General features: G+C 39.3%; 1 protein-coding gene and 1 long non-coding RNA gene across 11 annotated transcripts; one reads left to right on the top strand and one right to left on the bottom strand.

Annotated features, from left to right (window-relative positions):
• Nucleotides 1-813: 813 nt before the first annotated feature.
• Nucleotides 814-9,869, bottom strand: LOC308548764. Of its 4 annotated transcripts, XR_013997667.1 has the most exons (5): nucleotides 8,792-9,802; nucleotides 8,273-8,475; nucleotides 3,546-3,647; nucleotides 3,279-3,380; nucleotides 814-2,784 (listed from the first exon to the last, which is right to left on the bottom strand). It is a non-coding gene; the product is annotated as an uncharacterized lncRNA (long non-coding RNA). The 4 variants fall into 4 exon arrangements; XR_013997666.1 differs by having other exon boundaries at nucleotides 3,546-8,475; nucleotides 9,013-9,869; XR_013997668.1 differs by having other exon boundaries at nucleotides 8,273-9,800.
• Nucleotides 9,870-10,116: 247 nt separating this feature from the next.
• RCOR3 (REST corepressor 3) lies at nucleotides 10,117-52,835 on the top strand. Of its 7 annotated transcripts, none has more exons than XM_081120814.1 (12): nucleotides 10,117-10,486; nucleotides 10,925-10,981; nucleotides 19,420-19,497; nucleotides 22,699-22,751; nucleotides 24,349-24,510; nucleotides 25,997-26,121; nucleotides 26,827-26,905; nucleotides 32,147-32,365; nucleotides 33,911-33,988; nucleotides 41,670-41,727; nucleotides 49,546-49,787; nucleotides 50,244-52,835. In XM_081120814.1, the coding sequence occupies exons 1-12, from the start codon at nucleotides 10,321-10,323 to the stop codon at nucleotides 50,586-50,588; spliced, it is 1,662 nt and encodes a 553-aa protein (XP_080976940.1). In that variant the 5' UTR covers nucleotides 10,117-10,320; the 3' UTR covers nucleotides 50,589-52,835. The 7 variants fall into 7 exon arrangements, 5 of the variants coding, with proteins under 5 accessions (XP_080976940.1, XP_080976939.1, XP_080976941.1 ...); XM_081120813.1 differs by having other exon boundaries at nucleotides 10,132-10,489; XR_013997664.1 differs by lacking the exon at nucleotides 50,244-52,835 and adding an exon at nucleotides 49,180-49,312 and having other exon boundaries at nucleotides 10,140-10,489; nucleotides 49,546-49,628.
• Nucleotides 52,836-59,180: the final 6,345 nt, after the last annotated feature.

Raw genomic sequence — 59,180 nt, 5'->3', positions numbered from 1 at the left:
TAATAGCATCTTTTATAGAAGGGGAATGTTGCAGTAACTAAGTATAAGATAACCTCTTTACGTTCCAACTACAAATAAACTACTTAGAAGTCTGTAGATAGTGGTATTTCTAAGAACTGGAAATAATTTTTGCTGGTGAGTATTAAGGCAGTAATTTCACATTAGGATGCAAATAAAAGAAATATATCTTTCCCGAAGCTTAAAACTTGCCATATTTTTCTTGGTAATGAGTGAGAGGGAGAAATTAAATATTTTCTATTATCTAAAATAAATTTTGGAGCTAATTTCTTCGGTGCTTTCAAAGAAAAGCTACAAGAAAGTTTGCATGATTGGGCCTAATGCTACAATGCAAAGAAAATACAAATGAGCAAAGAATAATCTAGCTCTCTAAAAGCTAGACATTTAAGTCAGGCCCAGAAAGTCTGTCCTGTCCTGGTAGAAAGGACACGTTAGAGCCAAGGATCAATGTAGGACTATATTTCTGTCTGCAATTTAATGGAATTTCAAAGAATATTAATCAAGAATTTGTGTGGTTGGCAATGAAAACCTATTAGAAAAGGTTAACAGATTTAGGGTTATTCTCTCTGGAGAGAGAGAGGAAATGTCTTATCTTTAATATTAGCTTTTAGATAGACTCCTCTTCATAGCATTTTACAGTTTACATATTGCTTATACATTATCTCATTTTGATCATGACTAAACTGTTCACCAAACAGGTTAGATAAAAAGAAAATTTTAAAAAATGATTTTTTCCATTTTAAATGAGATTTAAACACATTTTTGTTTAATGATTTTTGTAAGTATAAACTTCAGATATATTAAATCATATAAATTCAAAATTATTATTATGGCACAGAGACTATAACTTTTTATTACATAGCACAGATGGTCCTCAGTTTTAGACAAGGTTTAAGTTGAAGAAAAATGAGACAGAGCTGGCTGACTGGCTGTACCAGAATGTCCACAACTTAACTTTGTTGTATATCCAGAGTTAGTTCAGCTCTCAGGTCCTTCTTCGTACTAAATAAACATTCACCAAGGCTGAAAGGAGTATTCTTCCATTATATTTAATAAAATCACTTCCAGTTTCATAAATATTTAAAGACTTTGTGATGCAATACAGACAGACAGATAAATACACAATTTTCATGAAGTATCATTGAGTTTGCACAATCTCCTCAGGAGAGTAAACCCATAGTTTCTCTGGGATAGAGTCAGAGATGCTTCTATGGGAGAACTGCATTAAAAAAAAAAAATCATTGCAAAATGATCTCATTTATATGTGGAATCTGAAGAACAAAAGAACAAAATAAACTGATGAACAAAATAGATCCAGTGACATAGAAGCATGAAACAGATTGAGGAATCTCAGAGGGAAGGTGTGGGTGGGCGGGTGGGTGGCGAGAGATTAACTAAAGACTTTATATGCATATATGCATAACCCATGGGCACAGACAACAATGTAGTGAAGGCCTGGAGCGGGGGGTGGGTGCAGGGTAGAAGGGGGTCAATGGGGAGAAAAAGGGGATATCTGTAATACTTTCAATAATAAAGATAATTTTTTTTTTTTAAATCACTGCAATACCAGAGGATATGGATATCAGAATTGGGGTATTTGATTCAAATACTAACTAAAATACTAGTATTTTCTTTTTTGAAGCTTTATAATTCATAAAATAAAAATGTGAGTGGATAAAAAAGCCGTGGTACATTTACACAATGGAATACTATGCGGCTGTAAAAATGAAGGCTCTCCTACCCTTTGCAACAGCATGGATGGACATGGAGATTGTTGTGCTAAGCGAAATAAGGCAGGCAGAGAAAGACAAATATCACATGACATCACTTATATGTGGAATCTAATGAACAAAATAGGTCCAGAGGCATGGATGCATGGAACAGACTGATAGGTCTCAGAGGGGAGGAGGCGGGGGGACTAGACTATATTAACCAAAGAACTTATATGTATATATGCACAGCCCATGACACAGACAATAGTGTGGTGAAGGCCTATGGTGGGTAGGAGGCTGGGTGGAGGGGGGATAAAGGGCAGGGAGGGAGGAAATGGAAGCATCTGTAATATTGTCAACAATTTTTAAAAAGTATGCATTAAGTAAAATGGAAAATTATAAAAATTTAAACATTAAATATAAATCATCAGTCTAATATCAGTTGTTGGCAGATAAAATGAATAAAGCAATACAAACAAACTTAGCCAAACACTACATGAAGTGAAGCAAATGTAATTAATCATGACAAATAGAAGATGAAATATGACACATTTTTTAAAAAGATGTTTCTTTAACTGTGTCCATTAGTCATTATTAGATAGTGAACTTACTCTTGTGCACATTTTTCCAGCTGCTGAAACACGAATTCTCTCTACAATGGCTGGAAGAAGGAATCATGGTTATTAGATAACTCCAGATATTTTCTCCTTACGCTGTATTCAAATGGTCTCTGCTTTTTTTTTTTTGCATGCACACATGCATACTCATTTCAAGGTATTTTTAATAACTATTTCTTCCATGGGTTGCAATCTTGTTATTGACAGCAAGCTGTTGTTATTCCTTCAACAGAAATATTTCCAGTACTCCTTTGGCTTCTTTATTTTCATGATGGGATTCCAATGCAAAAAGTTTCTTGAATTAGTTTAAATACTGGCTTATCTTATTTGTTCAGAAGTCTCTGGAACTCAAGTATTATTCTACCAATAGTAGCTTTTCTTTTCAGTTGTCCTTTACTCTTCCTCTCAGGAATTATGGAGACATAGAGGAATTTTATCTACACAAGTAAAACACAGCTGGATTAGAAATTGTAATGCAGTATAATATATCAGTGATTCAAATTTCAGAATTTTTAAGAATGGTTTTATTCCAACAAAAAATACTGGTCTTCTGGTACCTTAAAATATCAGTATATGGAATACTGTAATTTTTTAAAACATAATTGCATTTAGTAACTTAAAAGTTAAATATAATCCACATAATACAACTCAGACTTGTAATTCAGTCCTGGCATTAAAAAAAAAAATCACAAATCCAGCAACCTGAAGTAATTAAAATAGAAATTCAAATCTTTGCTATACCCTCTGATCAAAATCCCCAAAGAGAAAAACTTTAAACTTCATTAAAAAAAAGACCCTTTCTTTATCCCTACTGCATGGAACATATCTGGAAGCTACTCAAAAGTCTTTCTTCTTTGTTCACCCCCAAGGTTAAAAGGACTTTCACTTGAACCCAAGCATTATGAATTTTTGTTTTCCCATTACTATTCACCTTCCAGAATCTCCACTGGTTCTTCTACTGGGTCCTCAGGTTAAAGATGAAATGGGAGGTATGGGACTTGAGGTAGACCCTATATTCTTTCAAAGAGAGTGACTACAAGAAGAAGACAAGTAGCTTGAGGACACAATATTGAAGGAAGGATTACTTTTTGCATTGTTTTTGAATGTAAGAAACATTAAGATGTTTATAGGCCATCAAGAAGGAGCCAAATAGAAAGGCAGACATTAAAAAAATACAGAAAACAGGGAATAGACTAACCTGAAGATTAAGGTTCCAGGCTTTTGTACATTCCGCTCTTGCCAGAAACTCCCTTCCATTTACTGCATCTAGGCCATCTATCACAGGTGCAAATGCCCACAACTGCATCATATAACATGTTGAGTAAGAAAGGTAGAATTCAAAAAGTTCTCAGAATGTCCAGGTAAGCTAAAACAACCAGGTGAAATGAAATAGTAATACATGTACACTCATTTACTCAGGAGAGGGAAGAAAGGGGACATAAGAAATCTATAGCAGTCTAAGTGAGGAGAGACCAGGCTAAACTATAACATGTAAGAAAGGCCCAGAGGATACTGTTGGCTCGATTTAGTAACCATGTGCAATTGTTACCAAGAGATACCTAGCCCCTTCCACCATGTGAAGTTAGAGGAAAAGTCTGCAACCTGGAAGAGGGCTCTCACCCAACCATGATCTTGGACTTCCAGCCTCCACAACTGAGCAATAAATTTCTGCTGCTAATAGCCACCTAGTCCGTGGTACTTTGTTATAGCAGCCTGAGCAGACTAAGACACAACACACCCACACACAATATACATGAATGCTGTATTAACTATTTGCACATGGATTTTTTTCCCCTTAAAATATCAAGATTGTTCTATATTGACATAAGTGGATATGCTTCACTCTTTTTCAAAAGGTTACTTATATATAGTTCATTGTGTGGGTGTGTGTTGGTATTAAAGACTAAAAACTAATCACACTAGTAACGTTAAAAAAGATGGAACATATTTTAACACAGAAAAAAACTCTTGAAAACTTAAACACAGAAGTCAGAAATTTTTGTTCAAATAATTATTAAGCATTGTCAGTGGGAAGGTTGCTGGCATCAATTCGACACCGAAAGGAATCCCTAATTTGGGATGGGATGAAGGGACTTTTATTCAGTGCAAACAGCTCCTCTGTGACACAGCACTGCTGCTGGAAGGCCCTGGGGCCAGGCCACTTCTCCAGCTGGGCAGCTCTGCTCTGCACCAGGGGGACATCCTTGGGGTTTCAGCTCCAGCCAGCGAAAAGGAGTCTTCTGCGGAGAGGAAAACGCCGTCCAGCCAGCGGGGAGCGGCCTGGTACAGACGGAGGTCCCCCGCCCCTGGCCCCTGGTTGGTCCTTCTTCATGCAAATAAGCACCAAGTCCTCGCAGTTTGATTGGTCCAAAAGGCCCGGTCTGACTGGTCAGGATGGAGCTGCTGATTGGTCAGCGTAGACGCTAATGATGATGTAGCTGCACAGCTCCAATTGGACGGGGAAAGCCTCGGTCCTATTGGTTGAAGGGTTCCAGGCGCTCCCCAGTGCGGGCTGGCTCCGCCGGCAGAACCGCGGGCCGGCAGCTCGGTGCGGGCTTCTCCCGTAGGTGCGGTTTGTGTAAGGCCTCTGCGTAGAAATGGTTACTACGCTGTGTTATTTTCATCTGAGCCCAGTTAAACCACTAGGAGCCTTTCTCGGTGGGTATCTTCTTTTTCAGGGCCCACAGTCCACAGTCCCTACTATGTGCAGGGATACGGATGACTTACTGTCTCCTTTCCTTAGCATGATGTTGCAGCTTTAAATGTCCATCTGATACTAAGGGGAAACAGCATCTGGTATTTCAATTTTTTAAATGTTACCTATATACATATTTTTGCCTAGAGCTCTATAATTTTTTGCTTTAAGACACTAAATGTAGTCCCTTGTTTTATTTGCTGTTTCATCCACACGGATGCTCTTCTGGAGGAGGTTCACATTGGTTATTCCCATTTCCTTATTTCCTCACTTCTCAGTCCACCATCCCGGTAAAACTGCTCTCACCAAGACCATTCATGACCTCTTACTTGCCTAAGCACTGTACCCATGCGAGCCTTTCCTCACTGGACTTCTCTGCTTCCCCAGTGATCTTGTTTCTGTTTGGTTTCAGTATGTTACTCTCCTAGTTTTCTGTCTTTTATGAATTTCTTTTCTTTGTGGCCTTTCAGTGTTGGTGTTCCTCTGCTTTTCATTCTCAGCTCATTGTATTTCTCATTTTATATGCTTTTCCTGTGTGATCTAGTTAGGTCTCATGACCTTAGTCAGCTACAATCAATTGGTAACAAACTCCTTTCTCCAGTCCTGTTCTTAATTATATATCCAGTCAAACGCTGGATCTCTCTCTATGGAGAATCTAATGTACCTAGAAATGAATTCAACCTCCTTGTCCCTCAAATTGGTAAGTCTTCAGGACTTACCACCTCAGTTGTTGACACGATCATCCACCCAGACACCCGAGGCAAAATCCTGGCACCAGTTTAGACTCCCCCCTTCCCTTCTCCTGTCCATATTCAATCAACCCCCAAATTTTGCTAACTTTACCTACTAAATGTTTACCTCTGTCCCTGCTTCTATCCTTGCTACCACTGCCAGTTGGTTTCTTTGCCAAACTCAATTTCCATCTAAAATACCATTTGAACCAAATCACACTCTTGCTTAGATCCCTCTGGTCCTTTTCCGTTATCTATAAATTGCTTAACCTTTTCAATGCTATAAAGGGCTTTATGTAGTTCAGCCCTGCCTACCTCTGCAGCCTCATTCTGGATTGACTTCGTGCTCCAGGAATACAAATCTATCTGTAGTTTCCTGACATAACAAAATTCAAGATACTTTGTGTTTTTTGTACTATTTTCTGTACTTGGAATGTTCAATATTTTCCTTTATAACTTGAGCTTTTCATGTCGTTTAATATTTGACTACCAAAGTTATAAAGATAACATGAGTAGGCATCAAGGTTTGTTTTCCACATGGATATTCAACTGACCCAACCCCATCTATTAAAACGTCCAGTTTTTTCTACCCATCACTACAGTGTCACCTTTGCATATATAAAATGTTCACATAAGCATCTGTTTGGGAACTCTATTCAGTTCCACTAGTCTACTTTCGTGTTGTTGTTTTTTTAATTAATTTTTTGAGAGAGGAGAAAAGAACATCGATGTGAGAAACATGAATCAGTTGCCTCCCTCCCTCACCCTGACTGACCAGGGATGGAGCCCACAATCTGGGCATGTGCCCTGACCAGGAATGGAACCCGTGACCTTTTGGTATATGGGGTGACACTCAACTGAGCCACACCAGCCAGGGCTCCAGTGGTCTACTAATATCTGGTAGTATAAATCCTCCAATCTTTTTCCTCTCCCAGATTGTATTGGCTATTCTTGGTCTTCTGAAATTTCCATATAAATTTTAGAATCAGCTTGTAAATTTACACAAACACAAAACCTGCTGCGATTCTAATAGGGATTAGACTAAATCTACAGACCAATTCAGGGAGAACTGACATTTTTACATTATTGTCTTCTGATCTATGACCGCAGTACACCTGTCCAGTTACTTGGGTCTTCTCTTATTTCTCTGAATAACAAATATTCAGTATAGAGTTCTTAGGCTACACACCTTTCATTAAAATTTATTCCTGGGTGCAAAGGGCTGGATGATGCCCCGAAGATGTTAGGTCCTAATCTCTGGAACCTGTAAATGTTTCCTTATCTGGAAAAAAAGGTCTCCGCAGATATGATTAAGTTATGAATCTTGAAACAAGGTGATAGTCCTGGATTATTCAGGAGGGCCCTAAATGCCATTAGTGTCCTTGTATGATAGAGGAAGAGGGAAATTTGAGACTCACAGAGAAGGTAATGTGAAAATGGAGGCAGAGATTAGAGTGATGTGGCTTCAAGCCACGGAATGCCAGCAGACACCAGAAACTGGAAAAGGCAATGAACAGATTCTCTCCTAGAGCCTCTAGAGGGAATATGACCCTGACACTGTGATTTTGGACTTCTGGTCTCAAGAACTTTTGAGAATAAATTTGTTTTAAGCCACCAAGTTTGTGGTAATCTATTACAGCAGCCATAGGACATTAATATGCTAGGTATTTCACATTTTTATAGTTTTTAAAAAAATTCATTTCCTAATTGTTTAGTGCTAGTACATAAAAATATAATTGATCTTTATATGCTGACTATATCCAGCAACTTGCTAAATTCACTTATTAATAGTTTATAGATTATAATTTTAAATACAGACTATCGTGATTTCTCCAAATAACTTTTATTTCTTTCCAATCCTTATACATTTTTTCCTTGCGTTTCTGCAGTCACTGAGATGTCTAGTACAATAGTGAAGTATATCCTCTTATATCTTTTGATTTTGGAACTATGAAAATGTATTGTCTGTCCCAAATTTAAAATACAAGGAAAATATAAATAAATAAATAAATAAATAAATACCCTAAGAAAACAGCCAAACAAAATAACTAACACCCTTCTAATTGAGGAATGCAAAGGCCTTTTCTTAAACCCTTCCCCTGAGCCAGCATTGCTGGCTGTAGTTTATTAACCCTTTCTTAAAGCTCTCCATCCTTGTTCAGACTCTTTCCTTCCTTTAACCCCATAATAGACATTCCCCAAATCTTCCCCTTAGGTCGTTTCTCTTTTTCAACTGTCCTGTTAATTGCTGGGAAATCATTTTAATGCCCATTACTGATCTTCAGAGTTAGGCCATGTTCCTTTCCTTCAGGGGCAAAACAGAAACTTGCTTTTCTTTTTTTTTTTTAAAAAAATGCCATAACCCACCCACCTCCCTCCCTGAGGTTCTTCTCCCAAGAGTGGAATGCAGTCTGCCTTGCTCTGCCCTCTTTGCTGTACTAAAAAAAAAAAAAAAATCTTTTTACTTTAAGGGTTTTACTACTAATAAAAATAGGTTACCAAAGTCCCCTCATCTTCAACGATTTGGTTCTTGATCTGTATGTAGAAATTCCTTTCTGTAGAAAGGTGGGTGTTGCAAAGTTGGGTGTTGGAAAGCTGGCTGGCCAAGAGGCCTCAGAGAGACATTTCTTTGTAATTCACTCAGTTCAGGGTCTGTCCTTTGTGTTCCAGGACCAGAGATGCTGAATCATGTTCATCATAGGCTTGTGTAGAAAAAGAAAAATACCAATGTGTTAATTTACAGTGAAAAATATAACTGTCAAGGAAAATGGCTATTCACTTCATTTGGCCAGGACGTTCTCTCCTTAGAGAAAAACTATACGGGAATTAAAACAATATTCAGAAATATATTTGGAATAGGCTAGAATAAAAGATTTGGTGGTATGATTTAAATATTGAATGCAAGTACACCAAGCTTTGACAGAGAGCTGAAACTATCTCCACGGCCAGAACCAAGATAGATTTTGCACCTGCCCAGGAGACTTTCCCCTTTAGACAAGGCCCCTGCCAAATATTTACTTCCCAGGCTCTTCTTGGCTCACTTCCCGATTTCTTGGAGCGAAGGCTTGCTCAGGTCGGCGGGGCTTATTTCTGGTTTGATCCACTCTGCATTGACCTAAAATAGAATTCTTCCAGGGCAATCTTTTTAAGTGTTTGGGAAATACCTTATTGTTGACCCCAAATACTACTCTGCATACATCTGCATACTAGGTGCTCACAGTAAATCCTCAGATACTTACTCATGGGGGGGGGATCATAAATAGCCCCCAACGCCAGGCAGCCTGGCCCATTAACCGAAGTCCTCAAATCTGGTGACGGAAAAACGCAGTTCCCTGCTCCTCCTGCCTGATGCAATTCGGTAAAGCAGGACAGACAGAGCGCCTCTCCGCGGGGCTGGGCACCCTTCGGGGCTGCAGCCCCGGCCTCACCTCCGCGTCGGGGCCCCGCCCTCTCCGCGGCCACAGGTCAGCACCCGGGCGGGCGCCAACCGGGCGGGAGGCCCGGCCTCGGGTCGCCACCGACCGCACCCGCTCCCAAACTAATGCAATAGCAAAAAAAGGAAAAAAAAAAAAAAAGTGAGAAGAGGAAACGAGGGTAAAGGGTTAAAAACAACAACTAAAAAAAACCTTTTTAGCAAAATAAAGCTGCCTTGCTCAGCACCGGAAACTCAGCTCGGCACCACCGGTCTCTTCTAGGGAATCGGGTCCCCGCTCAGAGATTCAGAAACAAAAACTGCCGCGGTCCCGGCCGAGCCTACTCCTCGGTCCGATGCGCCGGGGAACCCGAAGGCCGCCCTGCTCCAGGCCCGACCCCAGGGCGGGGAAGCGCGCGACACCCGCCCGCCGTCGGCCGAGGGGCCCTGACACCCAGCAGCCAGCCCGCCGCACGGGCTGGAGAGGGCCGGGCCATCGCCGGGCCCACCCGGCCCCGCAACCCCCTCGGGAAGAGGGGGGCCGCCCGCAGGACCCGGGCGCCTCGGGTCGCGCCTCGCCTCTCACTGCAGCCGCGTTCCTTCCGCCCCGAGAGGGCAAAGAGTCCGGCGGCCCCGCGGGCGCCTCCGCGCGGGCCCCAGAGCGCCCCCTAGGCGGGAAGCCCGCGCGGCGGCCGCGCCTCGCCCGCGATTTCATCAGCGCGCGGCGGCGGGGGCCCCGGCCGCGGGCGGGCCGGCGGGCGAGCGGGGCTTCCCCGGCCCGGCCGGCCCTCCCCCGCCGCCCCTCCCCGGCGGCCGGAACCTCCCTGCGGGGCGGAGTGATACTGGCGGCGTAGTGGAGCGCGGCGCGGCCGAGCGGGGAGCCCGGGGCTGCGCGGGGCGGGCGGAGGGAGGAGGGGAGAGAGGCGGGGCCGGGGCGGGTTGTTGTGAGGCGACTGCGCTACTGCCGGACCGGGGCGGTTATGGCGGCTCCATATTAACACCCTCCTCCTCCTCCACCGCCGCCGCCGTCTCCTCCTCCTCCTCCTCTCCCTCCCGCCCCCACCCCTAGGCGATCTCCCCCCTTCACCCAGACGCCTACCCCGGCCCCTCACCTTTCCCCCTCCCCTCTTCTACCATGCCCGGCATGATGGAGAAAGGGCCCGAGTTACTGGGGAAGAACCGGTCGGCCAACGGCAGCGCCAAGAGCCCGGCCGGCGGCGGTGGCAGCGGCGCCTCGTCCACCAACGGCGGGCTGCACTTCTCGGAGCCCGAGAGCGGCTGCAGCAGCGACGACGAGCACGGTGGTAGCCTCGAACTCCTCCCCGCCAGCCCGCCTGCCCCCCTCCTCCTCCCCTCCCCCAGCCCCCTCCCTTCGCCGCGCTCCCGCCCTCCCTCCCCTCGGAGCCCGGGCGCTGCGGTAGCCTCGAACTCCCGGTGCAGTGCAGCAGCACCCCCGCGACCCCTGTCCCTCCGCCCTCGACCGATACCCCGCCCTCGCCGCCCCCCCGGCCCCCCCGCTCCCCGCCCCCATCCTCTGCCATCTCCCGGAGCGCCCGGAGTTAATATCTTCCCAGCCACCCGCCGCTTCTTTCCAGATCCCTCCAGCAATTTTTATATTTTATTAAGTGTCTCTTCCATTTTCTCTTTTCTTTTTATTTCTTTTCTTTTTCTTCTCCCTGTCTCTCTCTCTCGCTCTCTCTCTCTGTCTCTCTCTCTCTCTTTTTGGCATTGCTTTGCAGATGTTGGGATGAGAGTCGGAGCTGAATACCAAGCCCGGATCCCTGAATTTGATCCAGGTAGATATATTTGCTTAGGCAAAATACTATCTCCCCTTTTCTGGGATTGGTTTAGGGTGGCAGGGATAGAGGGGGGAGGACGGGGTGGGGGTCCGGGTGTGCCATTGGGAGGGGATGCGGCGCTGGGAGGGGATGCGGGGCTGGGATGGGCAGGCATCTCCGGCGGGGAGGCTGTCAGGCTTGGCAGGGCTGTGACACAGGGCGTGTGGGCAGATGTGCGCTTTGCAAGGTTAACATGGTTTCTTTGGAGGCTGCTTGCCCGCTGGGGGCATCGCCCTTCTGCCCCCTGAGCTCGGGCGAGGTCGGGGAGAGCAGAGGGAGACGGCCCTCGGCCGATCGGGGGTCCGAGGTCCAGGGAGGGCGATTGCGGGGCCGTAGGCTGCGGGAGAGCCTGTGGGGGCCGTGCGTAAGAATCATGCCGATGCCAGTTGCCAGTGCACCGGCCTCGGGAGCGAGGCGGCGGATGCCCAGGCTGCTGTCACCGGTGAAAACCCAGGGCGAGAGCCTTCCCCGGACCCGTGCGCCCCAGGGGTTTTCTTTTCTTTCTTTTTGGGTAGGTGGTGTAGTCTTGCTCGAGACAGCTCTGCGGAGTGTGGAAGCCCGGGAGAGAGAGGGATGGGGGAAGGGGGCGGGGAGAAGCCCGGGGCGCGCACCTCGCTCCCGAGCCAGCCCTGGGAAGTCAGACCACAGGACAGGGGCGGCCGCTGCCAAGGAGACATTTTCTCCCGGAGCAGCCAGGTTCCAGCGTCCTCTGCCAGCCCGGCTTGCGGGCTCCCTGTCTACTTTTCTACAAACAGGCTCCCTGGCGGTCACGGGGCTCCAGCCCGGACGGGGATTGGGCGAGAGTTCCGCATATGGAGGCGCCCTCGCCGGAGCCTCCCGCGGCGGAGCGCGTTTCCTTCCCCCACCCCGCCCCAGACCCTCTGCAGGGCAGGCTTTGCACACTTTCAAGGGGCTGGGTTTGGGGTCAGGGGCTTTTTTTGTTTTTTGTTTTTTTGCCCGCTCCTAATAACATTGCCTCTGTGTCTGCCTCTTGGAATCTGTGTTAGATATTAGTAGGGCTTAGTTGTATTTTCTTGGGGGGAACAGCCTGTTTCCTTGCTTGTAGGGCATAGCTGGGTATTTCCATTCCTCCGATGCCCCTTAGGCAGTGCAAAATGATGTTCACCAACCACAGAAAGAGTTTTAGGTAGCAGCTCGTCCTGTTCCAAGAGAGAAGGTAAAATAATGGGTGTTAAAAAAGAATTGTCCGTGCAGGCTGTTTTTCAAAAGGTAAAAACAGCACAAGAGTGTTCACTAGATCTGGGTTGCCCTCTAAATGACATGGCTCTTAATGCATTTTATTCGAAAGCTATCGTGGGCGCTGGTGGGCTTCAAATAATTTTAAATGTAGCTAGTAGGTGAATGGCACTTCCACATTGCTGTTTGTCTCAGGTTTTAGCTAGACAGTTGGAAAGAGCATGCTTTGGCTTCAGGGAGATTGGGTTCATTTCCCAGCTCTTATTTTTTATGCTCTGAGCAAGTCTTCCCTGAGCCTCAGTTTCCCTAGTTATAAAATAAAAAAATATTTCATGGAATTCTTACCCGGATTGTATAACTGGGAAATTATTCAGTAAAGGTTAAATTTCATAATTAAGAGTGATTCTGCATACATTGCCCTGTTAGGTTGTATTTCATAGACAGCTATATACAGGTTGATTAAGGGTCTTGTGTTGAAGAGCCAGATTTCATGCTGGAACAAATTTACGCATCATGGCCTGATCGCTGTAAAGCATTTTTTGTTTCATAATAGACTAAATATGAGAACAAACTTCAAAATTTGAAAAATAATTTAAAAGTGCAGAAGGCTTTTTTTAGGTGGTCTTACATGGCCACTATTTGGATTATCCAATGTACTGGATCATCATATTTTGAACCTAAGAATATTTGTGAGGGGGGGGAAATCACTGAAATATTACTACTTTTTGAAGTTATATCTTCAATTTATTTACTCAGACTATAATTGATACTCTTTATTAGAATAAGGATAAATGTCACTTTTTTTTAATCCTCACATGAGCAATTTTTTCCATTGCTCTTCAGAGAAAATAGAAGGGAGGGGGCAGGGAGAGGGAGAGAGAAACGTGAAGACATCGGTTGGTTGCCTCCAGTAGCCCCCTACTGGGGGCAGGGAGTGAACCTGCAACCCAGATACCTCCCCTTGACCGGAGCAGGAATGTGCAGCCCTTGTGTGCGCAGGCAGCGCTCTAACCATTGAGCCACACAGGCCAGGATAGCAGTGTACTCATGAGACTGGGATGGGTGAGAGACATCCCTTTTTATTTTAGTGGGAGGAGGGCATTTATCAAGAAAGAGATCAGAAGTAGAATGAGCACATAGCTTAGATCCAGGTAAGTTCAGGCAGATTGTCTTGGAAAAGAGAACATTAGAGAAGTTGAAGGTCTGAATTTGATTTCTGTAAAACTTATTCATGCTTACATACCCCTTGGAAAGCCTTGGTTTACCCCAGTATGAAGTTGGTGAATTAAGTATATAATTCAGAGCCTAGTATATAAATGGTAGAATTTTAAAAAATATTTGGAGTATCTTACTATTTTTGATATTAAGTTCTTTATATAGAATATTTGTTCCATGATACTTATATTAGAAGTCTTAAAAGAAATAGATTTTTATTTCTGTACTTATTTTGAAATTTGCTATTAGTGTGGAAATCCTAGCTTATCAAAATTACACACTCATCCCTCGGTATCCAATGAAGATTTGTTGCAGGATCCCTGAGGATACTCATCCTTGAATGTTCAAGTCTCCTGTATGCTAAATCATCTCTAAATTACTTATTACACCTACTACAATGTAAATGCTTTGTAAATAGTTATACTATATTGTTTAGGGAGTAATGATGAGAAAAAAACTGTATGTGTTCAGTGTAGACACAGCCATCATGGGCTTAACTACGTAGTACACATCTCCAGCAGCATTCTATTTTGTTCCCAAATATTTTCGATCTCATGGTTGGTTGAATCTACGATACCATGGAAATAACTGTACTTTTGTTTGATAGTTGTTGGTTTTTCATTTGGTCTCATATTTTACCAACTTCAGTTAGGATCTAAAAAATTTCTAAGGGATTAAACTTTTAAGTGTTGCATTTAATATTTTTAAAAACTGTTCAATAATTTTATTTTCAGAATGTCATCCCACTATCATCTTTTAAAATTGTGGTAGCTTGCTACCTAGGTTTTGGTTGGTTGGGTGGTTTTTTAATTCAAAAGTTAGGATCTGAGGCTTGGTTATTTTGTTTGTGAGTCAAATTTGATTATCAGTACTATTCATGAATATCAGACAGTTTTGAGATAGAATCTTCATTATTGTTACAGATAAAAGCAAAATAAACATTGGGTTTGTGTCCTTTATTTTAGTTCATTTTGACTTTTGTAATGGAAATGGTGAAACGTGATTGGATGCAAAGCATCCTGGAGAGTAAATTGTTTTTAATAATACAAGTTACTTTCTAATGTTCTATTATAGCAGAGGAATTACGTTTAATTTGTCAGAAAAACTAAAAGGTCACTTCAGCTATTCAATCTCATTTTCAAAGGGTTGGTGAGAGTGGGCATCAGCCATTTGTGTTGGAGTCCCATGAGGTTTCATTCATTCATACTTTTATTTGGTTGATAATGTGGGAAGAAGCCCCTCCAGAGTAGAGAAAGAAAGGAATTAAGAACTGTTTTCATAAGCATATACTAGGGATAATAAGTCTTATATAATTCATACCATTTGCCAGCTACTTTGTATTAATACATTTAATTTTTGAACAACTCTGTGAAGTAGGTACTCTCATCCCTTTTTTAAGATGAGTTAAATTGAGGCACAGGCAGATTAAGTAAATTTGCTCAAGGTAACAAAGCTAGGAAGTGGCAGAGCTGGGGTTCAAACTTGGAGTCTGGTCTATAATGGTTACACTCTTAATCATTTTACTAAAATGTATCTCATTTTCTGTGAACATCAGTCATCTCCTAGGCCTAGTTGACACATAGGTGATTGAAAACACTGGAGTCCAGTTCAATGGTTAGGGGAAGAACACTGTGAAATGCCTAATTAGGTGTTTTCTGCTACCAGACACGATTATTCTACAAAGGCACTCATACATCCATGTTCGTAGAGCTCTTGGTCCCTTAGTCCCCACAGCTTGAGTGAGTGCCAGTTTCTGTCAGATCAAGCCTTTAATTACAATGCTAAGAATTTTGGGGGAAACTTAACTATTACTCTTCATGGGGAAAAGTATTTTTTTTAAAGTTTATATTTGTTTAAGAAGAGATATTTAATGAAGATATTTTAATTCAGGCCTTCTATAATGCAAGAATCAGATGCAGGGAAATATGTTTAAATATTAAGCATGATATACTATTAAGACTTGAGACAATGCAAACCTTTGTTGCAGTCTATGTTTAATTAAGTAGGATTTAAATTATCTTATCGTCACAATTCATTGTGGAAGAATCAGTCCCACATTAAAGGATTGAAGTTTAGGATACTCACTTGAACTAGCAATAGAGTTTATTAAGTAAATAAAGGCTCTGACAAATTTAGATAGGATGTCTGTATTATTTCCATTGAATGATTTGGCTCTTTGCTTTTGTGCTTTTATTTTATGTGGTTGAAATTAAATATATATTTTATTTTATTTTTTAGCAAGAGAAAATAACAAAATATAATAAATATATATGTATGGGAACCCTGCATACATGAGAGAGTCAGAGACCTACATGCAGGAGAGGGTCAGAAATAGACAGGGGGATTGAGGTATAAAACATTCTGATCTAGGGATGAGGGAATGAGTCTTGGGGGCTTTAAAGGATCATTGCAGGATGTTGAGAGCTGATACTCAAGTAAATAAGTTTGCCCTGCCATGTAGGTGGGTCGAAATGGTTATCGCTGATGATCTCTTATGGACAAGGCCTCTAATTCAGATTCTTCTAGGTATTTGGCGGGGGGGGGGGGGGCAAGTTTCTCCTGAGCCTGTGGCTAAAGTTGCCTTTAGTTCAAAACAATCTACATACCATAGGGGCACATCTTGGGGTGACTCATCTGGACCCCCACAGTTCCCTCCTCCAGAATTTGGGTTGGTAGATTGTTCTGTAGATCATTAAACCAGTATGTGTCTTGAGAAATTTTCAGTTTAAGTTAACAGTTGTGTCTCATTTCAGGAGGTGGTGGTGATTCAGGTGGGCTCCCAGAGTTAAGCCCATCGTGCAAGCAGTCTGGTATTTAAAAGGCATCTTTATGAAAACAAAAGAAAACAAAGATTAATGATTGGAGCAGACTATATAATCTCGGTTTTTGAGTTCTGAAGGCAGGCAGTTGAAAAGATTTCTGGCTCGAAGCACCTTCAGGTGGAGTGAAGGCAGGCAGTGACAGTCTCAGTCTCCTGGGCTGCAGTTTGAATGTCTGGTGATCTTTCTGCAGCAGGCACAGAAATTGTCCATAGATGAGCTGTGGTTGTGATTTTTCTGAGGTTTGCATCAAGTTGTCCCACTTTAGTTTTCATGGCCTTGGAAAGAGAGCAGTGATAGTGCTTAATGATTCCAAGTCTAAGGGTGGGAAAATGAAAATGTTAGTGTGGAGGGTTGAGTTTTTAGGAAAACTAGAAAAATTCAGAGTCTAGTCCAGTTTATAGGTAGAAATTAAATATTTTTAAAAACTCAAAAGACAATGAACAGCACTAGAATCTAATTCACAAAGGTGTATTATGGTTTCTACTGAAACAATTTTTCTCTCTAAAATCACCTCCATCTTTACCAAAGGTCTAGCTGGTAACCAAATTAAGACTTAATTTATTTGTAAAATGAATCTAGTTTCAATAAACTTGGCCTAATTGTATAAGTCCAGCAAGAAAAGTAATTAACCACATAGGCTCTTTCAACTCTGCTTTGCTGGAATTTTCCAATAAGGACTCTTCCGACTGAGCTTAAAAAGACCTCTCAAGGCTAGGAAGCCAACCGGCATATTTGCCATCAGACTTCTGCAATACCCCTTCTCAAGGTACCCAACGTATCCTGAGGTTCTTTCCTTGAATCTGCTGGTGAGCAACCTTTGTTCCTTACCTGGAAAGACTACTGTGAATCATATAAGCAAGGTACCAAGCTGTTTTTCCAAGGGGCTTTTATTGGCTTCCAAAGTCAATTTTAATTCTTTAAAGCTTTCTGGTCACATCTGAGCCTGTGCATGTCTCTCAAATGTTACATTCCAGTCAAAGCCTTGTGTCCTCTTATAAAGAGAACTGATTCTTATTGAACTTATGCAAACCAACATATTGCCTTGAAAATAAAAATACTCATTGAGTTTCCAAAGTCTGGAGGGATCAATTAAAGAGAGAACAAAATGTTTCAATACTGCTTACAAAGGTGTAATTTTCTAACTTGCTCTAGGTCACAGGTACTTTAAAAGAAAGAAAAATATTCCTTATATGTGGAAAACAAGATTTTAAAAATCAGCATTTCAAATAAAAAGTCATAAAATTGTCACCCTTCTCATCTGTTCATTCAGTTCTGTGTAATTAAACTTGTTCTGCTTGAATCCACTTTTTCCATTAGTTCTCTCAACCTTGCCTGATAATTGAGGGTAATAGGGTCAGTCATAATTCCAAGAGCTTGCAAGTCCGTCCATTAAAGTTCCATGTGATTTGCTCAGTGAAGTGGCTGCCCCAATCACTAGAGATTTTGGAAGGTATACCCCAGGTGGGAAACATTTTCTAACAGTTTCTTTGCCACTGTGAGGGCATCAGCCTTGTGGCAGGGGAAAGCTTTAACACTTCCAGAATGAAGTCCAGCTTAAGTGTACTATGGTGGGTGAAGGAATGCAAAAACTTAAAACATACGGGGGAGCCAGGAAGAACCTAGTGGTCACCTTGGGTTCCCCGTAGCCCTGACTGTTCATTTAATTTTCCAGTCATTGTTTACCCATCTTAATTAAATATATTTTAATACTGACATTTTTAAAAGACATTGCAATTTATTTTCATTGAATATAAATTTTAGATAATGTACTTCTGACTTCCATTTTCCTAAATTCTTAGCTCCTATTTTTGTCTTCTTTTATTAAAGATGCTTGTGACAAAATGTGATGAGTTTTGCTTTTAGATTTATTTTGTAATTATGGTTTTTCTAACACTTTGTTAGTGTTCTCTCATTTCTCTTTTCTCCATGCTTAATTTTTCCTTTATGGTAAAAGATACAAATTTTAAAAATAATTTTAGCTTCATATTTCACTAACAGTGTATCATTCTCTAAAATTTGTTGAGTATACAACAGTGATGTATGATGCTGCTTCAAACATAAAAATAAGTGATATTAAATTATTGCTTGATAACTTCTATAGATTGAGATGATAGTAGTAGTTCCTTTACCCCTGGAAATGAATGTTCTGTGTTCCAAATATCTTTTAACTTTGTAAATTATTACAGTTTAACCTCAGAATTCTGTTAATGTTTTATGTGAATAATTTTGAAATTCTAGCCATTAGTTGCTGGTAGCTCACAACACTTTATGAAAGTTAATTATGACATGCTCAAAAACAAGTCTTCTTAAAATAGGTGGCAACAGTGCTTCATTTGTTGCTAGTTTTAATTAACTTGAATGCACCTAAGAATAAAGAAGAAGCTAGGAAAAGACCAGACTCCCTAGGCCTGCCCTTGGCTCTGGGATAGCTTTGTCAGGCATGCATCCATTCTGTCTGTTCTTAATTTACATGCAATTTCAGCAGAGCTTGATTTTTCTGACTTTTTAGATTATAAAAAGTTAGAACTAGATTAGAAACAGCAATAGTGTGCTTCTAGATTAGAGGTAGACTCTCAGGTTACTTTAAGGAGAAATAGCATTATTAACTTTTACATTTTTTTACTTTGTTTTCTTCTTACACAGAGCACATTTATAAATATAAAGTGTAATAAATGAAGTCTAAAAGGGAGTAGCTGGCAGGCTTCTAGCAAAGAATAAGATTAAATAAAAACTATATGAGGCAGATACAAATATTTAAAAATTACAGTAATCTTGGCCCATTTAGATATAGGACAAAACAGTTAACTTACCACCTGAAGTATTCTCCATGGTTTTAGAAGAGTTTTTAATGATTCCTAAGTAATGTATACAAGATTAAGTCAGTTATTATCCATAAAGAAGTAGGAGTGTGTAATGTACTAAAGAAAATCTTTTTAATTTAAAGGGAGTATGCTTCAGTGTTTATGAAATTTTCTTCATTTTCATAAATGGGATATTTAATATATTTAATGTAAATCTGTTTTCCTTTATTTTCCCATACTTTGTTTCTTTGCCCTCTTTTGCAGGTACTATAATAAAATAGAAATAAACTAACTTTGTTTACACTCATTTTGAATGTAAATAAAAATCTATCATATTCAAAGTAATTAATTTTTTCCCCAGGTGCTACAAAGTACACAGATAAAGACAATGGAGGAATGCTTGTATGGTCTCCATATCACAGTATTCCAGATACCAAATGTAAGTTTTCTGAAATTGAACATTTATGTCGATAGGGATCTATTAACCAATTCAAAATGCAATTTATATTTGTTTTTGGGTCTCTTAGCTTCTCATAAGAAAAAAGTTTGTCTTTGTTTTGTTTTTTTGATGGAGGTTTTTATATTAGAATGTTTTTCCTTTTGAAAGGTAGTGGGTTGATCATTCCAATTTGTGTCAGGCCCAGGAAGACAGAGGAAACCTAGGATCTGATGGCATTGCTGCTTAAATCCTCAAGCAGGGGAGGGAGTTACTATGTAGACATCTGCACAGGCTTTTCCTCAGTGTATGGAGATGTAAAGAAATGCCTTCAAACTTCAAAGAGCCCACTATCATTACCATTTTAAAGAGGAAAGGGGAAAGAACTGACTTCAGCAGCCATCAATCAGGTCATCTTTGTGCTCTCCATTTCTGGACGGAGACCTTCTGGATCATTGACCATGCACTTCTTGAATCATGGTGTGGCTTTAGACTTCAATGTGATGTAGCGGACCTGATCCTTTGCGGCACATCAGATATAGGAAACGTGCAGGTAACAAAACTAAGATCCCCATCCCTCCATTTAGTTATCATTGAATTTACTAAAAAAAAACCCCACTGAACAGCTTAATTCTAGCAGCTGTAAAATAAACTTGTCTTTTAAAAATATTTACTAAATCTTATAGCTGTCCCATGATGGTTTATTTAGTCCCACGAGTAATGATCATGTAATAGTCTAATTACCCTTATTGATGCAATAAGAGAACTAAAAATTGAAAACTGAGTAATATTCTGCATACCTGGTCATACTTCCTGTTTAAGCACTTTAGAGCACCAGCAAAAGGTCTAGCTGGTAATCTAGGAATTAAATGCTCTTGAGGCATTCTTAAACAAATACATGAAATTACGTTTGTTCTGGGACTGTATACTGAGAAACCCGAAAGAGAATGTTGGGTTTCTTTGGTTCAATCCTCATACGCAACGGTTTTCATTCATAAACTGAGTATCACGGTGTCATTGGCTTTTGCTGTTTTCACACTGTTTTTATACAGTGGTGTCTTTCTTAGCAAAGTGGTGAACAGAATTCAGAAAGCCACCATTTCCTGGTAGTATGATGCCCATGTGGCATATCCACCTGAAGGTCTAGGGCTATGCATTGGAATCACTTGCGGGAACTTTAAAAAATAAACTCTGTTGACATGTGGTCTCTATCAAACCAGTTCAATCAGAATTTTCAGAGGTGGAGCCTGGACTTACTTTTTATTTGTTTAAAGTTTATTATTATTACACTTTTAATCCTTACCCAAGGATATGTCTTTATTGGTTTTACAGAGAGAGGAAGGGAGAGGTTGAGAGAGAGCAGTATTGATGTGAGAGAGAAACATTGATCAGCTGCCTCCCAAGACCCTTCCATGCACCAGGCAATGCTCCAAACAACTGAGCCACACTGGCCAGGGCTGGACTTACTTTTTTTTTTTTTTAAATTTTAGAGAGAGGAAGAGAGAGAGGGAGAGAGAGAGAGAGGAGAGAGAAACACCAATCAGTTCCCTCGGGCGTGTGTCCCAACTGGGATTAAACCTGCAACCTGGGTATGTGCCCTGACCGGGAATCGAACCCGAGACCCTTTGGTGAGCAGGCCAGCACTCTAACAACTGAGCCACACCAGCCAGGGTTGGACTGACTTTTTAAAAGCTCCTCCATTTGACAAATCTCAGAGGGAAGGTGGGGGTGAGTGGGCGAGGGGGGAGGTTAACCAAAGAATTTAAATGCATAAATACATAACCCATGGACCCAGACAATAGTGTGGTGAAGGCTTGGAGTGGGGGGGGGGGTATGGGGTAGAAGGGGTTAATGGGGGAAAAAAGGGGACATCTGTAATTTTTTCAACAATAAAGATAAATTTTAAAAAAAGCTCCTCCACTGATTCTAATGCATAGCCAGGGTTAAGAACCACAAATTGATTGGTATTCTTTAGCCTTCTATTTATAGGACTATAAGACATTTTTGTTAAAATTAGTCAGCATATATTTAGACCTGTCATGTGTTTAAGTGCTATGGATTCTAAACAAAATATAATATTTTGGATTTCTTGTACCAAAAGCTTACAATCTTAGGGAGGTGTAATAATATCTATAAAAGATAGTTGTTATTCTAACAGCATTATTTTTATAATAAACATTCATATATTAATCTGTACTGTACTGACTAATAATGATAACAAGTTTTTAAAAAGTAATTAAAATGTGCTAGGTGCTATTCTGAACACTTTACATGTATTAACTCATTTAATCCTAAGAGGAAGGTACTATACTATTTTTATCACCATTTCCAATGAGGAAACTAAGGTACAAAAAGGTCAAGTTTAATTGCCTAAAGTTAAAACACTAGCAATAAGGCTGAGAATCAGGCTCAGGTAGACTAGCTGTTCGAGAATCAGAATTCTTAACTACTGCTTCTCAAAAATGTGCTAATATAATAACATAATATTAATATATATGGATCAAGAAGGACTATATAGACCTCACATAAAACAGTCTTGCTGAATGTGAAGTAGCAGACTTCTCAGCAATGAGGCCTTGAAATAGCCAGTGATCATCACTGGAGCTGTGCTTATCTAAATAATAGGAGGATGAGTGAAACTGGAATATTCAGACATCTTTTGTATAGCTAGCAGGAAATGCTGAAGAACATTTTAGGGATACTGAAGCATATCTAAATATGTTGTTACTATGTATAGCTGGCAAAATGGGAAGGTAAAGGCTTTGGGCCAACTCTAAATATGGTATGGGATCTTAAATAGCTAAGTGACTTCAAATAAAGACTGCAGCAGAAAAATCAAGAACTTATCTAATATTTTACAGTGTAATTAGGCTCTATTGGCTACTCACAGGTTGATTTTTTTTACATTCAAAAATAATTATAGTAATTGAATTGAATAGGTATATGCTATATGGTCATAGAAGTAATACTAAGTAAAATTTCAAACCAAGTGAACTTCTGATCCTGTTCATAGAACTAAAAGTCTTTTTTGTAACATTTCATGGGAAATGACTTTGGCTATTTTGTTACCCCTGGAATATAAATTCGTAAATTCTGCATTGTTAAAAAAAAAAACAAAAAAACCCCACCACCAACAACAACAAAAAACGTAGACCTGGGCAAATGAAGTAAAATAATTAATTATATTCCATTGTTTCATTCCAGTGGATGAATATATTGCAATTGCAAAGGAGAAACATGGCTACAATGTGGAACAGGTATGTAAAGAAACGTTTTAACATTAAGGCTTGCCTCAACATTTACAAATCCAAAGAACAACTCATGATCATTTCTGTCCTAAAAGTGCAGCAGCTCAACCAACTTTAGAGATAGTAAAAGTCCTAGCAAAGTCTTACCTTTGAACATGAAGGATTTTGCTTTCAAAAACATTTGTCTCAAGGGCTTGACCATTTTTCTTTAAATACTTGTTTCTTATTCTACTTTGAGTTTTAAAAGCATCTGAAAGCCTTTAGGATTGCTCTGCAAATGCTTATCCAAAAGGAAAAATTTTTGAGTACACGTAATTCTCTTTGACTTTTTAATCTAAAAGAATTTAACGTTAAACTTAAAGAAATATTTAAGACTTTTCAATTATGGATGAAATAATTCACAAAGAGTTTTTTAAAAATTAGATAACTTTAAAAGGAGATTTATGTGGCTTATGCTTTATTTATCTCTAGTAATAAGGGGATGAAGAACATGGAAAAATAAAAATGAAATAGAGATTTTTAAATTTCATTTCAACTAAGTATTAGATCGACCTTTATCAGAAGCAGTAGTAAAATAAATGAATTACCGGTAACCTGGATTATAAAGAGCTAACTCTATAGTCAGTAACATGGTTACATAATAAAATCTAAATGTAGTTATCTTTTTTGTGAATTTTGAAGCCCTTATTTATGTATTTTGTTTTTAGGCTTTGACTTTCTATTTGATATTTAAGAAAGTTAATACTTTAAAAGTGACTGCATGTATGTTCATTTTCATCTTCATTTTAAAAGAGTATTACCAAAGTATACAGAAATTAACTTAAAAACTCAATATTGAAAAAGTTGCTAAGTCTCTAAGGAAATAAAACTCTATCCCCTAAATGATATTCAGCACCTTAGTGTAAAGATAAGGGCCTACTGCTTCCTATAATAGAAGAGGAAATTGTGAACTCTTGGAAATAGTCCATTTCAGGCTTTCCTATGGTTTGCTAATAAAGTCATTGAAGTTATTAATATACCTCATAATAATTCTTCCTGTACATTATGATAATAAAGAACTTTAAAATATATATCTGATAGATTGTTATAATTGTAGTTGAGGTACTCTTACTTCTTAGGACTGTTTAGTCCCTGATATGTTTCTAAAAGGTTAAAACAAGCATTTCTCTACTAGGTATCGACTAAACAGTTCTAGTTTTGTGTTAGAATCGACGGTTTTCATTCAGTTGCTGGTTTACTGCATATTTTTCCTTTTAGCATATTTTTCTCTACACATTGACAGATGAATAAATGTGGGTTAAAAGTCTTGATATGAGCCTTCAGACCTGCGTTAGTAATTATAGTCACTCTCCTCAGCTAACCGTTTCTTAGATTCTGCAGCAGATATGGTATGTAAGAACATTCTCTATTCTGAGGCCCTGATTTAAAAGAAATAAATAAATGAGGTCTGCTACTTAGGCAACCCTGATTAAAAACCCCAAACTGTGAGTGTATCTTCAGTTGAAGTCATAGGCTTAAGATTTTAATGTAATTTGTGTTTAATTCTCTTAACTGTGATGGAACGTAAATCCATTAAAAACCAAAGGGGATTGATTTCTCTTCAAAGGCACTTGGCATGTTGTTCTGGCATAAACATAACATTGAGAAGTCCCTTGCTGATCTCCCTAATTTTACTCCCTTTCCGGATGAGTGGACAGTGGAAGATAAAGTCCTATTTGAACAAGCCTTTAGTTTTCATGGGAAGAGCTTTCACAGGATTCAACAAATGGTATGGTAATTTTGGTCTTACTGTGATTCATATCTGCATGATATCTTATGCTGATATTAAACACTTCCTAATTACTAATTAGAAAAAATGTCTTCCATTCATTTTAATTTTTTAAAATATTTTGGAAAAGGTTTATTTGCATACAGTCCTATTGTCTACAATCACTCTAATGCATGACAGTTACTTGCTATTTCATTGTGATAAATTAATTTTTATTATGACAAGTATACGTGTAATAGTATTGTTAAAAAAGTTTGTCATTCCAGGAGAAAAGTCGTAATTTCAATTTTATTTTTTAACATAAGGATTTTATTTTATAATTTATATTCCTTTGGCTCTGAAAATCAATTTTTAAATATTCAGTAATTCAATATTGCTTAGATGCTGTTGCCTTTTTTTTTAATGGAAGAAAATCGCTCTTTATTTCTAGCTCTTAAATTTTTAGTATTGTGCCAAAACAATATAAACCTGAGAAGTTGCTGCATTAAGCACTTTTAACCTGAATTGATAAAAACTGCATAGTGTTTGCAGATACATCAAAGTGTCTTCCATAATTGAAAAGAACATTTTTTGTTGTTTTTTTAATCCTCGCCTGAGGTTTTTTCCCCCCATTGATTGTTAGAGACTAACCACCTAGTCACACTTGCCGGGGCTCAAGACGAACATTTTTGACTGCGAGTGTGCATTCTTGTTTTCCTGTATGACAAATCAGTGCATGATCATTAGTCATTTTAATACCCAAAGAGTTTTATTTGGTAGCTAAAGTCTATTTGCATTATTTATCATTTTAAAACCTGGATTTAAAACAAAATGATTTTTAAAAAATCATTGTTAAGAATTGAATAGCTTTTCTTGAAAACATTGTGCTAACTGAAAGGAGCCAGACATAAAGGTCACATATTGTATGATTCCATTTATATGAAATGTTCAGAATAGGCAAATCCATAGAGATGAGGTTAAGGAGAGGAGGAGTGACTGCTAAAGGGGTAGGGTTTCTTTTTGAGGTTATGAAAATGTTGGGAATTTAGTTGCACATAGTAGTGAATATACTAAAAACCACTGACTTATACACTTTAAATTGGAGATTTTTTATGATAATGTGAATTATATATCAATAAAAAAATTCTAATTTACAAAGGGAAAAAATAATTGAGTAACTCTTTAAGGAAAACATATTAAATACAACTGTGCTGGGGACTTCTGAGGCCACTCTCACTGTGTTTGTGATATCTTCCTCCCCTCCCTCAGAACAAATTGGCATATTTATTCAGAAACGTCAGTGTCATAGGTATAATAGGTGTGGGTGGAGTGCTATGACTATAACACACTTTTTATTTATATAATTTATAAAGGTACTCATGAACGTTTTTTTTAAAATCTATGCCCTTGTTTGCTAAATATCAAAGAATATCAGAAATATTTATTCTGTTAATTGGAGTTTATGAATTAAACTTGCTAATATTAACATGATTTTTTTTTTTTTAAGCTTCCAGATAAGACTATTGCTAGCCTTGTAAAATATTACTATTCCTGGAAAAAAACTCGATCTAGGACAAGCTTGATGGATCGCCAGGCTCGGAAACTAGCCAATAGACATAATCAGGGTGACAGGTAGGTTAGATGCCTTTATATAGTTACTGTATTGGATTGATTACATTTCCTAAGGCAGAAAAATCATCGCAACACTGTAAGTACTTCTTTCTGCTCTGATAGGAAGGGCTGTGTAATCAAAAACCTTAATTATAAGAACTCTCTTCAACTCTTAACTGTTAATCGTGGCCAGCAAACTTTGCAGCTGAGTTATATTTGAGCTGTGTTTGACTGTGATCACAAATGCTTCCTTTTAGTATTGATATATTTAATACTAATAAGTAAATTCTCTAGAAGATGCTCTTTCCACAATTACCTGAGTAACTGAAGTCCACGTTACTGTAGCTGTATCTTTATGGCAGTATAAAATAATTTTGCCTACTGGTTTTTGTGTTTATTTTCTAATGAGAGAACTGAAATGATAAGTATGATATCAAATTAATATATGTGTTCACTTTCCCAAATGGTAATTCTTTCTAAATATCTTTCCTGTTGGGTCTCTTTTTTCTATAGCTAGAAATGTTTGCTAAAATGATTCTGTATACCCTAAATGTTTCTAAACACTACAGAAATCTAAATTATAAAAGCTCCTCTCTCCAAGGCAGCTCTTGTTCTGTTAGGGAATATTTAGTAAAATTATTAGCAAGGTATATTACCATTTGATAAGAGCACTGGAAAAGAATAAAAAGAAAGGCATTAAGTTCACTAATCTCCATCTCTTCCCAGTGACGATGATGTGGAAGAAACACACCCAATGGATGGAAACGATAGTGACTATGATCCCAAAAAGGAAGCCAAGAAAGAGGTAATGGCTACCGTTAGAGCGCTGGCAGTTCCACACGTCCACTCAGAAAGAAGGAAGGCCACTTCATGTTAAGAAAAATGTTTTTACATAATGACTTAGAAGGTTGTAAATTCCAATAATAATTAGAGTTTTTTGGGAAAGCGTGAACATCTAGAACTCCAATTAGCCAGTAGTTTAAGTAATTTTGGGGTTATCACAACCACTCAGAAGTATCAAAAGCCCTGTCGCAATCTCTGCTTTTTAATCCATAGAAAGGAAATAAAATACCCTCAGATGTATTTGGCGTAAAATTAAGCTTTCTGGTTGTTACCCAATTTTTTATTTTTTAAAACAATTTTTATTTTATTGATTTTAGGGGGAGAGGAAAGGAGAGAGAGAGAAACATTGGTCTGTTCCACCTATTTATGCGCTCATTGATTGATTCCTCTGTGTGCCCTGACCGGGGATCCAACAGCAACCTTGGCTTATCGGGATGACACTCTGACCAACTGAGCTACCTGGCCAGGGCCTACCCATTTTTCTTGAAAACGTTTGATGTTGTTGTTGCATATTGTACCAAATTAGAAATGAGTAGCAGGTATACTGACAGCAGTGAAAATCAAAATCTACCTCAGAGGAAGAGGTGGAAGAATCCCCAACTAGCAAAGCACACGTATTCCTCAATGTAATGACAATCACGAGGACTTGAAGTCATTAAGAACAGGCTAAACTGATACACATACTCATTTATTAAGGCAGGGAATTACATAAGTGTAAAAAGTAGACCCAATGTTGATGTGTAAAGGCTTATGAGGTACAAGCAGCTGTGGAATAGTGAAAATAACATTGAAATTGGAGAGACAAAACATGACCTCATCCAACTGAATGACTCTTACTCCTTTTAAGGAACTCAGGGGCCGTAACCCATTCTAGCCATTGTCATCATCTTAAACTCTTTCATCAGTGAAATTGTGAAAATCCTATTCTTACCTCCAGTTGATATTTTACTGTGTTAATATTGCAAAATCGTCTTACAGTTACTCATCCCTTTATTTTTCTCCAAATCTGACCTGTTTCCCTGAGCCTAATGATCAGCTACTTAAATTGTTTTCTTTCCAGTATCTTTCACCCTCCCTCATCCTTCTACTATACCTTCCCTAATCCTATCAACCTACAAAACTGGATCAGTCAGCAGGAGAAAATGGCACAGTCATATAAATTCTTGCTACTTACAAAAAGTAGTTTTCAATCTCAGTGTAGTCCTTAGCACCTCTCAGTTTTTAACCTCTTAAGCCTCAGTTTTTTCCATTGGTAAAATAAAAATAATAGGATTGTTTTGAGAATCAAATATGTGTAAAAGCACTTAGTACTCAGTACATAGTAAATTTTTAATAAAAGTTGCTGTTGTTCTGTAATCTGAGCAACTATTTTGGACATTTATTCCTTTCTACACATCACCTACTACCTCTCACTCCCCTCAAAATCTTGGCAGATAACTTCACCTTCTACTTCATGGACAAAATATTAAGCAGGAACTCCCTTAAATTCCAGTCTTTCCCCTAACCTCTGTTCTACCACAATACCGTTTTCATCTGAGTGTATTTATACTTAGAACATTATACTAAAATATTGTATTTTGCCCACTAAGCTGTGAAGTCTCTGAAGGCAGGGTCTGAGTACATCTCATACCCCTTAGCACTTTACACAGTACTCATTGTTTACTTCCTTGCCAATATTTGATATGATTAGACTTTTAAAATGTTACAGCTCTGGTAACATGAAATGATATTCAGTAATGTCTACTGAATGAACAGTCTGTGCCTGAATGCCTCTCTCACAGAAAGAAAGGTTCCTTCCCTTGTTCTGTATAATTTCACTGCTTGTTCGAGCCTGTTTATCCCTTCCTATCGCCTCTAGGACTTTTCCCATCAGTCATTCCTTCTCTGTGCCATATATTTACCCTTTTCAGTACAGCCCAAAAGTATGCACAGGTCTCCCATTTAAAAACATAACTATCTCTCAACCAGTCTGGAAAACAAACCACTCCTTAGCACTCTTGAGTTAGCCTCAGTCAGGCTTCTTCTGTCCCTTCCCTTCCCTGACTGTTGAGAGGTCATCAGTGACCGCCTAACTGCCACATGAGGGGTTAAAGACTATTCTTTGTATTCTACTTACACTTTTTGTCATTTCATGTTATTGACACCTCCTCCCCCCTTCTTCCTGAAAATCTCTTGACTGTAACACCCTTCTCTGATTTCCTGTCTACCTTTTAAACTGTTGTGTTTCAGTTTTAGTGGTTCCCCCTTTCACTCACTCTACTCATTTTGTTGTTACTTTTCATATTCTCTCAGGTAACTATAAATTTTGCCCTTCCTCTTTGTTCTTCTGTTCGCCTTATTTTTAGGTTCTCAGCTCTGAATTACTTCATCTTACCTCCATGCCGCCAGACTCTACACCACACCTTCCAGTCCATTCTTTACCCTGTTGCCAAAGCAGTCTTTTTAACAACCAAATTTATTGCTTGAAATCTTAGTTTTGTTGGGGTTAGGCACCAAGGTTGACAGTTGTTATTTGAAGATTACTGTTCTCCTGATTCTGATTTCTGTCATTGCTGCAGAGACGTCTGCTGTCAGGCTAGTTATCCTTTTGGAGGTACTTTTTCATCTCTGTCGACTTTTATGATCTCTTCTTTGTCTTTAGTGTTCTGTAGTTTCACTTCGATGTATCTGAGTATGGATTTCTTTTTTAAACTTGCTTTGGATTCATTGTAATTTTCTGAATCCTAGGTCTTCTTAAGTTGTATAAAATTATCATTTGTTGCCTCTGAATATTGCTTGCCCCTCATTCTCTCTCTCCTTTTCTTCGGGAATCCCTTTAGAAATATAATGGACTTTCATTTGTCTCTTAACCACTCATATTGTGCATCATTCTGTCTTTCCATGTTTCTATACTACATTGTGGCTGTTTTTCTCATGTGTACATTCTAAGCCAACAGTTTTGTTTTTTCAGTTCTTTTATTTCTCTTTTTTTTAATCCTCACCCATGGATATGTTTTCATTGATTTTTAGAGACAGGGGGGTGGAGAGGGGAGAGAGAGAGTAAAACATCAGTGGAGAGAGAAACGTCGATTGGTTGCCTCCCGTACATGCTCCAACCGGGAATTGAACCCACAACCTTTTGTCTTTTAGTGTACGGACAGGCCCTTTTTTGTTGTTGCTTTTAGTGATTTGAGAGACAGGCAGGGAAAGAGAGAGAAATACCGAGTTGTCATTCCACTTATTTATGCATCATTGGTTGCTGCTTGTATGTGCCCTGACCAGAGATCGAACCGACAACTTTTGTGTATTGGGACAATGCTCTCACCAACTGAGCCACCTGGCCAGGGCCTGATTTTGATTTCTTTGTACACATATAACATTTATTGTGTTATTTTTATTTAGTGATGCTAGTATCTGCAGTCTTTGCAGGTATAATTCTGTTTTGTTATTGTTAATCTTCCCCTGAGTATATTTTTTTCCCCATTGATTTTTAGAGAGTGGGAGGGAGGAAGAGAGAGAAAGAGAGAATGAGAATCATCAGTGTGAGAGAGACACATTGATTGGTTGCCTCCTGCATGCACCCCGACCAGGGCCGGGGATCGAACCGGCAACCCAGGGACGTGCCCTTGACTGGGAATGGAACCTGAGACCCTTTGTTGCTGGGGCCGATGCTCTAACCACTGAGCACACCGGCCAGGGCAAAGGTATAATTCTATTGTTTGCTTCTCTGTCTCTCACTCACAGGACTTCTGTAAATTTATAGCTGTGATCTCATTTTCCTTGGAGCATATTTGAGAAAAACTTTGAGACCTGGGTTTAAAGTGCATTTTTCTAGAGACTGTTTGCATTTGCTTCTGCTAAGTGTCTGAAAGCCCACAATCCTGAGACACTTAAAATTTTTTATTTTGGGTTTTTCAGGCTAGACAGGTCATAAAAATTTAGTCCTCAAACCTGCTTGAATGTAGGCCTATGGTTGGGGATTCTCAGGGAGACTTGTTTTGGTTTCTTTTCCATTTAGCCAATGATAAGATAGACATGACCCCCTTTAATCATCCTCTGCTTCTGCAGGACGGGCATTTTTTTCTGGTTGCACAATGATGAGGTCCCTTCCAGAGCCCTGGCTTTATCTCCTGTGCCCGCGGTCCACTGAAGCCTGGGCTGTGGGCAGATGCCAACTCCTGCATACTCTTACCCCTCTGGAGTCCTGCTTTCTCAGCATTTCTGGTCTCTGAGGAATTTCCTCACTTCCCTACCAGCTCAGAAATGAATTTTAAAAGACTTTTTTTTAAAAAAGTATTTGATCCAACAGTTTTAGGAGTGCTGTACTAGGAGGTGTTTCCCTGAACATCAAGTCTGCCATGTGTGACTTTGAGTTGGATTTTAAGCAACGAAGTGGATTTTGCTTTATTATATAATTGTTTTATAACTTTTGCTCACAGTTCATTTTCTAAAGAATTGGATTATTAAGTCTGTTCTGTGAAACAGCCTTCAACCTAATGGACACAGTTTCTAATGGATTTCTGTCTCAAAAGCACAAAATAACATATTTTTATATCACACTCTAAGAATATTGCAGGTAATAACGAAACCCTCCTTCATTCACGGTCATCATCATCAGAAATTTCTTACTGTCTTCCAAAATGCAAATTTACATATTGTTTTATTCACAGATGACTAGATTGAAAGTTTAGAAATGTCATGATTAGGGTAATTGTTTGTTTTTTAACCTTTAGTTAGAGGCGTACTTCTCTTTCAACAACTCTAAAGTGAGAGTGAAAAGTTACCTTGTTGTACCAGCTGTCTAATCTACCACTTCTCATAATTCCTGCTTTGCCCCTTTTCTTACTTTCTTATAAAAACTTTGTACTTAATGTGAATAGCATTTCCCCCCCTTTATTGCTTAGGGAAATTATATCCCCTCTGGAAGCAAACAGGAATAGTTTAGGGTCCAACTTATTTTTTCTTTTGTTCAGAGTCCTCTGGGTGTAGAAATCAAACATTTTATTGAGTGGATTAATCAGGAATACATTATGTTGTATGCTTATTTTCCCCCATTTGGTGAGCTGTGTGTGTGTGTGTGTTTGAACTCATACATAATCTGATTGCTTAGAAGTGTTTTTCTAGATGTACTTACTCCAGCAGGTACCTCTATTAGTAATAGACAGTTTTCAACTTTTACATGTTAAAAACTAAACGACCAGTTATTCTATCTTTATTTTTCTAGGGTAATACTGAACAACCTGTCCAAACTAGCAAGATTGGACTTGGAAGGAGAGAGTACCAGAGTTTACAACATCGCCACCATTCCCAGCGTTCTAAGTGCCGTCCACCTAAGGGCATGTATTTAACCCAGGAAGATGTGGTAGCTGTTTCCTGTAGTCCCAATGCAGCCAACACCATCCTGAGGCAACTGGACATGGAGTTGATCTCATTAAAACGTCAGGTAGTTTATAAAAGTTACAGTTTTAATGATTCTGTCCCTTTCGCTTATCCACTTTACCTCAGTAAACAAAATGTTGTAGATTTTTCTCAGTGACCCATTTACATAAGCTTCATTCTTTAAAATTTACCTTGTTTCCAAATTGTAAGATACTTCTGTCAGTTCTAGGTTTGAATCCCAGCATTGCTACCTGTCAGCTCCGGGATCTTGGGAAATACTAGAATCTCTCTCCACTTCAGTTTTATATCTGTGAGGTGGGGGTAATAATCATACTACTCCGACAGGCTGTTGGGAATTGTTTGAGATGATGCATGTAGATTGCTTAGCAGTGTTTGGCACATTGGAAGGCTCAATAGTGGCTACTCTCTTCATCGTCATCATTAGCACCAGCAGTAGTAGCAGTAGTATTGTAAGAGTATCGTCATCATAATCCAGTAGTGGTTAAGCACCAGGATTCAGACTCAGTGAGCCCAGGTTCTAACCCTGGTTACACCATCTACCTCCTGTGTAACCTTAGGGAGCTGCTCAACTTCTCTTAACTTCAGTTTCTTCATCTTGAAATGTGGATAGTCACGTGATGGTTGAGAGGAATTAAACAAGATAACGTATCATAAGTCCCTAAGACAGTGCCTAGCACAAAGCAAGTACTCAGTGAATGGTGGTTAGGTCTCTGGCCTTTCTCAGTCTTCTTTTCCCTTTGTTGTTTGTTTGTTTCTGTTATTGTTTAACCCTCGGGTCTAGTTACTCTTCTAAGTCTGTCCTTTCTTGGACAGCCAACCTTACACTATGTGGTAGTGACTTCTGAATCAACTTCTCAAGCTGTCACATTTCTCCCAAGCTCTGTAGCTGTATTTCCAGCTACCTGCTGGACATTTCATCTAACCCCCGAAAGGTTTTTTTTCTCCGTTTGCTGTCTGTTGAAAACATCAGAATCATCATTGATTCATCTCTCACCAGTGTCATTGCCCCAACACACACATATCAAGTGGTAACCAAGTTATGTGAGTTTTATCTCTGAAATTCCCTTTAAATCAAACCCCTCATTTTTAATCCCATCTCTGCTACCCTTGTGCAGGCCCTCACCCCTCTTGCCTGACAATAATTGTCTTGTTGATTCTCCTTGCTCAGTGTGTGACAGGGAGCACCAACAATGATGCTTAACATAAAAAACACCTAACAAATATTATTCACCCTCATCATTGTTATTGGAATAATTGTTATTGATCAAAACATTATGGCAATGAAAAATAGTGATGGATTTTAATTCCTATATATCAGTTATCTTTGGTTATAAGAGACATTATTAAAAGATATGCAATAATCATGATTTGTGTACTCTGTCTATTAATCTATTACATAGATTATATGTATATAAGTGGATGTGTATATAAATTGAATGAGTGGAATATCACACCCTAGGTGTGATAAGTGTCTATCCGCCTGAAACAAAATTTAAGAGGGTTTGTACATACCCGTTTCATTTATTGAGTACTCAGAAATTCACTTAAGTACGGTTCTGATTCATGTTTTGGGTTATCTTTATTTAAGGTTCAGAATGCTAAGCAAGTAAACAGTGCACTTAAACAGAAAATGGAAGGGGGAATTGACGAATTCAAACCTCCTGAGGTACGTTATTGAAGAATATATGTGACTGAGTATGGTGAAGCCTTTTTCTTTGAGTTATCCAGTGTCCAGCTACTCTTTTGGTCACATGTGTTAATACTTTGAAGGTTTAAGGTTTTATAATATGGATAATTTGTTATGTGTATTTTGTCATTTAGATAGTCTTTTGAGACTTGGCTAATGATTTAAGTTAAATCATTTCTTTCCTTTCTGCCTTTAGCAATTCCTGTCAAGCAAAGTAATTAGGAAATACAGCTATACGAGTAGGCCCAGTGCCTGTGAAACTAGAAGGTTATTGATGAGCAAGACAGTACATTCCTGGGCCTGCAGCAGTGTTCACTCAAAGTCCTTTTCTGCTTGTGTGAATTGGTAACACAGCAAGAAAAATATCACCAAATATAGAGCTCATTTTAACAAATTTTAATTTTAATTTAAGATATTTGTCTTTTGGCTGAGATTTCCAATTAGGATTTTAGTATGCAAACTTACATTCTTGTACTTATAGCCCTGAGGATATGAAATCTAAAAGCAATATATAAATTGACCATTTTCCCAAATCTTGCTTGTATTTCAACTCAGACTTACTGTTTTGCTATTTGTGATAATTATAGGTGTTAAATGCCCATAAGGCCCAATCAAGTCTTTTAACAGAGCTTCTATTATAAAATCTTTTTTTCTCTTTTTTTTTTAAGACTCCTGTGTTATGCTTCATATCCTGGACTTGCCTTTCTGTTTATGTAATAATCAAATAATTTTATTTGGTCCTAATGGAACATACCCCACCACTAAATCACAGGTTGAAATATCTACAAATGAAGTATGTGTGACGGGCTGGGTTGAGGCAGAAGAGTGCTTCAGAACTAATGCACCCTATGCCATATTACTCATTACAGTCTTTCAGAAGACAGAATCATGAGGAAGTTGTTTTTGTTTGTTTTGAATAATCTCTTTCAGGGTTGGGAAATGGAAAAGAATGAAATATACATAGACTAATGTTCCAAACCCACAGGTAAACTGACACACATTCTGGTGACATTTATTTATTTAAAGACAGTGTGATACCAAGAATACTACTGTACTTTTTATATTATTGCAACCAAAAAAATTTTGTATTGAAATTATTTTAATTCCTTATTTAATTATGCATTAAAATGCATAAGAGCAAAAAACTTAAAATGCCTGTAATTTAAAAATATAACTTAATAATTAAATTTAAAAATGCAGCAGATGTTGAAAACATTATGGGATACCATGAAGAACTTGATGCCAATATGTTTGAAAATTTAAACAAAACTTCGAAATTCCTAGGAAAAAGATGTCTTACCAAAATTATCTTGAAAAGGAAGAAAACCTGAGTAATTTACAATCGTTAAATAAAAGGAAAGAAAAATCAACATTTTTCTCAGAGGAAAACACCACGCCCAAACAATTTTACAGAAAAAGTCTACCAAATTTTCAAGGAAATGATCTTTCTAATGTCAAATTTTCCAGAAAAGTGTGGGACCGCCTCACTCATTAACATCGTATGAAGAAAGATGGGCAAGCATAGTAGCCCTTACAACTTGCCTACATGCTGCCTCATTTGAGGCTCACAGAACTTCAGGTAGATGAAGCAAATACTAGTGTTTTACACAGGAAACGGCCTCAGAGAGAGTAACTCTGAGGCTCATGTCTAGTAACTAGTGAGCCTCCAGCTATATTTCAGATTCTTAGAGTCCAGTGGAGTCCTAGATTAATACCATGCTGCTTCTTACTTTTGGCGGTTTTCATGTAACAGCAAAATCGTATCATACTTTCTCCCATTTAAATGCATTTACTGAGTTAGAAGTTATTAAACATTTGTTATATCTTTTGGTTTATCGTAAAAATAAATCAAAATGAGACAACCACCGTCTTAACTCTCTACCATTCGTACATTGAAGTTTGAATATTACTTTGAGGTTGATTTATTAAACTCATATAACTTGAAAATGCATATATGTTTTATCATCTAGAAAATGCCCAACGTACATTTATCGTATCATTCCTTTTGTTTTACGAGGAAGAGCAAACTGAATAGATATACATATTTCAAAATACTAGATTTACAGTCATAGTAAAGACCTTGAAAAATCATGTAATCTATCCCCTTATCTTTAGCTTGGGTAATACCTAACCTGAAGAATTTCTAACCTTAAGAATTTTGCTCACTTTTGGAACAATAGGCTACTAAATGACGTAACTCAACTGGAAGTTAACAGTTACTAAAATGCTTTACTTATTCATTTGGTTGTATTCTTTTCATTTTGGGAAAATTTTGATGAAGAAAGCTCATACTTCGGTAAATATGTATCGATCACTTATTTCATACAAGGCACTTTGTTAGGCCCTCTGGAAAGTGTGTGTTTGGGAAAGGAGGGATGAATAAAACTGAGGAAGAGATGGATTTTTCCATCCGCTTTAAAAAAAAAAAAGAAAAGTTGCAGTCTAGATGTTACAGGAGATACTGATGAAAGTTATATAGATTTATAAGTGAAGTGTTACAGGAAAATAAGTCATTAATTCGTTCTGCCTAGGAACATCAGGGAATGCTTCCCAGAGGGGGGTGTTTCAGCTGAGGTTCATGGGATTTTTGCACATACAAAAAGGGCAGGCAGAGGGAATCATATGAACAGTGGCTTGGTGTTGAGCAGCACATTAAAAATATAAATCCACCGGGAGAAAATAAAAGCATTTTTAAAAACCATCCCCAGGTATCCCCTGAGCACTTCTTATGTGCTCATATTGTGCTAATTACTGTTGAGGATTCAGTGGAGTGCAAACCATTCTTTTCTCGAGTAGTTTATTGTCTACTTGGGTAGGCAGACTTGGATTCAGAGGACCAGTGGACACCGCGTAGGAGAGAGATTACAAGGTAGAGCTGAACGGGCCTTCGTGATAGAGATCTGTGGGCAAGGGCCATAGTACAAGTCTTGTGAGACCTAGGAAGAGAAGTCTGCCTTTTAAATGAAGTCAAATGGAAGCACCCTATAGTTTCTTCAATATAGGAAGGAGGTAATAAAATTTTTAATTTCAGAGAAGTTATCCTGTTGGTGTTATACAGGATAATTTAGAAACTTCACAGCTGCTAAAATACCAAGCATATGAGTGATAGAGGAAATGGTAAAGGGGCACCTGGTAGGGCCAGGTATTAGGTGTAGGAAGGGACAGCAGGTGATAAAGAACATTGCGAAGCAGAAATTAGTGTATCTCCTTGAAAGTATGTGAGAGTATTGGGAGTGGTGGCATGTTGAGTTATGCTTTGATTTGTTTTGGGTGGAGGTAATTAGGTGGAGGCAAGGATATTAATGAATCCAGGAAGCAAGAAACTGAGAAAGGCTTTTGAAGCTAGAAATCTGCCCATCCGTGGATGTTTTCATGCATGGGTTGATGACATTCTTTCATTTTGGATGTTGGATGGAATTTTTGGCATTGGTGGAAAGTTCGACTTGGTGACCTTTTCTAACTCTTCCCACTCAGAGATGTTATAAATCTACTACTAACAAAAATGGGAAAGATACAGAGACAAAGAAATTTATCAGGGAAAGAACACAGTAAAGATGCCGAATACAAGACTAAACTGTGTTTCACGTACTCATAACTGTAAACCTACTTTTGCCCACCCCTGTATTGGATTGTTTTGTTTCATACTAACATTTTATTATTTTAAAAACAATGGTATTTCAGACTGGGGTTTGCTGTAGAACATTCTCAGTGGTACCATCCAGTTCACCGCAACTGCCACACAGTTTCAGATTCCTAGATATATAAACAGGTCTCTATCGAAGCTTCTTGGGTTTAAAAGAGAGTATAAAAATTCGTAACTTAAGAGAATCCTATGTATTTAAAAATTTTCACCCTCTCTCTCCTTCAATCTGACCCCTCTTCCACTGCTTGCATTTAGTCACACAGGCTGTTTAATGCAAGTCACCCCCCACCCGGCCCCGCCCCGCCTTCTCCACTGAGGTTTCTCCCTAAAGGTTGGCTTGGTGCTGATGACCAGTTCCCAGGGCTCTAACTCCTCATTGCCTTTGCCTTTTTCTCCGCCTGGACATAGATGACAGCCCTCCCTCCCTTTACCGTTTGAGAGGTTATGATTTCCATCCTAACTAGTACATCTCAGCCGTAATTTTCCGTCCTATACATAGATGTAGGCATTCTCTAAGTTTTTATTCTCGAACTCACTTCTCTCTCTTCTCTTTGGAAATATCATACCATCTTATCACTTCACTATATTAGAGTGACATCATATGTACATTTAAGTGACACAAATTCAAAGATAGGTGTTCTGCCAAATAAAAAGACAATGTTTAGCCATAGCAGATGCAGTCAAGCTGACAACTCTGCTTGAGCCCCGTCTGCCGAGTGCCTGCCCGGAGTGAGCAGTTCCGAGGCCGGGAAGTGAGTCCTGCTCCTTTCATCAGTTTTAACCCCCACGGGCCTCCCATGTGCATATGTCCTCGAGCTGAGTGGGACTCCAGTATTTAAATATGTATTCCTACTTTTCATCCACTACCACTCTAAGTTCGGGCCAAAGGCTTCCTCTGGAATTTAACTGCAAAGCTCGCGGTCCGTTTCCATGCTGGAGGAGTGCCTAGCCATGGGGGCTTGTGTGCCTGTCTCTCCCCATGGCCGCCTTGGTAAGAGCACTTCCAAAGTAAATGGGACAGAACTTTCATAAATTCATAGGCTGAGTTTAGAACCTCACATCTGAGTAAGATTTGACTCCATTATTTTCCCTCATGAACGTTTTCCAGACCCTTAAAAATAAGTTTGAATAGATGAATCTATGTTAGCCTAAAGTGGAACCTGCTCTCCACCTGAATGTCCTGCTTAATGCCGCATTTTCAGTGTATCCTAGGTCGAATTCATCATCTTAGCCCTGCCTTCCCACATCTCCCAGACCAGTGTTTCTTCTTAACTTCTTAAGTCCTTCACAGTGTCACCCTTCTCCCCACTTTCCAGGCTCCAGGTCTTGCCAGAATAGGTAGGTTAAAATATCCCCCCCCCATATTGCTTAATAAATTTAGCGTAAATTCATCAACCTTGGTATTTACTGCCCTTCCAAAAGTGGTCCTTGCCATATTTTAGTTTAGTTAAATTCCACTGACTTTGCAGGCCTATCACTTCTTCCTGACAGGTCCTGCTGTTCCCTCTGCATACATGGCGTGCCTTTTCCTGTAGCCTTTCAGAGACTTCTGTCCTTCAACCCATCTCCACCTCCAGGCCTCCAACTTTCCCTTTCTCCCATTTCCATTCATTGTGGCTTTTCTCTCATCTTTGCATTCCCAGTATACTCTGTGCTTTTCTTATAATAGTTATTTGTGTTCCTCTCCCCTCCTGATTTGCTTGTACATTGGCAATAAGTTTTTATAGTGCACACTATTTCTCTTTCATTTTTTGTTCCCTTTTCATTAATGGTACCTTTTCCTGCAGTTTCTGCCTTTCAGATTTAACAAACATAAATTGATCAACTTAAACTTTGGTTGTTCAGGCAGTGTGCTAGATTTTTTTACATATATTCTAAGTATATCTTTATGTATGTTTTACACGTATTCTGATTTAATCCTCAGAACAATTTGCAGTGTGGTACTATAGGAGACCCTCAGTATCCAAATGCTTATTGATCTGAGGGATGCATGGAGAAGCAAAAGTTACCAAACAAGAAAATATTCACTAATAAACTGAGCACTTATAGAATTGGGCTCTGCTCACCACCTTTCCCGAGTTAACTCCAGCTGTTATCTATCCCATCCGTCATATCAACATCTTGCCTCATTACCTTCTTGATAATACAGTGCAAATGCAAAACAAAACAAAATGAAATTGTAAATCTTGCAAAAGATGCAGAACTTCATGAGGCCTATGAAAATGCAAGAGAATGGCCTTCATCACTTGCAGCATTGTTGACAGATGGGTATCTAACAAAATAAACAATGGAAGAAAAAAAGGTGATGGCTCATAGATAAGCATTTCAATAAAGAATAATTTGATTACCAAACATTGAGAGGCCCTTGAGAAAATTGTTGAAGTCTTCAAAACAAAGGTGACCCATTCTGTGCTCATGTTACGCATTTCAAAGCTGGAGGATGTTATACCATTCACTAGTCAGAAAAGATATGCCAAAAAAATAAAGGGAAGCATGTAAGTTCATTATTTTTTTAATGAACTTTTTATACGTCTTAGTTTCATATTTGACATTAAATTGCAATCAATCCTTTATTTTTTTGACCATTTACTTTGAAATATTTGGGCCTGTTTAAAATAGGTTCTAATATCAATTATCCTTGGGTACCAAGGACCTCTTCTATCTACCTTTCACAGCCAAGATAACATCATATTGCTTGGGTGTTAACTTAAATACAAGCTTCTACTCCATTCTTGTTATTCCTCTTGGGGGAGCAGATGTTTAAATTTTCTAGTTTTCCCTCTATCATCTTTTTCTTTATTTCTTTTCACTTCTTTAGCCTTAATTCATCTTTTTCTCATCACTGCCTCTGTACGTCCTATTCCGTCTCTTTCCCTTTACTGTTGTTCCTTTGCCTTACCGCCAGTATCCTAACCGTGAGGATTACGCGCTGTGTGGCCTGCTTGCTGTTCTGTTTTAGCTTTATCATCTGGAATTCAGTGCTTTCTGTATTAGGTTTTTCCCTCCCTTTCTCTAAGTCCTATTTTCTTTTTTCTCTAATAATTTTTTTTAAATTTTGAATTTTTGTTTGTTCTTCTGAATGCCTACTTATACCTCTTCACGCGTGATAAGGAAGTTGGCGTTACTCAGAGCACCTGTGCTGTCAAAACTCTTATTGCTGAGACCAGGAGTAAGATAAGACCTAAACCCCCCATCTCAAGGGAAACCTTTCTTTCTGTTTTGCCCAGCATGTCCCTGTATCACACGAGGGCACTTTACCTGGGCAGTTTCTACTGCAAACCTTGTAGGCTGGTGTACTTATTTCTGTTCCTCCATTTACTGCCAAAGGTCCTTGCTTACTGTCAGTGGGTATACACTGTTCACATCTGATCAGGTGTTTAATATTGCAATATTGCCATAATGAAAATTCTAAACTTAGGATTTTTTTGAAACAAAAATATTGAGAGGAACATGGGAGGCCTTGGGGGAGAAATATTCTTATGATGGGTCACTTTCTGCTTCAGAAATTTAAAGAACTATTTTAGGGTGTAAGCTTGATCTATAATTCTGTGTTAATTTATACAACACTATTTTTGGTAGGGTAAGGTTAGGTAGTATCTAAATGTGAAGAGAATAAATTTCAGAAAGAGTCACAGATCCTATCTAAAGAAAAAATGAAGTTTCCTAAATGCTTAAATGAGGCTAAAATTAGCATGTGCAGTGGCTGATAGGAACATTGTAATTGGAAAATGAGTGATTAATAAATTTTCTCAGTTTTAATATCTCTGACCAGAGTATAAATGTGAATGTTGTTCATTCTCACAAATTGGTACATTTTCCTTTCATTATCTTTTTGTGTGGGTAAAAGGTAACTCAATATATTTTTTTAATCCTTATAAAAATGGAATCTTCCAAATTCAGAGTTTTAGTAATCTGTTGTCTGTGATTTGGTGAAAAAAGTAAATAAAAGTAAATAAGCACTTTGGAAAAATGTCTGTCTTCATATCCTCATTAGGAAACTTTTCTTTAATTTTGTAGTCAAATCAGAAAATTAATGCCCGTTGGACCACAGAGGAGCAGCTTCTAGCAGTGCAAGGTATATTAAAGATAAGCAGTTCTTGTTGTTCATCGTTATCTAACTTGTCCTGAAAGGTGGCTGCCCTAGTTCTTCCCTGCCGTTAGAAATGGATTGAGAAAGGGCTCTTGTGTTCACTGCAAAGTCCTGGTGACCAGGAATTCTGTTTTTTCCTTGTGAATATGACACACTGAGCCTCTGCATTTCGAGTCCTGAACAGTGCGTAACTCATTCTCAGAACTAAAAAAGGGATGGTGGTGACAGGCTTGCGCAAGTCATTGTCTCTCTGCCTCTGCCTTGGTATTCCTGCAGTTGGGTTCGTTCTCACCATATCAGGCATTGAAACTCATGGGTAAAAGCTTGAGTACACCAGTATGTGTTTCTTGTTTCTCTGTGTAATAGGGTTTCTCTATTTGATAAATGTCAGGTATCGAAAATATTAATGGTGTGCTTAACTTTCGGTGAATTATAACTTACTTAAGAGCTGTGCCACTGAATGCTTAGAAACCTGACTTTAAAAATACAGATATTACAAAAAAGAGACTTAAGAGACATATCAAAAATAAACATTTAGCATTTTTAATGCAGTACAGTATTTATAAGGATATTTTGTTGAATTATATGGCAGAACATTTTTTGTGTGAGATTGTGTGAGAAATACTGTTGGGCAAATTGGAAGCATTATAAACTTGGATTTTCACATGTTTGACTTACTTAAAGAAGGGAAAATTGTGTATTTTTATTCAGTGTTGTAGATTTTTTTTTCTCCCTTCAAAATAAACTATCTGCAGGACTGACTGTAATTTTAAGTTGGGTCTACAATTTGTTCCTTCCTGGGTGAACTCTCTTTTTGTTGAGCATTAATAGCTCTTTTCTGTAGGTTAACTACTGTCAGAGAATTGGGCTCCAGTGAAAGATACAAGTATACCTTTAAAAATATTTCCAAGTATCCAAACATAGAGAACATATTTAACTCAAAAATGCTATGCTAGCACCATTTGGATGAGAGTAATGTAATTAAAGATTGATTAATAGGTGGCTCTGCAGTTTGGAGTTAATAAGAATTAGCCAGCCAGTGTAACTTGAAAATGTCACAGGAGAATGAAGACGGCCTTCTCTGTGGCCTCTAAAGCACAACAGTCATTTCATAAATAAAAATATTGGATCCTGTGGAAGCAAGACACTGGCTATGCATTGAGCACATCTCTAATTGTAGAACCACCTTTTTGAATGAGTGAGAACAAAGTTTAATTAGTTTATAATGTTTGGTAATAGCTGTTTTAAAATTACAAACTGGTGATTTCAGTTTTTTATTTAAAAATTAGTATTTTTAATGGCTTCTTCAGATGGCTTCTTCAAATTTATTTAGAACTGTGACTTATAGCTAGAACATAGTATTTGAGTAGGCATTGCTTTTACTGATGTAAAGCCTGTGTTTCCCTCCATCGCAGTCTATAGCCTATAGAATTTAACCCTGGTTTCCAAGATTCAATTGCTTAAAGATTAGTATATTAATCCTATACTCTAGTGTAAGAAATTATCCCAGTGAAAGGATTTCTGAAGAGAATCATGTAGGAAAATCTGGGCTAATGTTTCTCTGTACAGCACTCAGGATTCCATACTGTTCTTACAGCACTGCTTCAGGTGATAGCGTCCACTGAATCTTACGCCTAGGTTGGCTGTTACACAGAGCTGCATTCCAGGGAAGGGACAGTTGCAAAATTTACATATATAGTGTGAGCTACATATGTGGTCATTATCTCAGCTTATAAATATTAAAGAATTGAACATTTATAGATATAATCAAACATTTCTTCTCTACTGAGATATATTCAGTATTATGTTCTTACGCACGTCTGAAAAGTAACAAGTTACACTAGTGCAGCAGCAGTGTATACAGAAATATGCATGTTCTTAGGACTTCAAAAGTACTTTCTTACCATGTTAATATCTTTGTTTTTATTTACTTGACTCTTTGTGTGGAATTTTTGTTTTCACTTTTTTTGTTGTTGTTAGGTTTTTTTGTTGTTTATGTTGTTACATAAAATAAAGCAGTATAAAGCTATTTGTGTCCAAGATCGTTATTTGAGGGAGAATTAAAAAGTGCCATTTTTGCCTCATGTGACCACACATTTACATAATGCTCAGAAGTATGTCTTATAAACAATATAATTATATAGTAATGTCACCTGCACCTGAGTCTCAGTGTGGTTGAGGTACATAATTGCAGTTTTTATTTAAACATGTATGGTTTGCTATCAAGAGATACTTATCTTAGCAGGCAATTGTTCTTTGTCTTTTCTCTTTCTTTTTAATCTTTATTTATGATAAACCTTTATATGGTGTTATTCTTATGGCCCTTTCAGTTTTACAAAGTAACATGTTTTAATTTATATGGCACTTTATACTTAAGACATTTTACATAGATTTAGCACGCATTTGTTAAAGGCTTTATTTTATCTTGCTCATAGTTGACTATTACAGTGACCTGGAGAGAGAAATACTGACTCTAGTGTCACTAGTGAGATTAATAACTCTACTATTAAGTAAACTTTTGTTGTAACTCTGTTAAAGCCAGATAAATATATTAAGATAATTTCCTAGAGCCTAAATATATACTTCCCACTTTACTTGCTATCACTCATACTGTTGTTAACTAAATACTAACAATTTAATATTTAAATAAGTGAATATTATTTTAATAATTTCAAAATAAGTAATAAATTATTTCCCTTTTGCTCCCTTATTTAGAAGGGGGGAAGGTCCTGCTCAGATCACATAGGAATGTCTATTTATCCTGGTGTAATCTATCACTTCATTACATCAGTTTCAGTTCTAGCTATGTTATAACTTCAATAACATTCTTCAAGAGTTCCCAGATGGGATTTTATAGATGCTGATAATTTAATCCTCTTAAAATACTTGCCAAGAATGCTATTTCTACAACTTCTATAATCTGTTTCAGCCTTAAGTATCTAAATTTTCTATTATAACAAGTTAGTTAACAGTGAAACCAATTATAGTCTTCACATATTTGTATTAATGGTGAAATATTCCTGCTTATAGTTTGTGTCATATAAATGTTTTTTTTTCTAATCTCTAGTGCTTTTAGAAATTATCCTAAAATCAGTCTTGATATTCATATGATAAACATTTCTTATTTAGCAAAAATTAGGAAAGGAAATAGATTCTAGGTGGGTTGTTGTTTTGTTTTGTTTTTCATGAAAATGAAACAATTGTGCTGTATTAAAAAGTAACAACATATTTAAATGATAGGACAAAACATTTACTCTTTAAAGTACATAAGGGCAGAAGCATGGTATACAATATTTGCCATTTTTATTTTGGATCTCCTCTTAAGTGTACAATATTTATTTTATAGTCATTAGTGCTAAAAAATAAAAATGCTCCCCAGCTAAAATATTTGTGCTATTTTAGGATAAACAACAAAAATGTTTCCAGTTTTATCAAGATTTCCATTTTAATTTTTAGTTAGTTTTTTTTTTTTTCATATTGTCAGCCTTCTCCCATAAAACAAGAAACAGCAGAACTACATTCAAGGGGTAGGTTATGCTTGCAGTTCATTGTTGCCTCTCTCCCTGTAGTTCACATTCATTCTGTTCTAGGAGAAACCAAGTTGCAAATCTAGGACTTACCTTCTTTGTCATTTTATCTCATACTTTCTAAAAAGTTAGAATGGCCCTGGCCGGTGTGGCTCGGTGGTTAGAGCCTCCGCCCTCCCACCAGAGGGTCATGGGTTAAGATTCCTGGTCAAGGACACATACCTGGGTTGCAGGTTCAATCCCCGCCCCGGTCAGGGCTCGTGGGAGAGGCAACCAATGGATGTGTCTCTCTCACATCGATGTTTTTCTCTCTCCCACCCCTCCCTTCCACTCTCTAAAAAGCAATGGAAGAAATATCCTCCAGTGAGGGTTAAAAAAAAAGCTAGAATGGTTCCTAAAGGAGGGGAAAAGAAGATTTGGCAGCTGGTTAAGATATAACTAGGACATGAACGATGAAAAGGAAGTGGAAGTAGGAGGTTCAGACCTTTGCATCTAAAAGGCAACCATGTGCTTTAGAGAGTGTCTTCTGTAATAACAGATATGATAAGAATGGAGATCAAAAAGTATAATTGTCAGCCCTCTGATGCACTTGCTTCAAATAATTAATGATTCAATATTCTGAGCATTTTTATGATGGAATTTAACTTATACCTATGGAAGATGGGAATGTAAGACTCAGAAGAGAAAGGCTAGACATTGGAAAAGAGTATTATGATTTGACTTTTAGCACTGGCAGAGATGTACCAGTCACTGCCCCATTGCAGTGGGTATCTTTTTTATCTTCTTTAATACAAATTCTTGAAGGGACTTATAGGAAGTAGAAAGTAATGCATGTTTTCAAATAGTCTGAGTTTAAAATTAATCTCTTATTGATATGAAAGAACCACACCCTTGGAGTTTCCAAAATTTAAAAAATAACTTCTTAATTATACCAAAAATAGGTTCATGATATCCTTTCTATATAAGAAAAAAAGAGCCTATAATTCCATGTCCAGAGCTGGGAAGAAACCCGGTATCACTGATGTTCTGAAGTTACTATCTTACTAGACAACACTCAAAAAAGAGGAACGTATGTTTTTTTTGTTGGGTAATGTAGAATACTGATTGGAAAATGTGGGCTTTCCTAAAATGTAATGATAATGCAGTATCCTAATGAGTTTTAGTTTTATGTTACTTCCCAATACAGAACTTGAAAGTATATATACTAAAGGTTGTAAGGTTTTATGTGCCAGAAAGGAGTTCATATAATTACCTCCTTTCGTTTTAACTTTGAAATGAAATTTAGAAATCAGACCGAAAACAATTTTTCTCTCCCTGAGAAATTTACAATTTACCTCTTCCAGGGTTCTCTAAAGTTTTATTCCACTAACCTTTGAAAACTGGCCTTTTGCCCTAAATGTGAGAAGTTTTGTTTCAAACCATAGTTCAAATGAACCTAAGCCTTTAATATCTTCAGGGAGAGAGAGATTTAATCACTGTATTTCATTTCCTTGCTGATAAAGCAGTCAGGTGACCTTGTTTATTATAAACTGTGAAAGAAGAAGGGGCCATCCTTACCCAGGTACAAATTGGAACTAAAGGAGCTCTGATGCCGTATGTTGTTAAAGTTAGTTGCTCAGCGTTGTTACTGCCGCCAGATTGTCCAGGAGCCTAGCTGGGGATTTTTCTAAAGGAGCAGTTCTATTTAGTCTTTAATTGGTGTTTTACTAGAGTTTGCCTAGTTATCAGCCACTGTATAAAGCTTAAAAGTTCTACCTTATAGCCAAAATATGCTGTTGAGCAGTGTTATTGGGAATGCGAAGGTAGTAAAGACTTCTGTGTGACTTCTGTGGTTGGAGAAGAAAAACAGAATGAAGCCTTATAGGGAAGAAAAATCAGTCATATTTCCTGAGCACTCCTGTGTACTCAGCATTGTGGTAGTGCTGGTGCTGATGTGTATCCATAGGACTGTACTTCCCAGCCTTTCACATTGTGGCAAACAGAAAATGATGAAATTATGAAATTTGTCACAACACACAGGGGAAACAGATGAGGGACTGCCACGGAAGTCGACTCATGCCCCGACCCTGCGCAGGCATCCTGCAGACTGAGGGCACTAAATATCTGGGCCCTTTGTTCCAGAACATGATTGGGGTCCTTAGCTAGACTGCAGAAGTCTACGGTGTGGTGTGAACCTTAACATTTTGCAAAGTAGTTAATATAAGACTGCCATACACAAGTTAATAATAAATATAGCTAGGTGACTTGGAAAAGGTTCTTGACATCCAAAATGTCTGGGAAAACTAAAGCTCCTGTAGGAAGTAGCTCTGGTTTGGTGGTCTGTAATTCTGGAAGTGCAGCAATATTGTGACAAGGTCAGGTCCATTGAGCAGGAGAACATAAAGTGGAAGATCAAAAAGAATAGAGTCAGAAGAAGCAGGGACAGTTAGAAGAATGCATGTGGAAACAACTTAATGGTAGGTTTTGGAATCTATTTTACTCCGCAAGTAGATGTTCTGTAATATCTTCAGACTTGGAGTCAGAATTTGTCTTAATGTGAAACTCATGTATTCAGTAGGGTTTGGTCATTTCTAGAATGTAAGTTAAATATCTTTTTATGAAAATTAGGGTACTGCACTTGATTTCTAATCCGTAGTGATTTTCAGTGCAGTGATCTCAAATGACTTGCTGTTTTCCAAAGAATGTGTAGCAAGAAGGACTTAAATATGTAGCAGTAATTCCTAATATGAAATAACCTTGCATTTTTATTGCCAAGTAAACCCTCAGTGGAATAAATGAGCATAGTTTACATACCCAAAACTCTGTATTAAAAATAGGTTATGGTTATAGCTTAATACTGTCAGGCTTCCTCCCAAATGCTCTAAGAGTCAAGCTTAGCTAGTTGGATGTAGCAAGAGATACTTACTCCCAAGTTCTTGGTATAAAATAAGGGCAGAATTTGGAGTCAAAAATTACATTATATCATGGTGGTGCTCTAAGGTAATTGGGTAATACCGTAGGTGTCAGTAAGGATATAGCTAGTGTTTCTACTGGGTCTTAAATACCCTCATATGATTATCTCCTCGTGATTGTACATGTTAAGTTTATTTCAGTCCCCGTATTTCTAGTTGCTCACAGACTGTATCATAAGCATCAGCATTTTTGTTCTCTGTTCTCCATGATTAATGAGTTATTGTTTTCTGGTACTTTAAAAAGCAGTTTTCAAGCGCAAAATCAAAATTTTTGACAGCTTTTATATTTTGAGCTGAGTGCATCTCTTTCTAGAGTAAGTCAGTGGACCTCTTTTAGAATTAATTAAGAGCACATTATTATCCATCTGATTATATAAAGTCATTTTTAAATTCTGCAGCATAATTGACTGTCTCAAGTTCAAAAGTCAATGTTAATGGGGGGATGGGACACCTGTAATACTTTCAACAATAAAGATAAGTGTTTTTTAAAAATCAGTGTTATCCTTCATAATATAATTTAATAAAATTTCCATAATAAAAATTCATGTTCTCAAATAACTGAATGTACAGCCCTTAAACTTCAGGTGGTGGTGAGAAGCGTAAATGCTTTGCAGGTGGTCACTACTACAGCCTGCCCTTAGTCTGTCAGGCTCAGCGAGGCTCCTCATGCAGCCTTTCGAACAAGATGAGATGAGTTGAAATCCAACTAACTGGAAAATACCTTCCCGTTTTGTTTATCGGATCGTGATGATTCTCTTGCTTTTAATTCCTATCTCATTTCTACTTCCTGGTACCCTGGTGAGATAGCAAGTAATCATGCTGACGTTGGTATTAAGACCAAAATTATGATGCTTTTCTTAGTGGGGGAACCCTAAGACGACTCACACAGTCCATGGAGGGGATAAAAGATGGCTCATTCCCATCCTGTTTTGTTTACAAACGGTGTTGCTCAAATTTAGGTGACTGGCTACTAGGGAAATAAATGAATGTGGAATTGAGGATGGAACAAAGAATTCAATGCTTTACAATAAATGGACTGTATTTGAGAGTTCAAGAGAGGATTGGAGAAAATAACTGAGTATGTAAAAAATGGTAAGTTTCTGATTGTTCAGTTGAAGGCAAGTGGCTGGCTCGATGAAATGACATAAATGAGTGTTTTCATCTGGGACCCTGATACCTTAGCCTGTATCTCAGGACCGAGAAATGCGCAGAGTTTATCAGAAAGGATTTTCATTGCTGGTATCTTGTGTGTGTGCATGATGTATAGTACACACAGCTCTCCTTACTGATCCTTCACCAGGTGTATTATTTACTTTGCCTTCCAGGTGTCCGCAAATATGGTAAAGATTTTCAAGCTATTGCAGATGTAATTGGCAACAAGACTGTTGGCCAAGTGAAGAACTTCTTTGTAAACTACAGGCGTCGGTTTAACTTAGAGGAGGTATTGCAGGAGTGGGAAGCAGAACAAGGAACCCAGGCTTCTAATGGTGATGCTTCTGCTTTAGGGGAGGAGACAAAAAGTGCTTCTCATGTGCCATCAGGGAAGAGCACTGATGAAGAAGAGGAGGTGTGTTTGTGTATGGAACTTGAGCTGCTATGAGTCACGGAGTCACCGTCTTGGGTGGTGGCCTGTAAGGTGAATTTGTCAGAGGACTAGCCGAATGAGCGCAGAGGCTGGCAATACACTTGCGCAGCGCGCTCGGGACCCCAAGTCAGTGACGCGCTGAGTCTGGCCCTAGCGGAACGGACAGTGTATTGCTCCTTCATAGTCTTATTTTTATTTCCAGTGTTAAGCTGTTTACTAATAATGATGCCTGTTTGGTAGCTTCGTTGCTTTTTCAGTTTTGGGTTTTTTTGTTTTGTTTTGTTTAAAATAAAAGAAGCTTGTGCTTCCCAAAACTACCGGTGTTATGTTTTTGTTTTGTTTTGATTTGGTTTGGTCTCCCTGTGACAGCTCAGACTGTAGTGTGCGAAGCCCTCAGGAGCCGCGGTCTCACACAGGTGCCTTTGTTTCCCCCTCTAGGCGCAGACCCCGCAGGCTCCCCGGACTCTGGGCCCGTCGCCCCCCGCCCCGTCTCCCACCCCGGCGCCCGCGGCCCCCACGGCCGCGCTCAACCAGCCGCCGCCGCTCCTGCGCCCGCCGCTGCCCGCCGCGCCCGCCCTGCACCGGCAGCCGCCGCCGCTGCAGCAGCAGGCGCGCTTCGTCCAGCCGCGGCCGACGCCCAACCAGCCCCCGCCGCCGCTCATCCGCCCCGCTAACTCCCTGCCGCCGCGGCTCAACCCGCGGCCCGTGCTGGCCGCCGTCGGCGGGCAGCAGCCGCCCTCGCTCATCGGGATTCAGACGGACGCCCCGTCCTCGCTGCACTGAGCGGAGCTGGGCAGAGCCAGAGACTTCACCCGCCCCCGCCGGGCCCGGCCGAGCGCAGGAGGGGAGCCCGAGGCTGCAGCTGGATTTGCCGCGTGGGCCGGCCTCGCGCGCGGCTGAGAAATGCTTTAGTTCACAGCCCAGAGGTTCTACAAGGAGAAGCCTACGGTTAGGCTCCTTTCGAGAGTCTATGTTCGGCAACATGCTCTCATAAAAGGAAAAAAAAAGATGAAGTGTTCTATATACCAAGGGGTTTTTTTGTTTTGTTTTTACTGTATTTATTTTATTGAGATTTCTTTATATTCCTGCCTCTTCATAGTCAAGGCTCTTAGTACAGGAATATTGACTTAGGAATTGTGAAAACTCCTTAAGTTTTTTAAGATAAGGATGTCTGACATTTTTTTCTTTAATTTAATTTTAACATTTTCCTATGTTAGGAGTGCAAGAATAAATAACCTGCATTTCAAATTTTGGCATATGTTCATTTAATGCATATTTAAGAAATTATAGCTGTATATCCCTTTTTTCAAAAAAAAAACAACTTGCTTTTTTTTCTAAAGGAATGTTCATATGTTCCTTTCAAAGAAAGCAATTTAATCAATTGCAAAGCAATTATATGAAACCACAAAGAATGTACTGAACCTGCTAAACATTTAAAGTGGAGTTTAGGGTCCTAGTGCAAAGTCCTTGTTAAAGGTCATTGCCCCATCAGCTATCAGTAATAAGAGGATCAGAATAATAATGCATACAAATGAGGACTTAATGTTAAAGTACAATGTCTTTAAGTTCCTTGAAAATGAAGTTAATTTTGATTTTTTTTTTTTTTTTAATGTTTCTAAATGCTGTCTGCTTTTAACTAGTAGTTGCCTACATCTGGGGACTTTAGAAGAGAATTATATTTTGTCAGTTATGTGGAGATAGTGGTAATGGAAGCATTTATTACAATACCCTTTTTGTGTTTAGGTTCTGAACTTAAAATTGCCCTCATACTTATTAATATGGTCTGCATTTAATATAAATGATGGTTTCTTGATGAATATTGTACTATTTGGATACATTTGTGTATTTCTTGCAGCCAACGTGTATGGCTGGGTTTGGTTTAGGGTTAAGTCATCAACATTATTTTATAAAATAAATTTAAGAATTTGTTCTGTGTTATCTAAAGATGTATCCGTATATTGTCACAATCGTGCTGTTAACTTAAAATGCTGAGACCCCTTTTTATAAAGAAACAAAAAAACATTTCAAGTCTTCTTAATTCAACACATAATCATGAAGCACCTACAAAGAATATTTTACAAGTGATAGTATTTTAACCATGTGTTACTAATATTTTTGATATGATGATTTCATATTGGAATCATGACTTGTGCAAAGGGACAGATCACTCAGATTGCTGTACTAGTGGAACGTAAGGCTAAATGTTTGCACATTTGCATTCTCACCACATTTAGAACAACTTCACAAATGATCAACATCCAAGGGCCTAATTTATGTTTGAGAGGTCATATTCCCAAATTATTGGGAAAATAGTCCCTACCATTGGCTCTAAAGCCTTAAAGAGCTATTGACTTAAGTCCATTAATTAGCTTTAATTTTGACATTGAGACCACTTTTTTCCGTTAAGGACCTTAATAAGTTCTGGCACTAAAATATTTTCCAAGATGTGTCTGTCATTCTCATTGGATCATCTTAAATAGTTCCTGCCCCTGGACCAGATAAAAATCTAACTTAAAATACTTAATATTCAAGAATTTATAATTATTTTTACTTTAAGAGTCATGGGGGACAGAAATATCTAAAGAAAATATCTAAAGCCTAAAGTACTTAGATTGTCTTGCCTATGTGCATATATACAGCTTTTATTGTCTTGTCTCTTGTCAGTAGGCCTTCAGTATGCAGTATGTGGCATATGTCAGTCAAGTTGGTCAGCACCAGCATCTGTCCAGCTGTTAAGTATATTGTGATTCATTTAAAATCTGTTCTATTCCAGCCACGGGCCAAAGTGCTGTATCTGAGGGATGTGCTGTGGTTTGATTTACGTACACTAGAGCACACAGTAGAAAAATCTTAGCTTCATTAGTAATATGACACATGTATATAGTGAGATGTCTTTATTGTGTGCTTTGCATATTTTGTAAATATTTTGCACGTCTTTTTTTTTTTTTTTTTTTTCGGTTTAAGCAGTGTTTGGCCTGGAAGAGTGATATGCTTGCCGCTTAATCAAAGGATTAAAGAGTTAAAGATGTCTATGTCTTCTATTTTTATATAATTTCATGTTGTATAAGGAATTTAGGACCTCTTCACTGTGAAATTCCAAATATTGATTTTTATAAAAAGCAAAACCTAGAAATCTTTTAATGACCATGTTATTAATTTTAAGGTTATTTTTGAAAAGTCACCCAAATATTTTTTCATTACATAGCTAAAAATAAATCACACTGTTGATACATCTGGTAATATTAATGAAAAATTATGTTTTCTATAATTTAATTCCAGTGTAGTATGGATGGAGGTAAAGGTAAGTTATGATCAAAACTTTTTCTTAATCCTCTAATTAAGTGAGTAAAATACAATGTAAAATAAAGATGAAAGAATGTAAAATTCTGTCTTAATAGGAATAGGTATAGGGAACAGGCAAAAAAAACCAAAAAACTAATGATTTTCAAAAACATTAAGAGTGTTGCAAACACTTTGGTTGCAGTACCAAGTTTCAAAAAGGATATGTTACCCATAAATGTTAATAACTGCTGATCACTGAACACTGTGGTCTTACCATTTATCAGGGTCACCTCAAAGAGAAGAAGAATCTGACTTAAAACTCAAAGCAGGACCTTTCTCTTTGTGCTTCCCCAAAATGACTGATGAATACCTTCTGGTTACAGGAAACATAAGAGAAAGAAATGTATATTCGTTTTTTTAAGTTAGAAATCTGCCATAGATAATCGTGTATTAGAGGGCATCAGTAAGTGAATGCAGAAGTTTGAGGAACCATGCTGTATTATAAAATGTGTACAAGGAACTACCTCATTTTCTGACAGCATTTAATGGAAATACATGAACAGCTTTGCTTTTTCTTAGGAAAACAGGTCACGTGTAACTCCTGACTTAAATCTTTATCATAACTTGAACTTGATATTCTGCAGCAGTGGATTTTAGTAATAATAGAGTTTGGGAGTAAAGCATTAAAAAGAATGTCCCTAGATGCGTCACTTTGTGTCTTAAAAGGCCATGTGGCTTTATTTGCCCCCCCCCCCCCCATATTTCTCAGAAGTCTTATATAGTTAAGGGAGAAACAGTGAAGACCAAAGATTAGTTTTGGATTGAAACGTTTGCAAATGAGCATTACCAGATTCAAAGCAGACTTGCCCATTGATAAGGGAGTTCGTCTCTACAGTGTGCTAGCTTAAACTAGAATCCTCACACCAGAATTGGGGCGAGCAGAGTGGTAAGGAAAAGATGCCGGGGGTGTGAAGTAGGCCTAGGAGCGGTCCTCACGGTGTGAACAGCATGCAGGTAAATCTCCCGGGATGCTTTCTATTTCTCTGGATTGTTTTAAGAAAGGTTAAATTGTCATTCCGTGTTCTCGAGTCGTACTGAAACAGATGAGGTACCAATGAGAAGATCCTGAACAAGACCACAGCACGAAACCTCTCTCCAGGCGTCTCAGGCTCACTGCCCAGAGCAGTTTTAATTGGCAGGATTTGGCTTCGAGTCCTTTATTCCCGAGACCATTCGGTTCACAGGCTTGCCGTGCCCTGTGCAGGAGTTGAAAAGCAGTCGGAATTGCCGAGGGGCTCGTCCCTTGGCCTATATACACGAGAGTCCGCTACACGCCCCTCTCCCAGCTCCACTGAGAGCGTCACTTCTCTTTGCGCCTCCCAGTATCCTCCCGACCAAAATCTTAACTGACATGACAGATGCTGAAATCAAAACAATCCTTAGCAGCGGTGGGAGGCTGGGGGGTGGATGTGCCACCAGCAGATGGAGGCAGAGTTAAGGAAAAACCATCACGGAATGAAGGAACCTCCCAACTTCGTGAAGGCAAAAGGGCAGGAAAACCGACATCCTCAGGAGGATCCCATCATGACCTAGAATCGGATTCCTGCTCCGGGGCATTCGACCCTCGTGCGTGGGCTGGGCTTAGTGACTTGCTCCGGGCCCGTAGACTACAGCAAAGGCCACAGGAGATCCGCTGTCAGGCTGAAAGGTTGTGCCTTCTGGCTTGGTGGGTTTTCCACTGCTACTTTGCTCGCCTGCCTGATGAAGCCAGCTGCCGTGTTGGAGAGGTCCTTGTAGCAAGGACCTGAGGCCAGCCCCCTGCCAGTAACTGGCAAAGAGCTGGGGTCCTCATAATAACCTGCTGGGACCGAATCCTGCCCACAACTATGGGCGCTTAGAAATGGGCCCTTCCCCACTTGGGCCTTGAGGTGACGAGCTCAGCCAACACCTTGTCTGCAGCCTACGAGAGACTCTGAGCGGGGAACTCAGCTAAGCTGTGTTAAGATTTCCTAACACCACAGACACTGTGAAGTATTGAGTGTTAGGAATACGTTTGGGGGTAATTTGTTATGCAGCAATAGGAAACAAACGCTTCTGCCCTGGCCGGGTAACTCAGTTCGCTGGAGTGTCCTCCCAGTACGCCAAGGTCACAGGTTCAACCCCTGGTCAGGGCACACACAAGAACAAGCAATGAGTGCGTAATAAACGAGTGGAACAACAAGCTGATGTTTCTCTCTTTCTCTCTCCCCCTTCCTCTCTAACAATCAATAATCATATCCTTGAGTGAGTATTAAAAAAGTAAAAGTTGGAGTGACTATATCAATGTCGGGCAAAGATTTCAAAGCGAAGAATATAATCAGAGATAAAGATGGTACTTAATAATGCTAACGGTGCCAGTTCACAAGAGGGTCCCTGATAGAACTGCAAGAAGGAATTGGCAAATCTGACGTTAAAGTCTGATTTCAATAACCCATCTCTCAACAGCCGCCCTGCCCTGTGTGGCTCAGTTGGTTGGAGTGTCGTCCCTCCAGTGAAAGATTGCGGGTTCAGTAATAACTTTAAATTTAAGTGGCTTAAAGGCTCCAATCATAAAACAGACAGACTCACGGAGAGCAAGCTGACAGCTGCCTGGAATGGGGGGACTGGATACAGCATGCTATATGCAACAACAAAAAGGAAGAAAGCACCGATACATGCGACAAAAGGGGTGAGCCTCAAAAACATTATGCTAGTTGACACGAAGTGCTACCTACTTATTTATATAATTTTTTTCAGAAAATTCAAAACTTTAGAAACCGAAATCAAATGCCCTCTTGCCTGAATCCAGGGCTGGGAGTGGGGTTGACTGCAAAAGGACACAAGGGGTGATGGGTTTGTTCTACTCGTTCATTGTGGTTGCGGGTGAATGACTGGACACATTTACTAAAATCCATTGACTGGGTGAATTCTGTGGTATTGAAAGTAGAACAGTAAAGTTGTTTTTAAAAGAAAAGGGAAAAGTATGAAACCAAAGCCTGGGCACTGGGTGCAGCAGCCCCACACGGTGTATCACATGAGAGGCCCTCGTTGTGCCTGTAGAAGATCGAATGGAAATTCCCAGGATAGAGGGGCAAGGTCGTGGGCTGCTGGGCTGTGTTGGAGTCAAAGATATTTCAACTTTATTTGTCAGGTTTTTTTCCAAACTAAGCCCTTCCTGAGCATATGCCTTTCCTTCTGTCCCGTTTGCTGTGAAAGGGAGTCTGTGACTAACCAATGTCACAAGACTGTTGTTTAAAATCTCTCCGTATAGAGTGGGCACCATTCTCAAAAAGAAAAAAAATGCCAAATAAACGGCCTTCCTTGTGCCCTAGCCACTTTGGCTCAGTGGTTAGAGCATCGGTCTGCGGACTGAAGGGTCCCGGGGTTTGATTCCTGCCAAGGGCACGTACTTTGGTTGCAGGCCCGATCTCTGGCCCAGGTCTGGGTGTGTGCAGGTGGCAACCAATCCACATATCTCTCTCACATCGATGTTTCTCTCTCTCTCTCCTACCCTCTCTGAAAAGCAGTGGAAAAAATATCCTCAGATGAGGATTTAAAATAAAATAAAAAAAATCTTTCTTGTTACTAACCTATTCCCGGTCCAGCAAAACCAAATTGTGCCAACCAAATCTTACTTCAATAAAAACCTCATTTGTCCAACAAAAAGGCTGACAATCAGACAAGCAAACCACAAACAGAGAACGGGAAGGGGAGAGTGCCTGTACTGTGCAGGGAGTCCCCCTGGAACAAATACAGAATATATAGCCTCAGCTACAGCATCCGTCTGATATTTTTCAAATGTGTGCTGAGCCTACAGCAGAATAGATAAGAACAGAGTGAAACAAATAGGACAAAAACACACACAAAAACATGGTCTTTCTTGAGAGCCTAAGCTAAAAGAGCAGCTGCTGGGTGCACATAGACACACGAATTTTCCAGCAGCTTTATGTATACCTGCCAAAATGTGGGAGCAACCAAGATGTCCTTCAGTAGGTGAGTGGATAAATAAACTGTGGCACATTCATAGATATATCCTTGGAAAAAGAGCCTTTGAAAAGGAGTCTTTTTACTTTTAAATTGCATCAGTCCTGGGAGAAGCTACCCCCACTGGCACTCCAGCACTCCCTGCCTCTCTTCTTGTGGTGTGATCAGCACCCTGACAGGCAGAGCTGGGATAAAGGTTATTTCTTGACCTTCACCACTGGGTCAAGAAATTAAACACACAGACATTAATTCTTTTATTGTTCAATGCAGGACCTACTTGGTGAGCAAGTGAGCATTCTGTGTGCTCAGGACCCTGAGGTTTTGCTTTTTGCCTGACAGTGGCTTCTGCTCTATCACATTTTCCATTACGTGCAAAGACTTTCCACTGTAACTTGCAATGGAAGTTAGAGGTGCAATCTAAGGCCTGAGGAGAGGATTTTTCCTCCTTGTCTAATCTCATTGATCTCTAAATGATGGAAGACAGGACCTTTTACCGTGCTTTAACTCACCCACTGCGTTGATGAGTGTTGTCATGGAAGGGCAGTCTTAGAAAGATAATGTACCCATCCGCTATTCCAGTAGGTGGCACCCTGCTCTCTCCATGAGCACCGTCTCTTCTCTGCCAGCCAGGGCTGCAATCTCCTACCCCTTTCACTCTATCCAGCCAAAGAGCTGAAAGCTATGTCTTTCTGAAGTCAGGTCCAAATCCCACCTCTCCCAAACTGAGAACTTGGCAATTTCGGGCAGATGGTTCCAGAGATGAGTTTTCTCATCTATAAGATAGAGCTGATGATTAAACGGGTTCATACCATAGAGCACTGAGCACATTACCTGGTATATTATAAGACAATAAACCATGGCTATAACAGCAAGTATTTAATGTTTGTATTATATGTATTAAAGGCCCCCTTCTTCCCATCTGTCTTCAAGATCCTTGAGGAAAGGGATCATGCCTCCTCCATCAGATTGGCCTAGGCCCCGGGGGTTCGTCTTCTCTGTTCTTCCAGACACCCTGCCTAGGATTCTGCGATTTACAAGGGGACCTGGGAAAATGTTCTTGACTTCCAACCGACAGCCATGTAAAATTCCTCTACCTTTCTACTCAGACTCCTAGCCCTGGAGTCATGTGGCCTGTCCTTGCCACCACTGTGATTCACTATCAACCCCACCATCCGATTCCACCGCACTTAAAGCTTGGATATTATTCTTGAAACAAACTGACTACTTTATTCAGTTGATGGGGAAGGGGGGGGGAGACAAGCGAACCCACAGTCCGTGCCAACACCGAGGGCCCTGAGCACACCTGCATAAGCACACTAGACGTTCCTGTTTCTAGCCAGGAAGAGGAAGTATACCTTTACAAAACATTGACTTCTAGTGTGCTGGGCGGGGGGTGGGCGAGGAGAAGGCGGGAGGAAGTAGAGAACCGTAAGAGAAGGCACACTGTGTGGGAAACAGAGAGGTACTAAGGTTCATCGAACACCTGCTCTGTGTCAGGAGTACAGGAATGTCATAGTCTCACTTGATTCTCACAACAAGACAGTGAGACGCTTCTAGAGTCCCAGAGCGATGCCAGCAGGCCCCAAGTCCGCACGGAGTGGTTAATGCGGCTCACCAACCAAAAGGTTCGAATCTGAAGTTCTGGCTCTCGTTGATCAATAACACACCAGGTAAAGACAGGCTGCTCCCTGAGGCCCCATAAGTGTTCCTAAATGCACCAATGCCCACCCCCCTTCCCCATGATGACAACCTCCACCTCCCTGCGATATGTTTCCTACCTGGCCCCTGTGCACATCTGGGTGGGCGATATCATTATTTCCCCTTTTACCGATGAGTGCCTGAAGCTCAGGGCAGTTACAGAACTTTCCCACGGCTGCCAAACTGAAACCTGACAAGCTTAGAATTGAAATCTTGGTCCACTTCTATCCAAAGTCCATGCATGCCCTTTATGTTCCATCCATTTTCACAGGGGAGATTTATATAGTATACAAACATCATTCAGAACATAGGCTCAGGGAGAGAAGTAGTAAGAAAGAGCCCCATATCTGGCCGTGGGGAGACCTGTGTCCAACATGTGGCTATAGCGCTTGC

This window comes from Miniopterus schreibersii (assembly GCF_964146895.1).
Source record: "Miniopterus schreibersii genome assembly, chromosome: 19".
NCBI classification, from domain to species: Eukaryota; Metazoa; Chordata; class Mammalia; order Chiroptera; family Miniopteridae; genus Miniopterus; species Miniopterus schreibersii.
Note: the sequence above shows the minus strand (reverse complement) of the source record. Positions and strands in the feature narration are given on the sequence as shown.

Excerpts from the sequence above, each read along its gene's own strand:
- RCOR3 (XM_081120813.1), top strand. The coding sequence starts at position 10,321 with ATGCCCGGCATGATGGAGAAAGGGCCCGAGTTACTGGGGAAGAACCGG. Across the intron at positions 10,490-10,924 it reads CAGCGACGACGAGCACGGTG|ATGTTGGGATGAGAGTCGGA; the intron begins GTAGCCTCGAAC and ends ATTGCTTTGCAG. Across the intron at positions 41,728-49,545 it reads GCAGCTTCTAGCAGTGCAAG|GTGTCCGCAAATATGGTAAA; the intron begins GTATATTAAAGA and ends TTTGCCTTCCAG.